Below are 72,089 nucleotides of genomic sequence, written 5' to 3'. Positions count from 1 at the left end.
ATGTGAGTAAATATCATGAAAGAAATTTCCAGTTCAAAAATAGCAATTTGTTGCTGTTGACATAAGTGATCCCTTGGGAATTATTTCAATCTGTCAGCAATTTGTTTTCTTTCTTTGTGTATGGTTTGGAAAATTCAATGCATTTTTGTCACAAATACTTTATCATTGCAGTCTAATTTTTTTTTAATTATCAGAAGGCAAGTAACATAAAATAAATTACTAGACTAATATTTTCACTGCATCATAGCAATTCCCACATTGTACTGGCCAAAATCAGACTGAATGAAAGTTTATTTTCTGTTGATTATAGGAATTTTATTTTATACACACACACACACACACACACACACACTGCAAAACAATATCAATCTTCTAGGGCTGGTTTTTGCCAACAACTGTGGCTGATTGCAAGTCATTTGAAAACATTGAGCCATGCATGAGCATGACAAAAGTCAATTTAGGTGGATTTGGAGCAGAACAAAGACTTACAGATGCAACACAATTCAAAATTCAGCACTTTGACAGTGTACATTTCAATTTGGTGTTCATGCTATTTCATTAAATGATGTAAGAAGGTCAAAAGTTTAATAAACTTCAATTTTATATGCATATTGAATAACATTTTTATACATCATTCTAAATTACTGAAGATAGAGGCAACAATGATTCAGGTCAGCAGAGAAATTTGTAAAGACAACCCTCAGCTCTGCAGGAACAAAATTAATCACTTGACTTTGAATCATTTCTTAAAACTATGAGTTTACTTTAGGATATAAATATACACTTTCTTTTTAATTCCTTCCCTGTCTTACAGCCACAACTGAATTCACTTGCAAAGTCAAAGCACTTGCATTTGCTGTACATTATACAATATATTATATTTTGATGTAACATTTTTTAAACAGTGTCAGAAAACACTTCAGTGAGTGTCAGTCTGGACTAAACATGAAGGAAAAGGGATGATTTAAGGTCAAATTTAACAAGGGGAAAGAAATTAGTAGGAAGAGAGTGGTGTATTGTGAGGGCAATACCACTGAGACAGCAAACCCAAGGTGTAGAAGTGCGGGAGTCAGGTTGCAGACCCAGATTGCAGGAATAGGGTGAGCAATGGGGAAAGCAGATACTAGGTTAAAGCAGGAATCTCTTAAATGTTTTGAAAAGTTATACAGGGGAGTAAATTTTGAATGGAATTCAGAGATGGAGAGGAAGTCAGTCAAGGCGACAGAGGTATATAATTTCAGTTCCTTGAGCGGAGAGGAATATAACCACAATTTTCAGAACCACCTGATAGCTAAACAATAGGAACTGAATAACATCAACACCACAATGGAAAGGAATTTATAGTCGTAAAGTTAAGTGGGTTGCAACCAAAATCCTTGTATGCATTTCAAGCATATAAAACAATATTCTTCTTTTCAAATACATTTTAAATGCAAGAAAACACGATAGAAATTGTCTCATGCTCTTAACCACAAGAGAAAAAAATTTAGACAATACCAGTTATATTCAAGTGCTTACAAATATATATACACACATGTGCGCATACACGCACACACTAACCAAACACATTTGCATTGTATTTTATCATAAATTGAGAGCAACCTTTCTTTAAAAGAAAAAAAATTAACTCCCCATGCCTCCTTTCCCACCTCCACTCTTTCTTCATTCACAGCATTTTGCCTTGTATTCTATATCTGCTTATCTTTTTCCTTCAGTCTATTTTAGAGAGTCTTCTCCTTCTTTCTCTATCACTAAATCTCTCCTTTCATTCATCTACCTTCCTGTCCTTTCTCTTGTTGCACACATCTGTGGCTGGTCAGCTCTGCTGGCTGTGTCCCAGCCTCCACCAAATCCATTTTTGAGGCAATTTGCACACACTGGATGGACCATGTACAGGGAGCACAAAGGTTTGCGGATGGTCCCTGGAACCCTCTTTGCCCTGTGTGCTCAAACAAGGATCTGCTACAATCTGGCACTAAGTTAGGGTTTATGAATAATACTAATAGTTTAAAGTCTACTTATTTGCTAACTTTTTACTAGGGGTGGAGGGAAGATAACCATTATCCTACTCCACCGCCCCTGCACCCACACATTTTGCCTTGAAAGTTCCCAATTTTGTCAAATTGTCAGGTAAAAAAATTGCCTGTGCTAATTCTGTTTCTCCCTGCCCCCTTTCACCACCTCTGAGCCCCTAACACAGCAACCAACATAAGAGAAGTAAGGCCAGGGCAGGAATACAACTGTTGAGTATCCTATTTCACAATTATACAGACAACACCAATGAACTTAGAATCATAGAATCATAGAATATCAGGGTTGGAAGGGACCCCAGAAGGTCATCTAGTCCAACCCCCTGCTCAAAGCAGGACCAATTCCCAGTTAAATCATCCCAGCCAGGGCTTTGTCAAGCCTGACCTTAAAAACCTCTAAGGAAGGAGATTCTACCACCTCCCTAGGTAACGCATTCCAGTGTTTCACCACCCTCTTAGTGAAAAAGTTTTTCCTAATATCCAATCTAAACCTCCCCCACTGCAACTTGACTTGTGATGTTTAATTATTCAAAGTGTTTTTATAAAAGGCATTCTATGATACTTCAGGTATGTTGGCAACAAGAAGAAAGTCAAGGAAAATGTGGGCCCCTTACTGAATAAGTGACAGAGGATGTGGAAAAAGCTAATGTACTCAATGCTTTTTTTGCCTCTGTCTTCATGAACGAGGTCAGCTCCCAGACTACTGCACTGGGCAGCACAGCATGGGGAGGAGGTGACCAGCCCTCTGTGGAGAAAGAAGTGGTTCAGGACTACTTAGAAAAGCTGGATGAGCACAAGTCCATGGGGCCGGATTCGCTGCATCCGAGAGTGCTAAAGGAGTTGGCGGATACGATTGCAGAGCCATTGGCCATTATCTTTGAAAACTCATGGCGATCGGGAGAGATCCCAGACAACTGGGAAAAGGCTAATGTAGTGCCCATATTTTAAAAAGGGCTGGATGAATGGACTATAAGGTGGATAGAAAGCTGGCTAGATCATTGAGCTCAACGGGTGTGATCAATGGGTACATGTCTAGTTGGCAGCCAGTATCAAGCGGCGTGCCCTAAGGTCGGTCCTGGGGCTGGTTTTGTTCAATATCTTCATGATTTGGATGATGGCGTGGACTGCACCCTCAGCAAGTTTGCAGATGACACTAAACTGGGAGGAGTGGTAGATATGCTGGATGGCAGGGATAGGATACAGAGGTACCTAGACAAATTAGAGGATTGGGCCAAAAGAAATCTGATGAGGTTCAACAAGGACAAGTGCACAGTCCTGCACTTAGGACAGAAGAATCCCATGCACCGCTACAGACTAGGGACCGAGTGGCTAGGCAGCAGTTCTTCAGAAAAGGATGTAGGGGTTACAGTGGATGAGAAGCTGGATATGAGTCAACAGTGTGCCCTTGTTGCCAAGAAGGCTAATGGCATTTTGGGCTGTATAAGTAAGGGCACTGCCAGCAGATTGAGGGACGTGTTCGTTCCCCTCTAGTCGACATTGGTGAGGCCTCATCTGGAGTACTGTGTCCAGTTTTGAGCCACACACTACAAGAAGGATGTGGAAAAATTGAAAAGTGTCCAGCGGAGGGCAACAAAAATGATTAGGGGACTGGAACACATGACTTTTGAGGAGAGGCTGGGGGAACTGGGATTGTTTAGTCTGCAGAAGAGAAGAATGAGGGGGGATTTGATAGCTGCTTTCAACTACCTGAAAGGGGGTTTCAAAGAGGATGGATATAGACTGTTCTCAGTGGTAGAAGATGACAGAACAAGGAGTAATGGTCTCAAGTTGCAATGGGGGAGGTTTAGGTTGGATATTAGGAAAAACTTTTTCACTAGGAGGTGGGTGAAGCACTGGAATGCGTTACCTAGGGAGATGGTGGAATCTCCTTCCTTTGAGGTTTTTAAGGTCAGGCTTGACAAAGCCCTGGCTGGGATGATTTAGTTGGGGATTGGTCCTGCTTTGAGCAGGGGGTTGGACTAGATGACCTCCTAAGGTCCCTTTCAATCCTGCTATTCTATGATACATATTGAACCATATTAATGCCAATGAAACACTTGAAGACGCGATCCTAAAAGTGCTTGGAGCAAACATTTTACCTCAGATGCTTGCTGAGAAGGATGGCAGGAAGACTCTCCAGATAGCACAATTTTTGAATTTTTTTTCCTCAGTTTGGGTGCCTTTTATTGCCAATATAATTACAGGGATAGAAAAGCACTTGCAAGGACAACATTCTGCCCTTTTATACTCATGTAACTCTCAGCAAAGTCAATGGGAGCTGTAACCGAGTACCTAAAGGCAGAATTTTCCCACTGATGAACACCATTACATGAACATGCAGATATTCACTGTTCAGTGTGCTAATATTCACAGGAGCCAACAGATGTTTGCTGCATTTTCTGTGATTTAAGCATCTTTAATTTTTGATGGGATTAGAGCCTATTGGGGAGGAGAGCAATTGCTTTCTAACAGAGCGCCAAGAAGGCAATCAACAAAACTGCTAAATGATGCTCTGCCAATTATTTTAACAGGGAGCTCTCACAAAAAGTTTCCCCCTTTGCTTATGATAAGCCTCACGTACCAGAAGTGCATGCGCTTAAGGGACTTGGGGAATTTTTACAATTGTTTCTCCTTTTAAACAAAAATGATCTCATAAAGAGGGAGGCAAAAGCACTGGATAAAAAATGTCTATTAAATGAACCATTATTTTTTGCTGGAAATGTTTATACTCTGCCCTCAAAAAGGCCCTTGGTGCTCCGATTGCGTTGCACGGTGGTCAGTCTACGTAATCTGAAAAATAGGAGAGCAGATGAAAGAGTTAGGGGATATTTTCCTGCGTTTTTTTTTTAAATAATGCTTGACACAGCACAATCTCATGCATTCGCTGCGGCAGACAATTTCATCTTCGAACTATTTTTATGAACCATCAGGACAAAAGTCATTTCTACTAGGGATCATTTAGTAGTATCCAGAAAGGAGTGAACTACAAAAGTTGCAGAAAAATATAACAAGTCTTGCTTCAGTTTAATAGTGAAATTTTAACCCCCATGAACTCTGTCCAGATCATTACTGTTTCTACTTTAAAAACAGCAAGTGTCAAAGTGACAGAGATCCAGACACCAGCATTAATTGTTAGAGACCTGAGAGATAAATGTCCATCAATAGGTCCATAAGGGAGGAAGAAATCTGGCAGATTGTAATAAATGTGCCCTCTGTCCACAATCAGTCCTGTTGTGTTGCTTCTGTCTTTATTAAACTGAACACAGACAGAGTAACAACCCACAATGTGTTTTAAAGCATCTTTTAAAACAGCTATTCAAACTACACTGGTATTCTTGAAGTCTCAAAGTTCATTTAAGATATTGCTGTTAAAAATACTACAGCCCACTGGGTGGAGTAAGCACACAGTGGGAAAAGCAAGTTGTTATTGAATTTTACAATAATCTGGAGGAAAATATTGTGACTTCATTTTAGGATGATTTTTCCCTCCAATGAGGAAGCGTTTAAATTTAAAGTGTGTACAAGGATAAATATAAAACAGTTTTTAAGAGCATTTTTATGCATTATATTTTCATGATATAAACTTAACTAGTAAAGCTCTAAGCATTTTCAGATCAGGGCTATTTAAGATGAATATTGTGTGTGTTGTAAAGAAATTGCATACTATTTTCCCTTTTCTAAGCAGCTAAGTGCAGAAAGTGTACTTCCACCTGGTGACATTTCTAGATATAAATGCATACTTTTAAGCAACACATGCTCTTTTCCAAGATATTTTTTATTTTGCATTTAACACAATAACTGCAAATGTCAGGTATTAGTAGGGTTGAAACAACCTTTTCTATTTTGTTGTCTTTAGAACCCAATCTTTTATTCATGACTTCTCTCTTGGTGCTGGAAGGCAGACTGTGTTGCTATAGCAATGCCCTGCATATTCTTGTCGATAGTTTACAGTTTCACTTTTTTTGAACAACAAAGAGACATTGATACTACATGTTGCCAAAGGTTACAAAAGTTGAATTCTAAAATGAAAATATTTCTTCTATAGAGTTGAACACTATGTGTGAGCCGCAAATTCAAGGAATCAGTAAAGGCGCTGACCCTTTCTGTGAACAATGGTGAACCTAATATAATCTGTTTGACTCAAATTCACTCTTCAGAATAAAAAATATTTGAAATATGCTCCTTGTTTTCAGCCCCAGAATTTTTAAATGATTTTAAAGAAAACATGAACTACACTAGGTATAAACCCTTTTCCCCCTACATTATAATGATGCCAGATAATAAAATGTAATCTGATATTCCTGTTATGATATAATGGTAAATGCACTCTCGATGTCAGGGAGAAGTCACCTTATACAATCTCCAGCTACCCACAATGGATATTAAATATAGCTGAGTGTCCCTCGAGAGTTGTGAAGTATGTTTTTTGTTTCCATCTTAACTGTTTTCTCTTCCAGACGTGGGTCCCACAGACAGATGTTTACATAGTACAGATTCAATAACAGTTCAACAAGCTAAATCGGATAAGGAGTTAGATGAAGAAATTCAGCATTGTGATGGTGAAGAAAAGACACTTGCACTCATGACTGAGTGAGAAGAATCAGCATCATAATAACTTGCAGCTGATCAGAAAGTTGGTTGAGTGATATCATGGACAAAAAAGTCCCTGGTGGCTATTACAAACTATTAACTGTTAGTAAACACTGGGACCTATGTCTTTCACGCCGATCCTGCTGAAGCACACTACATATTGCACAAGTTGTTTGTTTAGCAAGTGTCTCCTGATTGAGTTATTTATTGTCAGCTTCAGAAGTAGGGTTGCCAACTTTCTAATTCCAGAAAACCGAACACCCTTGCCCTGCCCTCTGCCCTGCCCCTTCCCTGAGGCCCCATGCCCCACTCACTCCATTCCCCCCTCCCTCCATCACTTGCTCTCTCCCACCCTCGCTCACATGCTCATTTTCACTGCAAGGCTCAAACAGGCCCCAGGAAAAGGCCAGGAGCTGCAACAGTTTGAATGTGGGAGATGGAATGTGGGAGATAGAAACTGGACACCTAGTCACGCTAGCTGCAGCAGACTTCCTGTTCCTGCTGGCGCCTCGCCCAGGGGGCTGCAGCCCTGCTCTGCCCTGCGTGAAGGTTGGGCTCCAGAGCGAAGGGGCCGGAGGCTGGCCACCTGGCACTGAGGGGGGCTCTGCTCTGCCTGGGCTCCGGGCTGCTGGCTGAGTTTTATTGCCTTTTTATTTTCTCTCTCTGATTATGATGGTGCCTGGGAGGACTCCACTCTTCCAGGGGCTGCCTAAATCACCCAACTGGGAAGGGAGGCAGGTGACTGGAGGGGAAAAGATACGGATGATGGAGAAGAGAGGATGGGGAGGGAAAGAGGCCAAGGATGAAAACAGGGTGGCGGTGAGAGGAAGCAGTGAAGGAGGGAGGAGGAGGTATGTGGGGTGAATGGGGATGCAGGGGGATGCAGAAGGCTACAGGTGCATGAGGATGTAGGGGGAACAAGGGTATATAGGGACATAATGGGAGTACAGCAGTGTATGGAGGTGAATAGGGTGGAGGGTGAGGGACATGGGGGTGGCAGCTCTGGGAGGTGGAAAGGATGGGTGGGAGAGTGCTGTAAGGGGTGCTGGGATGGGTAGGTGCAGGGGGAAGGGTGGGATGGGACAGGGGAGGGATGCAATGACAGGGGGATGGGGGCACGAGGGTGGGATGGGGAGGGATGCAGTGATGGAGGGATGGGAGTGAGGGGGGATTGGGACAGGGAGGGATGGAGTGATGGGGGTCCAGGGCTGGGGGGGAGGAGTTGACCAGAGTCCGGGGCTGCTGGGGCCAGCGGCGGACTCAGGAGGACTGGGCCAGAGGATGGTGGTGCTGGGGCGGTGCTGCCGGGCTGGGCATGCCCCCGACTCCCCGAGTTGGCCAGGCCAGGCTGGGCGCTGGGTTTGTCTCGTTCTCCTCCCCTCCCCTCCAGGAGCCCCATTCCCAGCACTCAGAGATAGGGATACATACCTGGAACTCCTGGGTGCCAGCGATGGGGCAACAGATCGTGCTTCGTGGCAGGGCACGTGCCGCAGCTTGAGCCCAGCCACAGGAGGAGTGTAAGGAGGAGAAGAGGGCCAGCAGCAGCGGGAGAGGCACATGCTGTGACCCCTCAACAGCTGCCTGCTGAGCACTCACGAGTTGCACTAGTTCATCCCCTGCCCTGACCCAGCCAATGGGAGCTGCGCCTGCGGGAGGGGGCAGCACGCGGACCCTCTCTGGCCGCCCCTAAGCCTAGGAGCTGGACATGCCGGCTGCTTCCCAGTAGCTGCGTGGAGGCTAGCAGTAAGCCAACCGGACAGTCGACGGTCCAGTCAGCAGTGCTGACTGGAGCCACCAGGATCCCTTTTCGAATGGGTTTTTCCGGTCAAAACCGGACATCTGGTCACTCTGTTCAGAAGATGATGTTCACTTCCGTAAGCAGTTTCTCTGCCTTCTACCACACTCTGAGAAGAACAGGACAATTGCAGGAGGGGTTTCAATAGTCCTGATCTAGTAGGTGTAGTCATAAGGAGACTTCCCACAAATCTAAGAACAAAGTGAAAAGAGAATGTCACAACTGCACCTAATCTTATTCTCTAACCTATACTTGATATTTTGCTGCAAGAGAAAGTAGCTTTCCTTTCTGAGGCTGAGTGAGAGAGTCATTTATTAAATGATTGGCAGCAGTGAAATGTCCCATTGTGTACAGCTTGGGAAACAATTAAGCACAGTTTACAAAAATAATATTAAATACTACTTTAAAAATTTCCATTGCTTCTGTTATCTTATTTCAAACTTGAAAATAGCATCTTTCTATATTGGTGCTTTTCTTTTTGCTAAGTATTAATCCCCCCTGCCTGTGCTTTTGAAAATATAGATAGATAATTATATTGCACCTATTGGTATCTGTGTGTACAGACACTCAAGGAGTTCAAGGCAACAGTTTGCCTATTATTTACTTTCAAGCATACGAGCATAGTTATGGGAACAGAATGGTTCCCATCTATTGATACATATTCTCCTATTGGTACCACAGGTTTTAATGAAAGAGTACTATGCCAAAACAAGAGCTTGGAGCAACCCACCTTTCACTGTGGATTGGAGCACTGAATGGAAAGCAACATGCACTAACTGGTACAACCAAGGTCTCTGTCTAGAAAACTGATAGCAATTACTACCCCAGTTGTACTGGAACATTTTTGTTCACTAACTTGTGCTCCCCCTACTAACTGTGTGGCAATCTGTTCTACAACAGCACAGTAAAAGTAATACTGCATGGATTATACAGAAATAGTAGGTATTTTTATTAATTTTCTTGGTAGAAGATTCATGTATATTTTACTAACTATTTAGACTAGGGAATGCATTCTATATCATTCCATAATTTTAAGGTCAACCAAATTTGCGGACTAAATTAGTTCTGTATGGGATATTTCTAGTGAACCCATCACCTCGTATTCAACTAATAAGTGTCTTTTTCAGTAAGTACTTCAAAATAAACAAAACTGAACTCTGCTCCCAGTATCCTCTGATGATAATGTAACTTGTTTGTTGCCTATATCTCAGATTTAAAAAAGGAGTCACGTTATATGGATTTAAGGTACCCAAATCCACCATTTATGCAACTGTAGGTCATGCTTTGAAGAGTAGTTCACAACTTATAAAAAGGGAACTTCTCAAGTATATCAAATTATACAACATGTACTCAATAGTTGTTATACAGGCAACACACACTTAAAAGTTTCTGCTTTAGGTAGAGGTGTCTCTGACCTGTCCCCAGAATGGCACCATGGTAGTATGGTGTTCCCTGTTCCCAGGGCCGTCCCTAGCTATTCTGGGGCCCTACACAGCCCCCACCCAAACCCCGTGAGGGGGGTGCAGGCCTCCGCAAGGGGGACGGGGCTGGCTTGGGGGGCAAGGGGGAACCACCCCCCAGCACTCACTGGTGGCATGGCTGGGGCCGGATCACTGCACTTCCCACTGGTAAGTAGAGGCCCGGCCCTGCTGCAGTCCTCGGGGGGGAAGGGGCAGGGCTAGGGCAGAGCATGGGTGGGGCTTTGGGGAAGGGGTGGAGTAGGGGCAGGGCTGGGGTGGAGCAGGGGCGGGAAGAGGTGGGGCACGGGCTGGGGCAGTACGCAGCTGTGCAGGGCACCAGGAAATTTGTGTGACCTACCTCCTATCTGTTTTTCTAGGTCACTGCATAGGCACTGACTTCTGATGGTGCCAGTGGGTGCTGACCCCCTTCTGCCCTGACTCCACCCCTGCCCCGCACCCATTCCAACCCCTTCCCCAAAGTCCCCACCCCAACTCCACCCCCTCCCTGCCCCTATTCCAACCCCTTCCCCAAATCCCTGCCCTGGCCCTGCCTCTTCCCCTGAGTGTGCCGCGTTCCCACTCCTCCCCACTCCCTCCCGGAGCTTGTTACATCATGAAACAGCTGTTTTGCAGCGGCAAGTGCTGGGAGGTAGAAGGAGAAGTGGGGACACGGTGCACTCAGGGGAGGCGGAGGTGAGGTAGGGTGGGGGGGAGCTTGGCTGCCGGTGAGTGCAGAGCACCCACTAATTTTTCCCCATGGGAGCTCCAGCCCCGGAGAACCCATGGAGTTGGCGCCTATGGGTCACTGTGGTGTCTAAATTCTGGTTAGCATATCAATGTTGCTAGCTCAATAGCTCTCCTTGCTGATCTCAGGCTCTACCCTAGCTCACTGACACCACAATTTTGCTTGTTTTTACCAAGGCCGCAGTAATAATTCCCTGGCTAGTTCTACTGCAACACAAAGCTGCACATCTCAGCAGCAATTTTTTTTCCAAATGACATCTGCCTATTTCAAACTTACCTGTTAGAACGACTGCCAACACTTCTCTATGCATTGTCCTATTGTTCCCCACTTACTAGTCACATCAATTGCCCGCCCTCCATCCTGAGCCCTCCCTCACTACACTGTCTTATTTTCCTCATATTGTTTCCCCAGCTTCTTCCTCTTCCCACATCTAATTCACCCTTCTCCTTCCTCTCTGATACATTCTACAACTATCTTCTGTGCCCACACCTTTACCTCCTTCTTCCACCACTAATATTCTCTCCTATTCTCTGCCTCCAAACCCAAAAATTTAGTTTATGATCATATATTAAAAAGCTACTTTAGCTTAATCAGTTTAAAAAACAATGCAAGATCTGTGCATAACAAACCAAGTCACCCCAGGATCTTGCTATATAATATCCCTATCCCCACCATGTTAGTCCCCAATTGCTATTTGTCATCACTTAAGTCTTCCCAGCCCTCCTTCTTGGTGCTGGGGTTTTCTGTGAAGCTGCTCCCTCCTTGGCACAGGAGGCCCACAGCTCCCCTTGTTGAGCTTGCTCATAACACTTCTTCATCTGGTCCCTTTCTCCAATTAGTCCAGAAGGTTGAGCAGGCAACCTGCTCCTATTGGTGGCTCTGGGCTCTGAGAGAAGAGGCAGAATATATACAGCTTATTCCCAATTGGTTGTGTGAGACTGTAGTCTTGCCCCATCCACTCCACAAAGCACCTAGTTCCAGGCCCTTAAAGAAACAGTTAGTGACTTTCTCCCAAACACTACTTAGTCCTGGAACTGCTTCTTCTCCACCAATCTGCCTTATTTCCTAGATTGTTTGCATACATCAAAACCTCTCAAAACCTTAAAGGGCCATGACCTGAGACCAGGGTGATCTGACCATTAAGTCACACTATCCTTAAGGGGCAGACTACCCTGTCACAATGACAGACATAATTAGTTAGCAAACACATTTAATAACTGAATTGGGTTTACAAATAAGAACATAAGAATGGTCCATCAAGCCCAGTATCCTGCCTTCTGCCAGTGGCCAATGCCAAGTACCCCAGAGGAAATGAACAGAACCGGTAATCATCAAGTGATCCATCCCCTGTCAAGTGTCATGATTATTCATAGTTATTTGTTTCTGGTAATACCCATTGTATATTAGGCACTTGCCAGATGTTCAAGAAGGTATGAACCCAGTAAAGGGATTCAGACAGAGGCATGATCAAATTGACATGCAAGAAGAATAACTTTAGAAGCTACATTTTGTATGGACTGAAGGGAGACAACATGTGTGTCTGGGAATCTAGGGAGGAGGCTGTGGAAATAGAAAGAAATGGACAGATTTTGAAGATATTGAGGAAGAATAAAGGGCGGGATTTGGTTATGGTCTAGATGTGTGGAGCAAAGGAATGAATTTATATATAGGAATACAAGCTATATAAGTGGAGAAGAGAATACATAGGCTATATAAATACTATATAATACTAATATTCTTTTAACTGTTTGTTACCAAGGTTCAGTGTCTATTTTCTGAATCATGTGCTATGAAGTCTTACAATGTTGGTTTTAGCTTGCACAGCTGCAAATGTTACTGATAGTCACAAAATTATTAAATCCTGCCATACTATTTGTCTAAATGAGCTTCTGTTTCACTAAGCTCCACAGGTTTAATATATGCTGTGTAAAGAATTATTTCCTTTTATTTGTTTAAAATGAGTGTCCTTTCATTTCAATAAATGTCCTCTTTTTTTACTGTTCCACAATACACTAATGACAATTAATAAGTAGTCTGCCCTTCATAATCTTATATAAATTAATCTAATATTCCAAGGAAGGTCACAGTATCCCACCATGAGTGGGAATGTTGACTCAAGCTTCAGCATTTTATCTTTCATCTCTTTTGGACTCTAAGAGTTTGGACAACATCACAATTCTCAACTTGAATTTCATAAGCAATGAAATAGGCGGTTGAAGAAATATACAAACATACTGTCTCCAGATAGGAAGAGACTACTGTTTACTACTTCACCACAGGCATTTTTCTCTGGTTAGTAATACAGATAAATAGTTAATCATATAAAGGTAACATCTCAGAGCCTATCAAAGTGAGAAAGGAAATTTGGCTCTTCACTGTCCTGCTCCCACCTTTCAACTCCAGCACACTTTTGCAGTCTTTGACCCAAGTCTCTATTATTCCAGTTGATGACCAAAGGAAACTGAGTTAAGATTGGCACCTTGACCACCTTTATATGCTCCATAATGTTCAATAATTAATAACCATATGATTGATTGATTGGAGATCCCTCGATTTGAGGATGATCTCTACCATGGATTTACATATGGGTCCTGAGATTACGCAGGAGTCCAATCCTTTTGCAAAGATATTATTTCCTGTGGTAGACGTCTGCACATCATTTCTTTTAATGTGGGAAAGCTGGTGCACCTACAGCGACTACACAGTCATGACAAGTTGGAGGTCTGGAGCCCAGTGGCAGGGAAAGTCTGAGATGACTGAAGATCTCTTGCTGCAGCCGTCATCCTCTTTCACAGCCATTGAGATCCAAGGACCCTCTTCTGCCTGACCCACCGTTGAGAACTTGGGGGATCGGACCGTGCTTTGTCTGGGACCTCCCCTCAGACCTGTTCACCTTCAGAGACCCTACTAGGAACATGAAGCTCCTGACAACTTAGCTCTGAGGATCATTGGAACACACAAGCCCCTTCACCACAACAAGGTGATGGTCCCCAAAGAAGACCATATAGGGCCAAATTTTCACTGAACATCTGGCAAGTCCAAGTGGCTTTAACCGGATTTGTGGGTGCCCACCACCTCTGAATATCAGGCACATAGTTTCCAACTCTGTGTTCCAAGATTTGAATAAAAGGTAAAAGGAGATTCAATGGCCTATGCTACTATGGTAGAAACCCCCTCCCAAGGAGCAGAAGAGATCATTCTTTCTAAAGGACTGGTTCCATATTTCAGTGCCTTTCACATTAGTGACAACACTCTGATCGGAAACAGAGGAGAAATAACTAAAACCATTAAAAAAAACACACAATTTTATTCACTCTTATAACAATTCACATGGGATAAAAGAGTGTTTGAACATGGATAACAGAGAAATTAAACAGATATTGTTGTATACTTATAAAATTGGTAATGGTGCAGGGTCACAAGATTTGAAATAAGATGATTCTATAATCAGGGTAAAAATAAATGTAATTTGTCTACTATAGGAAGCCTAGTAAAATCAAAATCCAGTTATTTGAAGACTAAGCTGAAGAAGTAATTACCTTTCTAAGGTAATGGGTAAAGTTAAAGTAACTGTTATAAATAAACACAGGAGGTGGTCACAGGCTGCCCATGCCTACCACAGAGTGTATTTATGGCTTCTTGTTAACATAATCATAATTTTTAACATTAGAAAGCAGAATCATGAAACTTGGCCTTGTGCCAGCTCTAAATATCTCTGATATAGTCATCGCAGCTGGGCTGCAATAGCTGTTATGAGCCTTTATACTTTCCTTTGCTCTTAAAATTGAAAATATGTCTATAACCAGAATTCTTGTTCTAAGTACTTCTGGGAGAGAAGGAAGATGCCTGTAGGTAAATGCTAAGTGTTGTATGTTTTATTACTGCATCTCTGAACCTTCCTAAAGAAATGGAGGCATTTAAATATCATGTGAATGTTTACAGTTTGCATATTCAGAGACATATACTCATATATACTCTACATAAATTCTACCTAACACATGTTCTTATTTTTAAGAACATAGACTCAAAAGATCTGAGACCTACCAAGTCACAGTTCTTGACAGCAGCTGGCCAGTTTTAGTGCAGTTTGACTGGCCTGGAGATCCACTGGTTCAGGAGTCAAAAGCTTATCCAAGGTGGAGAAGTCTTTCTGCTCATTCTTCCAGCCCCATCAAATGACTGAGCTCTCCATAAGAACACTGGCAATGATGTTTTAAAGTTGTTAGAAGCTGTAAAATGTTGTTCATTGCAATGGAGCCATATGATGCTCAAAAGCTGCAAAAGGTTGCATTAATGAAGGAAGGGTAGTTTTGTCATTAAAATACAGGACTGGGAGCCGCCAGGGTTCTAGTCCCAGTTTGCAAAGAGTCCCTTTCTTGCCTACCACTTTGACCACTTCTGACCCCATCACAAATTCCTCCAGCCTTCCCCTCCCTTCAAAATCAGAGTCAAGTTTCTCCTCATTGTTTTCAAAGCACTAACAACCTGGTTCCTGCTACCTCTCCATTCTTGCCTCCTTTTCTGCTGCTTACCCACAGCACCCAGACTCATCACTCGCTATACGTCCTTTCCTACTCCTGCCTTCTTGTCTGCCTCCATGCCACGTACTACACATGGAACCCTTGACTTGACCCTCTCCAACAAGTGACTCCTCAGACTGCATGGCTTTCATCAAACCTACATTCTCTAATCCACAACTCCTACGTTGTAGATTAGAGAATGTAATAAACTGTGGAATAGACAAAATCTGAGAAATTTAAAATAATAAAACTGTAGAATTTACAAAATCTGAATTATAGTTCTCAGCTTCTTCACACTGCTTTTGCCTCCCCCTCACCATCACTGCAGCTGCATGCTGCCTGCATCAGTTATGAGCTCTTTTGAGGCTGGGTCCATGTTGTCTGTAAAGCACACCAGCACATAATATTTTGCTGTATGGCATGTAAATTGAACAGAGAGCAATGACTTTTCAGGTTCTCGCTCATGTCATCATCCTCAGTCCAAACAAAAAAAGGTTTTTTTTATAACAGCACTGACAGCTGACCCTGGTCTTTGACAGGTGCAGAAGTTCCTCCAACAAGGAAAGTGATGGGCAGAAGGCAATGCTGGATTTGGAGGATCTTACATTGCAGGTATGCAATGTCTGTGCATCACAGACTTCAGTTCCAGGGGTTTTCCCGGCGTGCACAGTGGGGACAGGATGCAGGAGGACTGAGGCCAAAGGAGCCTCTGATATGCAGATCTTCCTGTCCTGCCCCTCATTGCAGAGTGGATTTAACACCTGTACAACTTTTAGGGTGCCATTTTCACAAAGGTGGAGGCAGAAGGCAAAGTGCACCCACATTTGCACATGCAAACCGCAAATTTCATAAGCGAACACACAAGAGGTACATGGAGTTAAGAAAGTTTCTCACAGCTCTCCAATTAATCTTCATGGAAAAGCCTAATCTGTTGGGCAAAGAAATCCAGGGAGAGCACAAAAAGAAGAAAGGACAGGGGGGTAGTCTTGCATAGTAACCCTATTCAAAAGCAACCAAGGGGAGTTCAGATCATTGAGCCAAATCTGTGTGTCTGAGCTACAGTATGGTAAAGAGCTTATATAGAACTAGCAGTTTCTCTCTCTTTCCCCACCCCTCTTCCAAATTCTTTCTCCTTAACCTTGAGAATGAAAAGGACCTCTCTACCTGGTTGATGGCTCTGATTTGAAGTACTTTTAATGACTGCAAGCAACAGTTGTTGCTTCCTACAGATATAATTAGAAGCAAAATAAAATGTGTAAGATACATGCTTTGTAAGTGTTAGTAAACTGTAGTCAAAAATTCTCTTTTAACAGAACATACATTCGATGATATGCATTTATATTTGTTACCAACACACATAACAAGAACAAAACCTGTGCTATTTTCAATCTGAAATTCGACCAACTGTTTGCAATGCCTGAATAAAAGTTTCTATCCACGTAAGAAAAAGATGCACGAAAACCCTGGTGCAAAAATTTAAGCTAGCTAATCTTATATTAAGTGCAGTCACACACATACAGTATATAAATATATAATACATATCTACAAATTTATATTTGAATAAACATATAACAATCTGCTACCACAGATACTATATAAGTGTATGCTTAAATGGAAATTAAATCATGATTAGAACAAAATCGGTTAAATCTTTAAATAAGGTTATAAAAAAGATGCATTTCTGAACACACAGGTAAATGCCACAGAACAAATATTTCAGTACAAAACTAGTCAGAAAAGCTCTGCCATAGTAATAAGCGTCCCCCTTCTCAGTTCAATAATCAAATAGCTTTGACTGGTCAACGTCTGCTTTTGTCCGGTTCTGACCTACGTGTTCCTATGAGGGACATCTTTGTCTCATTTTTCTTTGGTCACTGAGTTCATGTACCTCAATAGGCTGAGACTTGCAGTCCATTAACAAGAGTTCTCAGCTCAGCCCTAGGCCACCCAGAAGCCTTGGTGCATGTTCTCACTGAATGGCTTCACTGGTGGCCCATTCAAATGTGCTAATGTCAGAATAAAGGGTTGAATGGAGGAACCAATGTACACCATTGCTCAGGAAAAGTGACTGCAGCTTCCAACAAAGCCTCCCCTGTGGTGATGTTAAGCAGAGTTATCAATACTGCTAAGGCAGAGCAAGAACTAATGCTCCAATCATGTCACCAACAGGTGGCACAGATGCAGCCACTTCAATACAGAAATCACAGGGCAACATTTACTGGTAATTCTATCCTCTTTCCAGTTCTAACGTACAGATAAGCGTGCAGATGTCATGTCTCTCTCTCTTGTGCTGTGTCAGACCCCCTTGAACTGAGTTCCTAAAGACTTTTTTTGTTTCCTGTTCCTTTTACTATTCGCACAAACTGTAGGCAATGCTAAAGTCTCATCTACAGCAAAGAAAAAATCTTAGATTTTTAAACTACAGATAAATAATTTTCTCCAGTTTATTCAAGCAGCTCAAAGAGAACATTTCAGTACAAACAGGAAACAATTTTGTTATTCACAAGACTTGCCACACTGTTACATCAATTTGCTAATTGTCAGAATGCTCATTAAACTGTCTTGATTTGTCTTAAATTACCAAACCATGCAACCTCTTCTCATCTCACTTGACTACGCTTATTTTTTTCTTCAAGAATTTTTTGAGGGAAATAGGGAATAGGAAAAAAAGCGTTCACAACAATTATGAGGAATGTGTGTGAAAAGACTAAATTTGTTTGTAAAGTACATTATGGGCATTCACAGAAGTGGAGGAGACTGTCCTAGCACATAAAAACAACTTAGATTTCTGCATTAGATTTCCATTTCTTTGCTAGTACAGTAGTATGTTGCTAGAGGAGAAACAGAGGCGTCCCTCAGTTAGCAATCATATAAGAAGGGAAACAGCCACCATCATAAAATACTTCTTCCAGACAAAATGGGATCATTCCACTATGTCATACTTGAAGACTTAATAACATAGGTCATTTTAAGACCATTCTTATGGGACAGAGGTGAATGAGACAGAAAACAGTAAAGAACCACCATTAAGTGGAAATTCCAAACATTTTCCCAGGGCTAGCACTGGAGGACTCCACCTACAGAACAAGTTACTCAAAAAATGGTAAGCCTTGGAGAGCAGATGTGAAGCATAGCAAATTACTGTCTATGATACAAGTGTGTTCTAGATGTTATTGGTGACCCTGATGCCCACGCTTAAAAGATTTGGTAGTGTAGGTATAGTGCCATGCAGGATAGTTTGGTTTCAAATCTTACTTCCTTTCTCCTTGCAGCTGGAAATGCTCCTGAGGGGAGAGAGAATGGCAGCATTCAATGCTATGCAGCCAGAAACATAGCAGCTGCAATATAGGCATTTGAGTTAAACTGGTGTAGAATCAGCTGGGACTGCAGGGATTTGATAAAGATGCACATGTCCCCTAACCGCCTAAGAAAAGCTTGTCTTGGAGTGTTTGTTTATCACTGTACAGATGTTTCTCTCATCCTGTGTGTGTTGCTCCACGAGAGGTACTTTTTACTAGACATGGAGAAATTACAGACTGGAAACTCATTATGAGCAACATTCAGTCGTGCACCAGCAAAAGGTTTAACATTCAGTCTCTCTCACATTATGTATACAAAAACCATTTTAACGGTACATGTAGTTAGTAAAGAGGGTCTAAAGTTTATTAGCTATAGTTTCCCCTATGCAGTTGTGGTGCTATGTCATCTTGCCTGACTGGCAGAAGGATTAAAAAAAAAGTACTGATTTTCTTCAAGTCTGTAAGGGACTGCGGAAGACTTTGTTATGGCCTAGCTAGGGAACTTCCGCTTTCTCGGAGCCGACGGGTCACTGTAGGACATGGAAAACCAGCTATAACCAGCTTTAGGCCGGTTCTGTCTGCCCTGCATGGCCCTTTGCCAGTTAGCGGAAAGCCCCTTTAGGAAAGTACCTAATTATATATTCATGAGCTGTTTCCGTGTACTGCTTATTATGGCTCGCTGGTCACCCCTTCGTCGGACTCCGTCCCAGGCAGAGCTCCGGTGCACTGGGTTCCCCGCCTCCGTGACAGCAACGCTTGGAGTCCCCGTTGCGAGTGTGTCACTTACCTTCAATAAAGCCAATAACTCGCTGCTTTGCTGCGTGTAGGCCTCATTCTTTCGGAGCACTCCTGATAGGCCTACGGCCTAGCACAGAACAAAGTCTCTGAAACACTTTTCTGCTAATTATGTGATATTCACAGAATACATGATAGTGTGAAAATGGTGTTTGGTATCTCTAAGCCTTGACCTACATAACTAATTTGTGGCTTCAACATTCTTTAATACCACAGCTATCCCAGATGCAGGTTGATAATACCATCCCATATGAAAAATCCTATGGCTATAAGACAGAGTGATAACTTTGCTTAGAATCCTTAAGCCAACCTAGAGCTGGGCTATAGTTATTTTTTGAATTATCTAGGATAGATTAAAAACACTGTAGAAAGGATCTTCTATATTAAATTCTACAAGTGTTTAAGAGCAATTTCTATCAGATACTATTTAAATTCTATAGAATTCTATTATATAGAATTTTTCCATAAGGATTTATATAGTACCACAGCATCATGTATTCTCTCTCTCTCATGTCTGAGTGTGGGAGTTTGTGAAAGAAGGAAGAAAAAAAGTGAGGAATATCCAGATAAATCAAGTGCTTCCATTTAATTTTTTCCACTACTATTAAGTTTCATTATGTTACTACTAGTTTCATTCCCTCCCCCTCCTCTTCCCCTTCCCCCCACATGAGACAGATCCCATGAAGTCAATGGAAGTTTTTCCTGAGTATAAGGGCTGCAATATTGAGCCCTATGTTGGCATACTTCAGCAATCCAGCTAAACCAATACATTTTGAGGCCTCACGCAAAATGATTTTTATGAAGTTATTTAATTAATTTTGTATTTCATCATAAGATGCTAATTTCTTCACATACATTAGAACGAACTTGGGTCTGTGTCCCAGAATTAATAGTAAGAACCTTTTCTGTCTTTCCACCTCTAACTGGTACTGTACTGCACAGTTTCAAAAGGCTCCTTTAGAACTCCTTGAGCATAGTACCCCAAGAGGAAGCTAACCGCTCCTTAAAAATTCTTCTCTAATTTGGTTAGAGCAAAAGCTGCTTTTGGTTAGTGCAGAGCCACCTGTTTTTCATTATTTCCCTTTTCTTTATTCTGTATGCCTATGACCTTAAAGGCTCAGCAGACCTCTCTGGAACCTTAAATTGTAAAGTGGGGAAGAAATGCCTGCTGATTTGCATGACTTAGTAGCTCGCTTGGTTTTTGGGGTTTTGGGGGGTTTTTTGTTTGTTTTTTTTACTGGAAAAAAATCCTTTATTTTAGTCTCTGAAACACAACATTCCTCTTCACTAAGTCAAGCGGAGTAGATCTCCCCACTGTATTTTCCACTGCATGCATCCGATGAAGTGAGCTGTAGCTCACCAAAGCTTATGTTAGTCTCTAAGGTGCCACAGGTACTCCTGTTCTTTTTAGGTATGAACTGTCGCTTCTTCATTACAGGAACTCAGAAGTGGTAGTCACATCAGGCTTGCCATCCAGCTGCAGCATGCAGATCAGCGTAATCGCTTTGCTTCACGCTCTCGCTTGTTTATGCTTTTATAAACCAGCAATGAAATGGAGGCCCAAGAAGCAAACAATATTGTCCAACACACAACTAGTTTTTTCCTTCTGAACCCCAAATACTCCACTTCTAAAAGTAACACTTTCACTCCGCTACCCTGCAGCTATTACTTTCAGAGTGTTGTGGCACATTCCAGTGATACTGATCAGGGGGGCACATGCCTAGGCAGTATAATTTCTCCCTCCTTAGTGCATGAAAAGACAAAAAAATTCCCAAATGATCTTAGGGAAAATTATATTTAATTTTAAAATAAAAGAACTTTTCTTAAATAAAAACTACTGGGTGTGATTTTTTTTTCAATTTTTCTATCAATTTAGGGTTATAAAGTTGATCTCTCTCCCCTTCTTTTCCAGGTGTTTTCATCCTCTTTCTGATGTAGGAATGTGTAGCGGGCAAGGGAGGCTCTTAGGCTTTCAGACCTGGATGCCATGCACACACACGTAAGCATATGCTTTTCATTACTCACAAGAGTGGTCCCAATGAATAAAGTTAAAACACAGATGTGTTTGTAGGATTGAGGCCCAGGTTTTCTCCCTGTCTTCTCCTGTCCTGCAAGATGTCTCGAAATTACTTGCCTGATGTTTTTTGGTGTTGAGCATTGTACCACTACACATTCCTTTTTGTCTAAATTACGCACCCTTTGGGGGGTCAAAAACGCAGAATACAAGACATTCAGATATGAATTGAGGCGTGTTTTGGAAAGATGGCAGAATGTCACAGACCCTAAGTTGACTCTTTTGGATTAGAACAAGACAAAGGCCATCCAAGACACTTCTCTCTGTTATGGATGGATGGATCCAAATATAAAACTAGCCCATAAGACACTTCATTTTATGAAATACTGGTGGGTACCAGCCTTCAAAGAAAGTATCTAGTTTCATTTCTCTCTTGCTTGTTTGGCAGGCTAGAAAGCACTTGCCTCTTCAATATTCTAGATGGTCTAATGCTTGTGGTTCTATTTTTACAAATAAATGGCAGATTAAGATGTCTATTATATGAGATTTGCCATTTTTTAAATAAAAATATTCTCAGTGTCTTCTAAGTTCTATAATAAGCAGATCTACCATTTAGTATCATGCTTATATTGATATACAGCTCTCTTGCTTTCTATTGAATCTCAGATGTGATCACTTCAAAGAGTATCAGAACAAAAGCAGGACGGGGAAAAAAGTTCCCATTCCTTAATGCAAAAATGTGTTGTGTTTCCCTTTTAAAGTTTCAAGAGTCTTCAGCATGTTAATGAAACATCTGCACTACAGCTTCCTAAAATAGGTTTTTTTATCATGCAGTGTCATTAGTTAAGGCTTTAAATGTTAATAGGTTGCTCATTTTTAGTTAAAAATGACATAACCTGTTCTAACTAAAACAGTGTAAACTACAGAGCTAATTGTGACAGATTATTTCTGTGGGGATCTGAGTGCACACACTCCATAAGAATTCATAACTACATTGCCTCCTGGCTTGGGCAAGCACTGCTCCCCCACAACTTCCACACCACTAGTTGAAGACGCAAAGATTCAGATTCCCCTTCCCACCTTTTCCTGTTTCAATCTATTTTAAGTACTAATTATAGGAAACTAGCAATAGGGTGAACCCCATGAGTTTATGGTGTATAGAAGCATCCTCCAGTTGGGATCCTTACCTGAATTTATACAAAGGTTCCACCAGGTACCATGACTGTGCCATAAAATCAGCTTTCACCAGTTAGGCCCTGGCTCCCTCCCTCCCTATTGTGATCTGCACGGGGCAGGGGAAGCAGAGCCACCATTACTCTCTTCCCCACTTTTGATGTGACTGGAGAAACCATTAGGCCTGGTTGCTTTCTCTGGCGTATTTATGGGACATTCTTCTTTTCTCTTGCCCACCCCACCCCCAAGCATTCCTACCTTCAGATCATTTTATACTCTCTCCCCAGTCTTTAGTGCATTTCTGCTCCCCACCCCAGCTGTGGAATTTTTCTTTCCTATTCACCCTGGGGTTCTCGCATCTTTTCCTACCCTCTATCATGTTGTTTTCCTCTCTCCTGTCACACCACACTCCCTCCACCTGATGCCTGAGCTAAAATTTGCTGATACTTGTTTCTTGCTTGTGGGAAGCAGCAGGGGAAGAAGTGAACATCAGTAGCAACTGACTGATCAGGAGCATGCAAAGCAGTGGCCTCTGGGTTCCAGACTAGGGCAGGGAACTGCAATCAAGAGAATTTTTGTCCTAAGCTACTTGAGAAGAGTTGGGGGGGCGGGGAAAGGAGAGGGAGACTTTGAACAATAGCCAAAAAACTAAGGCAGTCTTACCCAAAATAGCAAGCATGCTGTCAATAGTATTGCTCTATTGGCACTACTAACAGCTGCCTACAAGTAGTGATATTCCACTTCAATGACTTTGGCCCAATCTTTAAAGGCATCTAGGCACCTATGTCCCCTTGATTTCAGTGGGAGCTAGGCACCAAATATCTTTGAGACCCTGGGCCTTTATGTCATATTTAACCAGGGCTCACTCATTTTTCATTTACGATCCCCTATATTTTGCCTGTGAATCAAGACAGTGGCCCACCAAGCAACATTTCCCAGTTCTTGGTACTTAATCTTCATGTGGTACTCTTCTTCTGTGATCTGCTTGTGACCCTAAAGGCCCCTTGGAAAAGGGCCCCCAGTTCTTTGGCAAAGGGTCCCCAGTTCTTTGCAAACAATTCTCATCTCATACCTGAGAAACTCACTACACCAAACACATTGCTTACAGGATATTGGCCATAGAGAGTAACATGTAAGGTCTCTATTGAGAGCTTGCAACTTATCAATGTTCATAATCATGGCACAACATATGTCCAAATAGTATCTAAGGAATAATGTAACTATATTGATCTTAAGGTGAAGAGGAGTCACCAAGAAGTAATACTACTAAGGCCATGTCTACGCTAGAAAGCTTACAACGGCACAGCTGTACTGATGCAGCTGCACTGCTGTAAGATCTCCGGTGTAGCCACTCTATGCCAACAGGAGAGAGCTCTCCCATCGACATAATTAAACTACCCCCAACAAGCAGCAGTAGCTATGTTGGTAGGAGAGTGTCTCCCACCAACATAGCGCTGTCCACACTGGTGCTTCTGTTGGTGTAACTTACGTCGCTCAGGGAAGTGTTCTTCATACTCCTGAGCAACATAAGTTATACCGACAAAAGTGCTAGTGTAGACATAGCCTTAGTGATGGTCAGTTCATTCAGGAGGGCATTTCCACCCTGCCCTGGTCAGCCAGTGAAGTAACGGAAGGTTCTATTGTCTACCATTGACCCATCATAGAACAGTCAACTTAAGCTGTAGTGTAGCCATAGCCTAATACAGAGTGGGAAGAGGTACTTTGGCTCCATTCACTGAGGAGATATCTGTTGAGCTGGGTGGTTTTCCATGAAAGATTGTATCCTGGTTCCTTTAAGCCAGCCAGATCTGCAACAGACTGAACTTTGAGGGGAAAACCTACTTTATTCGATGAGAAAGGTAACTATCAATAAGGCTAGATCATAGTTCACATCTGATTACTTTGTTTTGTATTGTAACCATTTTTTTCCTTCAATCTCTCTTGTTTCTAGTGGAATCTCTATTCCTTCTTAAATAAACCTCCTTTTGTTTCATTACAAGGGCTGTGTGTTATATAGGAACAGTGGTTTATGGTTAAACTGGGATACACTGCTCCTCTGGGAGCAGAGGATCTGAGATTCCTATGAGTAGCCAGTGTCAGGGGCTGGATATCACAGCAAAATGCTTCAAGGGGACTTGCATGTGCCTCTTGTTAACCTGCAAGTAAAAACAGGTCTGGCAAAGCCCAGAGGAGAGCTCTTGAGTGGCTGAAAGGCTGGTGGTGAGAGGGAGCTAACACCACCAGCTTCCGCAAGAAAGACACCTTCAGGCTGGAGGCAAGGGGTAAAAGGTGACCCACTGAGCTGAGTAGCCCAATATTGTCCCAGTACTGTAAGATTCTTTCACTTTGTAGATGCTGTCACGCAAGGAATTTCTTCATTTTGGAGTTTCCATTTCGGAAAGGTAGGGTTTTAAAAAAAAAAAAAAAAAAGCTAGGTATTATTCCTAAACCAACTGAAATTGCATTTGTGACATCAAAATGGATTTTTTGAAGTAGTACACTGGATTGACAGAAAAGCAGCTGCACTGCAACAAATGAAAGTGGAAATTAATAAGAAACCAAGGTAAAAGAAAGACTATTGGTTTTGCACACCCACAGCAAATTGGCTGGATTTAGAAAAGCTCACTTTGATCTTTCCCAGACTAATTACTGCTCTGTGTTTGACTGTTTTGTGCATTAGTTGCCCTTCATAGAAAAATGAAACTACTGTAGTACACAGCTGTAATACAAATGAAAATGTGACATCCAATAAACAAAGCATGGCAAAGGTCATCCAGTACAATAACTGTATAATTCAACTTTAAAATGTCTTTTGTATACAAATAATGACACATTTAAGGTGGTTTTGAACAATGAACAACATTAAATGGTGTGAGCATGTGTCTGAGAAAGAGTGAGAGAAATTGCATACAAGACTGATACATAGAGTTTTATAACAGACACATTTTTCAGACCTACTACACAATTTGCAAGATTAGATGATCTGATACATGCATAAATATTTTGAACACTTAATCTATGAGGACTCTGGGACTATATCATCCTCACTATATAAAATCAAAGAACAGTAGTTCCATAGGCATACTTATTTTGGATTTCATAGGTCCATGGTAGCCAAAGGTGAAAGAAAAAAATAATTGTAAACTGGTGAAGATCAGCTACTAGAAGAACCAAAATTAGTCTTTTAGTCAACAAGTATTCCTCCTCAAGGCTTTAGAGTATATCAGTTATAACAAGAAAAACAAAAATAGCTTTACATGAAAGAAAACTGAAAACATCACCCATAATAACAGGGTACAAATCCATACCTTCACAAAAACCTTCCCACTCTATAGCTCAAGCACCTGTTTTTACAATTTCCTGTATTCCTTCTGAGAGTCTGATCAGGCTTCCAGTCTCCACGCCTGCACATCTGTAATTCCTTGCTTCCTGAAAAATAAGCAGAGCTTTCGGACACTGCAATCCACAGCAAAGACAACATTGGTTTCCAGATCAGATACTAAGGAGAGGAATCACACAGAAGTGACATTTCATTGTTAACATTGTGCCCTAATCATGCAAGCACTTAGACACGAGTAGCTTTACACATGTGTGTAAAGGTTAGCTTGTGCATGTCTGCAAAATTTGGTTCCTATTTCTAATGGAAACTATCTTGTCTACCAAAAGAAAAACATTCCTACTTAAAGTTTGCTTGCAACGTTTGCCTTCATTCCATCAGCTACAGAGGCACAAGCTGCCCTCATAACAGAAGTGTTCTCCTGATTCTAATAACATTTTTATGGTTGTTTACTATTCTGTATTACCATAGTGCCGAGAGGCTAAATATATTGATTTTTAAAAGCTTGGGCTGCACATATTTGTAATATAAGGATAACATAATATTTTCTTTTGCTGTGAACCCATAAAACCTAAAGCTGCCATAGACTGATGCTCTTAGTGCAGGATTAAGCACCTGATATGGATTTGTTCTATGTTATTCTCCACCATCCAAAAGTGTTATTGGCATTTGGGACCCTAGGCACCCTTGTATTCACACCCTACCTTAATCATATTTGTACAAAATATACCTTGTGAGGTATCACATGAAAGCTAATAAAACTGTTTATTAATACCATTGTAAAATGCAGATGTGCTAGCCTTTTATGTGAAGTTAAGAATTTCCTCTGTATGATGTTACTAGAACATCTTTAAGACAAGATTACCTTGCCTAGGTAAAGGTGATAAACAGGTCTGTCCCAGACAAAGAAATATGGATTTACCTCAGTTTACACTAAACAAAGCTATCGAGCTAAACCAGCTAGGGTTATCCTGCTCCTGACCTTGAGAGACACCACTGACTTCCTGAGGACTCTACAATCCATCGGTGATCTTCCAGAAAACACCATCCTAGCCACTATGGATGTAGAAGCCCTCTACACCAACATTCCACACAAAGATGGACTACAAGCTAGCAGAAACAGTATCCCCGATAATGTCACGGCAAACCTGGTGGCTGACCTTTGTGACTTTGTCCTCACCCACAACTATTTCACATACCTTCAAGTCAGCGGCATTGCTACGAGTACCCACATGGCCCCACAGTATGCAACATTTTTATGGCTGACTTAGAACAACGCTTCCTTAGCTCTCGTCCCCTAACGCCCCTACTCTACTTGCGCTACATTGATGACATCTTCATCATCTGGACCCATGGAAAAGAAGCCCTTCAGGAATTCCACCATGATTTCAACAATTTCCATCCCACCATCAACCTCAGCCTAGACCAGTAGTCCCCAACCTTTCTTGTGGGAATAGCATATTGCTATTCCCACAAGACTGTGGCGGGCACTGGACACCCCGCCACTGAAATGCCACCGCCAAGAAGTGGCAAGAAGCACTGCCGCCGAAATGCCGCCAAGAAACAGCAACGCTTCTTGGTGGCATTTCGGAGGTGGGGTGTTCTGCGGGCGCACAAAAATGCCCTGGCGGGTGCCATGGCACTCACAGGCACTGCGTTGGGGACCCCTGGCCTAGACCAATCCACACAAGCGGTCCATTTCCTGGACACTACTGTGCTAATAAGCGATGGTCACATAAACACCACCCTATACCGGAAACCTACTGACCACTATACTTACCTACATGCCTCCAGCTTCCATCCAGGACACACCACACGATCCACTGTCTACAGCCAAGCTCTAAGATACAACCACATTTGCTCCAATCCCTCAGGCAGAGACAAACACCTACAAGATCTCTATCAAGCGTTCTTACAACTACAATACCCACCTGCTGAAGTGAAAAAACAGATTGACAGAGCCAGAAGAGTACCCAGAAGTCACCTACTATAGGACAGGCCCAACGAAGAAAATAACAGAACGCCACTAGCTGTCACCTTCAGACCCCAACTAAAATCTCTCCAGCGCATCATCAAAGAACTACAGCCTATCCTGAAAAATGATCCCTCATTCTCACTGATCTTGGGAGACAGCCCAGTCCTTGCTTACAGACAGCCCCACAACCTGAAGCAAATACTCTCCAGCAACCAAGCACCACACAACAAAAACACTAACCCAGGAACCTATCCTTGCAACAAAGCCCGATGCCAACTCTGTCCATACATTTATTTAAAGTTTCAGCGTAGCAGCCGTGTTAGTCTGTATCCGCAAAAAGAACAGGAGTACTTGTGGCACCTTAGAGACTAACAAATTTATTTGAGCATAAGCTTTCGTAGGCTACAGCCCACTTCATCGGATGCCCATGAAAGCTTATGCTCAAATAAATTTGTTAGTCTCTAAGGTGCCACAAGTACTCCTGTTCTTTTTTTAGAGAATGAACATAGCTCCTGCGCCTGAGAGACACAGGAGACTGAATCCCCAGGAGGCCTTTCTGACTTGTATGACAAAAACATCCCTTTGGGAATATAATATACAGAAGCAGACTCCATCTTAGAAGAACTTAATATCGTCTGTGCATTCACAGATGATACTGGAGCTGTATATTGCAGAGAAACATCTCTGAGGAGCTTCAGGACTGGCGTTCACTAATTGTTACCTGCTAGGTGAAGTTTGGTCCGGGAGAGCCTTGAGGAGTTTGCTGGTGAAAAAGACGGACTGATGTGGCAGGGAGCTGATAGGCAGTCTAATCGCCTGCAAAATGCTCTCTTGCTGTGGCAAAGAGGTAACACAGTGGCTTGTAGCTCAGCAGCATGTTACAGTACTTCACAGAAGGCATAAAGAGATGTGGCCTCAGCTTCAGACAGCTTACAAGCAAATTTTAGCTCTGACATAATTCAAGGTAAGAAAGTAAGGAGGGAGTGGGGTGAGGAGTGGCAAGGGTTAGAGCAATACAGTCATGCAATTTCATAAGCAGGAAGCACAGTCTGGTGGTTAAGCACTGGACTGGGACTCAAAAGATAGATGCTCAATTCCTGTTTCTGTGTAATCTTGGATGAGTTGTGCAGGGCCTGATTCTGCGCCTGGCTGAACGCAGGTGCCAGGGTCCTCCCACATGGAGCTGGTTACAGGCTCAGGACCTCAATGTCTCTGCACCTCAGCTCTCCAGGTGTAAAATACAGATGATAATACTTCCTCTTCCCCCATCTTTTGTCCCTCTTATCTAATTAGACAGTAAGCTCTTCAGTGTGGGGAGAGACAGCCTCTTGCCAGGTGTATGTACAGCACCCTGGCACAATGGGTCCTCAGTCCCAGTTTATACATGTGCACATATTGCTGGTTCTGTAATGCTGGGGTTTGTTCATATATATAAAAATGAGGACATTTTAAAATAGTTTCTATTGTTTTTTAAAATTCATTGTTTTTAAGACAATCTTCTAATTTCTGGGTCCCAATTTTTGAATATATTTGGGGTCGAAAATACTGGGGAGCAGCAGGGCCCAGAGAGCCAGTGTGGAGGTACAGGACCCTACCTGATGATTGCTTGGATCTGAGAGTTGGCCCCCATCCTTGTTCTAGATGGCCAAGCCCCAGCCCTGATAGAATGATAATGTGGACAAATCTCCACAACTTCCTCAGAGATTTACTCCTCTTTATCCCCCTCGCATGGGTTTCAACTTTTACCATTGGATAGGAAAGGGGGATGGGCCTGCATGAGGAAAATTGCAGAAAGCAGGGCCCAAATCACCACATTTCTAGCCTGGGTTCCCTAACCAGTGTGGATAGAATCCCCCTTACCCTCTTTATAACGGTGTTAAAATTCCATTTTACACTCTCCCTTAGAGGGTAGGTAAATAGTATACAATAATTCATTCCTGTCATCTCTCCAGCTGCAGCCACATTGCACCAGAGGATATGGACCCATGTTTATAAAAGACTGACAATTAGCACGGCTACTTTATATAACAATGCTTAGCACTTTTATCTCCATTGTTTATAGATGTCATATATATAGATATGTCTACCCCTAGACTGTACATTTTCTCATATTAGGTGTATTTGAAAGCCGTGTAAATAAAACCTTGTTCAGTTTAACCGTATCATGTGTGGATCTTTATTTCTGTGAGCAGTCTAAATGAAGACAATATGTTGGGCACACAGTTTTCTTAATGAACAGTGCCCCTTCTTTCTTGCAAAAAGAAATGAGCTCATTACTGTAGGGTGGTGGGGTTTTTTCCCCTCAACATGGAGCAAATTCAAACTTTCCATACTGCAACCTGAGAAAAATCTTTGGAAACAGAAACTGGATTTTTGTTTAGTGACTGAAGCTGTTTCCAATAAAACTGTCCTAACAATCCTATAAAATAATGAAAAAATTCTTTCATGTGATATACAATCAATCAATTATATACTAGCGGCTGAAAGATTTTGGGGAACTCCAACTAGTTAATGACCCATATTTTTACTTTTTATGGACAAATTCTGCTTTAAGTTAAATATCTAATTAGAGGGAAGCCATTCATAAACAATGTGCATTAAATCAGAATGGGATAATAAGAGTGTTACATATATGCACCTTGTTTCCATAAAGATTTTGGATTCATTCATTTCATTCCTCCCGAAGTAATGGAAATGTGTTAATTTATTCAACTGCAATTAACATATCCTCACTTTTTCTTCTCCAACTGGATGCCAAAATTAAAGCTACTGTGTGCCTGAAAATTGAAAAGTGAATTTCATAAATATATATTTCTGAAAGATTTTAGATAGGAACAAACATTTCTCCCTCAGTGGTTTATAGATTATTTCCAACATATCAGAGATTTTTACCTTCTGGCAAGGAACTCCATTTCATTCTAGGAAAAAAAAAAAAAAAAAAGCAAAGCACCTTAGCGTAAAATATTAAGTCTTTCAGGAAATCTCATAAAATTTACTCATCCAATAATGGAGCCTTAACTGTTCCAAAAAATGGCATTTTATTCTCTAAAGGCTGGAGTTTGAAGAACATTTTCAAATGGTTATAACACTACAATGAGTGGTGAGCTGGAGCCAGTTTGCACTGGATCGCTAAAACCGGTTGTTAAATTTGGAAGCCCTTTTAGAACCGGTTGTTCCAAGAGGGACAACCAGTTCTAAAAGGGCTTCTAAATTGAACTGACCAAAAGTGGCGCCTTAGGCACCGACTCCATGGGTGTTCCAGGCCTGGAGCACCCAAGGGGAAAATTTGGTGGGTGCAGAGCACCCACCTGCAGCTCCCCACCCCACCCCCGTCCCCAGCTCACCTCCACTCTGCCTCCTCCCCTGAACGCGCCGCCCTGCTCTGCTCCTCTGCCCCCCCCCCCCGGCTTTCCACGAATCAGCTATTCGCGCGGGAAGCTGGGGCAGGCTGAGAAGCAGTCCGCGGCTTCCCGCTCAGGCCCAGGGAGGCGGAGGTGAGCTTGGGCTGGGGGGGGCACGAGGAGGGCTGCCCACGCCACAGCAGGTAACCCGGGTGCGGGGGCACAAGGGAACCGCTCCCTGCCCCAGCTCATCTCCGCCACCCTCAGCCTAAGCAGGAAGCCGCGTCCTGTTTCTCAGCCCTCCGCGGCTTCCCGCCGAACAGCTGGTTCGCGGGAAGCCGTGGGGGTGGGGGTGTGGAGAAGTAGAGCAGGGTGATGCGTTCAGGGGAGGAGGCGGAGGCAGAGCGGAGGTGAGCTGGGGCCAGACACAGGGCAGGGAGCTGCTGGTGGGTGCTCTGCACCCACCAAATTTTCCCCGTGGGTGCTCCAGCCCCGGAGCACCCACGGAGTCGGCGCCTAAGGCACCACTTTTGATGTGATCAGTGGGGGGGAAGCGGCCACTCCCCCCCAGCTACGCTTCCCCACCCCTAGGAGCCAGAGGGACCTGCCAGATGCTTCCTGGGAGCTGCCCCAGGTAAGCACTGCCGGGACTCCCCACCTCGCCCCCTGGCAGGTCCCTCTGGCTCTTAGGGGTGGGGAGGGCACCCACTACGGTGGCCCACGAGACCCTCCTGCCTGGTTCTGGGGGCAGTCAGGGGAGGGGGGTGGATGGGGCAGGGGTCCTGCGGGGGGGGACGTCAAGGAACACGGGGGGTTGGATGAAGCAGGAGTCCTGGGGGGCGGGGGTGGGCAACGACCCCCTCGTGGGGTAAGGAGGGAACCTGTTGTTAAGATTTTGGCAGCTCATCACTGACTACAATCCCATTGTGTGAATATTAAAAGCACACACAAACACTTCCAAGTAGGAAAGAACACGGGGGATGGTCCTTGCACACCTTATTCGGGTGATTAAGCCCATGCAGGATCTGACCCATTCCTACAAAATGTTTACCACCACAATGCAGTTTTTCATCCATGCATTTCTATACATTTTTAGTATTTCGAAAACCTCACATACAGAATTTAAGGGATTACATAATACTAGATGCAAAAGAGTTTCATAACATATTGCAGGAATGGGAACCTGCACAGCATGTTGCATTGTTGATACCACTGTAAACAGAGCAATGCTTGTACATGGTATGGTCTTTACGCGTAATTCCCAGCCTTTAGTTAGAAGAAAAAGCTAATGTAATTCAAAGTAATTTTCTCTTCTACAGCCCATCATAATTCTTTTTTCACTATTCAGTTGTCATTACATGTAATAACCCACCCAAAAAGAAAACATGATCTGCTGGAGAAAACAGAAATATATACCTGGGTTTTAAATGAAAGGCTTTTTCTCCACAGTTTTCTAAGGTTCTCCTAAAGAACCTTTCCTCATGAATGTGAGTTAAGGCACGAGTACCTCATTGTATAAAATGAGAATTAGTAGTACATACCAAAACAAATGGGTCTCTTCCCTGCTGAGCTATCAAGTACATGACATGACAGGCAATTTAATTTAATTACTTATCAACCATCCCGTGCTGTCTCTGTTATACAAAGAAAGCCAGTGCAGATGTAGTGCTATTATAAAAAATGAAAGTGTCTAGTAATTTAAATATCAGTAATTATTGTACCACTGTTGAATTTTTTTTAAAAAAAGCAATATTGCTAACGGTTGTTCATATGTACAGTTTATATAAAGCTTGATTCTGATCTCACAGTGATGAAATACGGGAGTAGTTCACTGAAATCAATGGAGTTACAATAATGAAAAACTGGTGTATTAGGACCATAGTAATTATAATGTACCCAATGCATTATTACACTGGTATAATTTACACAGTCTTTAAGCCACATATCTGAGATGGGAATTGGGCTCTTATTAGATAGAACATATATACTTAACCTTGCTGTAATGTTCCATTCAGATAATGGACAACACAAGCAGTATTCATTGTCAGAATATCTTAAACCTCTTCCTATTAAAGCTGACAATGAAAGCATTAAGGTGGCTGTTGAGTCCTCTTTTGGAAATAAGTCAGTCATACTGCTTAGAAGAGATTTCTTAGCAGAAATCCTATATTGTAGATTCTAATTTCCTATAGACATCCTGTATGAAAGGCCTCTGATAAGGTCTTTAACTGTAGTCATCAGATACAATATAGTTATAGAAATTGACTATGGAGAAAGTTAATCACTTCTTTTAACTAAAACAGAAATAAAGAAAACTATAAGCAGTATAGTGGGGAAAAAATGCAAAATGACAAATGTGTATAGTCACTAGTGGTAAGATTAAAGCTTTTCCATTTTTTAAAATTTATCTTTTATTTTCTCCAATTTGGAGTACAGAAAGGGTAATCTTTCTTTTATTAAAAAAAAGTTGATGTGAACTTTGCTAACAATCAAAAAGTTTTCAAATTACTCTTACAAGAAATTGTAGTATTTCATGCTAAATGGTAGCCACTCCAATACAAAGGTAATTTCTCACTCAAAAAAATAAAAATCTATATTCTGCTCTTTCTTGTATTTCTCTTTTTAAAAACCTCACACTAGACAAACAATTCGATCTCTGCACAGTTTTCTCTTAATCTTTTTACTTTTATATTCTGTTTCTAAAAGGGATACTTAGTTTTAACTAGATTGCAATTTTAGTCTAAAAGAGTTGGAACAGATTTTCTAGAATGAGTTAAAAAGTAGTCATTGAGAGTATTATCTGCAGATACTTTTAGAGCTGCAACAGCAAGGAACAATTGTCTCTCTAGATTTAATACAGATAATGTTGGATTCTCTGAAACAGAAGTAATGTAACTGTGGTAAATGCAATAAGGTTGGCTTTTTAAAGTGTACATTTTCTATATTATTTTATTGAGCTCATTTTTCTTGCATGCATTTCTAAAGCACCTATTCTCATCTTAATGTCAAGCCACTCAATTTGATTGTTTTATTACAAACATTCTGAACACATTTTCTTCTGCATACACAAAGTAAAAATATTGTTATTCACAAATTTTAAATGTAATTCTTAAATATTATGCATTTTTCATTTATAGGAAGTTGGGTTTAAAGCAAGTGACCAATAAAATAAGAGAGAGTTAATCATCATATGATACAATGAATAAAATGAGTGACTAATAATGACTAATCATTTTTGAAGTTACTAGCAAATCATTTCTGATATAAACATCCTTTGATTTCTGATCATATGATTAGGAAATTTTATACACAAAGACCATAACATGTTTATTTGCTCTTCTGAAAATGACAAAGGCACAGATTTTAAAGATATATGGGTGGATATATGGGTGATGCCCTGAATTCTTAAGTCATTTTTGAAAATGGGATGTAGCCATATAAGGGTATGTCTACACTACAAAATTAGATCGAATTTATAGAAGTCGTTTTTTTACAAATTGTTTTTATATAGTCAATTGTGTGTGTGTCCCCATTAAGTGCATTAACTCGGCGGAGTGCTTCCACAGTACTGAGGTTAGCATCAACTTCCGGAGTGTTGCACTGTGGGTAGCTATCCCACAGTTCCCGCAGTCTCCGCTGCCCATTGGAATTCTGGGTTGAGATCCCAATGCCCAATGGGGCAAAAAACATTGTTGCGGGTGGTTCTGGGTACATATCATCAGGCCCTCCCTCCTTCCCTCTGTGAAAGCAACGGCAGACAATCGTTTCGCACCTTTTTTCCTGAGTTACCTGTGCAGACGCCATACCACGGCAAGCATGGAGCCCGCTCAGCTCATTGTCACCGTATGTCTCCTGGGTGCTGGCAGACGTGGTACTGCATTGCTACACAGCAGCAGCAACCCAGTGCCTTGTGGCAGCAGACAGTGCAATAGGCCTGAAAACCATCCTCATCGTGTCCGAGGTGCTCCTGGCCGCCTCGGTAAGGTCGGTCAGGAGTGCCTGGGAAGACATGGGCGCAGGGACTAAATTAGGAGTGACTTGACCAGGTCATTCCCTTTAGTCCTGCAGGCAGTCCTATTGTACCATCTTCTGCTGAGCAGTCAGGAGATGTGGGTGGCTTGCAGTCCTGCTGCACCGCCTGCTGCCAGCCAAAGATGTAAAAGATAGATGGAGTGGATAAAAACAAGAAATAGACCAGATTTGTTTTATATTCATTTGTTCCACCTTCCCTCCCTCTGTGAAATCAACGGCCGACAATCATTTTGGTGAGGGCTGTCAGGGGCACCTTGAAAACTTTAATGGAGATTCAGTCTCACATGAAATACCAGAGTGAGGGATAGCTTAGTGGGTTGAGCACTGGCCTGCTAAACCCAGGGTTTTGAGTTCAATCCCTGAGGGGGCCACTATGTGTGGCAGTTGTTTTTGTTTCTCCTTGAAGTAAAGCCAGCCCCTTTGTTGATTTTAATTCCCTGTAAGCCAACCCTGTAAGCCTTTGTCTGTACAAAGTGCAAGCTGGTCTCCATATTGGAAGAGAAGGTTCAAGGTCTGGAGCAACAGGTATCGACCCTGCGTTGCATAAGAGAAACTGAAGATTTCCTGGGCAGACGTCAGGTTATGCTTCTACGGGCACAATGTTCTGAAGATTCAGAGCAGGCTGCGCAGCGGGGACAGGAGGACGGTGAAGAAATTTGGCAGCATGTAACCTCCAGAAGAAGAAAGGGGAGCGTCCATGTACCAGCAACGCAGATACAGGTAAGTAACCGTTTTCATGTTCTCTCCACAGGTACTAATGCAGAAAGTGGACTAGTTGATACATCTGAGGGAAGGGAACAGAAGGAGACTCCGATTGGAAGGCATGAGATGCACTGCCCCAGGGTTGGGGGTTCCACGACCACCGCTCCCAAGAGAAGGAGGCGGGTGGTGGTGGTGGTTCGGGACTCTCTCCTCAGGGGAACTGAGTCATCTATCTGCCGCCCCGACCGGGAAAACCAAGAAGTCTGCTGCTTGCCAGGAGCTAGGATTCACGATGTGACGGAGAGACTGCCGAGACTCATCAAGCCCTCGGATCGCTACCCCTTCCTGCTTCTCCACGTGGGCACCAATGATACTGCCAAGAATGACCTCGAGCAGATCACTGCGGACTATGTGGCTCTGGGAAGAAGGATAAAGGAGTTTGAGGTGCAAGTGGTCTTCTCGTCCATCCTCCCCGTAGAAGGAAAAGGCCTGGGTAGAGACCGTCAAATCGTGGAAGTCAACGAATGGCTACACAGGTGGTGTCGGAGAGAAGGCTTTGGATTCTTTGACCATGGGACGGTGTTCCAAGAAGGAGGAGGGCTAGGCAGAGACGGGCTCCACCTAACGAAGAGAGGGAAGAGCATCTTTGCAAGCAGGCTGGCTAACCTAGTGAGGAGAGCTTTAAACTAGGTTCACCGGGGAAAGGAGACCAAAGCCCTGAGGTAAGTGGGGAAGTCGGATACCGGGAGGAAGCATGAGCAGGAGCGCGCGAGAGGGCTCCTGCCTCATACTGAGAAAGAGGGATGATCAGCGAGTTATCTCAAGTGCCTATACACAAATGCAAGAAGCCTGGGAAACAAGCAGGGAGAACTGGAAGTCCTGGCACAGTCAAGGAATTATGATGTGATTGCAATAACAGAGACTTGGTGGGATAACTCACATGGCTGGAGTACTGTCATGGATGGATATATACTGTTCAGGAAGGACAGGCAGGGCAGAAAAGGTGGGGGAGTTGCACTGTACATAAGGGAGCAGTATGACTGCTCAGAGCTCAAGTATGAAACTGCAGAAAAACCTGAGTGTCTCTGGATTAAGTTTAGAAGTGTGAGCAACAAGGGTGATGTTGTGGTGGGAGTCTGCTATAGACCACCGGACCAGGGGGATGAGGTGGACGAGGCTTTCTTCCAGCAACTCATGGAAGTTACTAGGTCGCAGGCCCTGGTTCTCATGGGAGACTTCAATCACCCTGATATCTGCTGGGAGAGCAATACAGCGGTGCACAAAGACAATCCAGGAAGTTTTTGGAAAAGGTAGGGGACAATTTCCTGGTGCAAGTGCTGGAGGAACCAATTAGGGGCAGAGCTCTTCTTGACCCGCTGCTCACAAACCAGGAAGAATTAATAGAAGCAAAAGTGGATGGGAACCTGGGAGGCAGTGACCATGAGATGGTCGAGTTCAGGATCCTGACACAGGGAAGAAAGGAGAGCAGCAGAATACGGACCCTGGACTTCAGAAAAGCAGACTTTGACTCCCTCAGGGAACTGATGGGCAAGATCCCCTGGGAGAATAACATGAGGGGGAAAGGAGTCCAGGAGAGCTGGCTGTATTTTAAAGAATCCTTATTGTGGTTACAGGGACAAACCATCCCGACGTGTAGAAAGAATAGTAAATATGGCAGGCAACCAGCTTGGCTTAACAGTGAAATCCTTGCTGATCTTGAACACAGAAAAGAAGCTTACAAGAAGTGGAAGATTGGACAAATGACCACAGAAGAATATAAAAATATTGCTTGGGGATGCAGGAGTGAAATCAGGAAGGCCAAATCACACCTGGAGTTGCAGCTAGCAAGAGATGTTAAGAGTAACAAGAACGGTTTCTTCAGGTATGTTAGCAACAAGAAGAAAGTCAAGGAAAGTGTGGGCCCCTTACTGAATGAGGGAGGCAACCTAGTGACAGAGGATGTGGAAAAAGCTAATGTACTCAGTGCTTTTTTTCCCTCTGTCTTCATGAACAAGGTCAGCTCCCAGACTACTGCACTGGGCAGCACTGCATGGGGAGGAGGTGACCAGCCCTCTCTGGAGAAAGAAGTGGTTCGGAACTATTTAGAAAAGGTGGACCAGCACAAGTCCATGGGGCCGGATGAACTGCATCCGAGACTGCTAAAGGAGTTGGCAGATGTGATTGCAGAGCCATTGGCCATTAAAACTCATGGCAATCCGGGGAAGTCCCGAACGACTGGAAAAAGGCTAATGTAGTGCCCATCTTTAAAAAAGGGAAGAAGAAATATCCTGGGAACTACAGGCCAGTCAGCCTCCCTCAGTCCCTGGAAAAATCATGGAGCGGGTCTTCAAGGAATCAATTCTGAAGCACTTAGAGGAGAGGAAAGTGATCAGGAACAGTCAGCATGGATTCACCAAGGGCAAGTCATGCCTAACTAATCTAATTGCCTTTTATGACGAGATAACTGGCTCTGTGGATGAGGGGAAAGCGGTGGACATGTTGCTTGACTTTAGCAAAGCTTTTGACACGGTCTCCCACAGTATTCTTGCCAGCAAGTTAAAGAAGTATGGGCTGGATGAATGGATTATAAGGTAGAAAGAACGTTGGCTAGATTGTCGGGCTCAACGGGTAGTGATCAATGGCTCCATCTCTAGTTGGCAGCTGGTATCAAGTGGAGTGCCCCAAGGGTCGGTCCTGGGGCCGGTTTTGTTCAATACCTTCATACATGATCTGGAGGATGGTGTGGATTGCACCCTCAGCAAGTTTGCAGATGACACTAAACTGGGAGGAGAGGTAGATACGCTGGAGGGTAGGGATAGGATACAGAAGGACCTAGACAAATTAGAGGATTGAGCCAAAAGAAATCTGATGAGGTTCAACAAGGACAAGTGCATAGTCCTGCACTTAGGACGGAAGAATCCCATGCACCGCTACAGACTAGGGACAGAATGGCTCGGCAGCAGTTCTGCAGAAAAGGACCTAGGGGTTACAGTGGATGAGAAGCTGGATATGAGTCAACAGTGTGCCCTTGTTGCCAAGAAGGCCAATGGCATTTTGGGATGTATATGTAGGGGCACTGCCAGCAGATCGAGGGACATGATCGTTCCCCTCTATTCGACATTGGTGAGGCCTCATCTGGAGTACTGTGTCCAGTTTTGGGCCTCACACTACAAGGATGTGGAAAAATTGGAAAGAGTCCCATGGAGGGCAACAAAAATGATTAGGGGACTGGAACACATGACTTATGAGGAGAGGCTGAGGGAACTCGGATTGTTTAGTCTGCGGAAGAGAAGAATGAGGGGGGATTTGATAGCTGCTTTCAACTACCTGAAAGGAGGTTCCAGAGAGGATGGATATAGACTGTTCTCAGTGGTAGCTGATGACAGAACAAGGAGTAATGGTCTCAAGTTGCAGTGGGGGAGGTTTAGGTTGGATATTAGGAAAAACTTTTTCACTAGGAGGGTGGTGAAACACTGGAATGCGTTACCTAGGGAGATGGTGGAATCTTCTTCCTTAGATATTTTTAAGGTCAGGCTTGACAAAGCCCCGGCTGGGATGATTTAATTGGGGATTGGTCCTGCTTTGAGCAGGGGGCTGGACTAGATGACCTCTTGAGGTCCCTTCCAACCCTGATATTCTATGATTCTAAGCCATGTCATCAGTCGCCCCTCCCTCTTTCAGAGCAACGGCAGACAATCGTTCCGCGCCTTTTTTCTGTGCAGACGCCATACCACGGCAAGTATGGAGGCCGCTCAGATCACTTTGGCAGTTAGGAGCTCATTGAACACCATGCGCATTATCTAGCAGTATATGCAGCACCAGAACGTCGCAAAGCGAAACTGGGCAAGTAAGCGACATTAGCGCAGTGACGAGAGTGATGAGAACATGGACACAGACTTCTCTCAAAGCACGGGTCCTGGCAATGCGGGCATCATGGTGCTAATGGGGCAGGTTCATATGGTGGAACGCCAATTCTGGGCCTGGGAAACAAGCACAGACTGGTGGGACCGCATAATGTTGCGGGTCTGGGACGATTCCCAGTGGCTGCGAAACTTTCGCATGCGTAAGGGCACTTTCATGGAACTTTGTGACTTGCTTTCCCCTGCCCTGAAGCACATGACTACCAAGATGAGAGCAGCCTTCACAGTCGAGAAGCGAGTGGCAACAGCCCTGTGGAAGCTTGCAACACCAGACAGCTACCGGTCAGTCGGGAATCAGTGTGGAGTGGGCAAATCTACTGTGCAGGCTGCTGTGATCCAAGTAGCCAAGTCAATCAAAGATCTGCTGATATCAAGGGTAGTCACCCTGGGAAATGTGCAGGTCTTAGTGGATGGCTTTGCTGCAATGGGATTCCCTAACTGTGGTGGGGCGATAGGGATATGCATTCTGTCTATCTTGGGACCGGACCACCGTGGCAGCCAGTACATAAACCACAAGGGGTACTTTTAAAATGGTGCTGCAAGCACTGGTGGATCACAAGGGACATTTCACCCACATCAGTGTGGCATGGCCAGGAAAGGTACATGATGCTTGCATCTTCAGGAATACTGGTCTGTTTCAAAAGCTGCAGGAAGGGACTTTCTTCCCAGACCAGAAAATAACCATTGGGGATGTTGAAATGCCTATAGTTATCCTTGGGGACCAAGCCTACCCCTTAATGCCATGGCTCATGAAGCCATACAGAGGCACCCTGGACAGTAGTCAGGAGCTGTTCAACTACAGGCTGAGCAAGTGCAGAATGGTGGTAGAATGTGCATTTGGACGTTTAAAAGTGTGCTGGCGCAGTTTACTGACTCGGTTAGACCTCAGTGAAACCAATATCCCCACTGTTATTACTGCTTGCTGTGCACTCCACAATATCTGTGAGAGTAAGGGGGAAGACGTTTATGGCAGGGTGGGAGGTTGAGGCAAATCGCCTGGCCACATTTAGCCAGACACCAGGGCGGTTAGAAGAGCACAGGAGGGCACGGTATGCAACAGAGAAACTTTGAAAACAAGTTTCAGGACTGTCCAGGCTACGGTGTGAAAGTTCTGTTTGTTTCTCCTTGATGAAACCCCCCGCCCCTTGCTTCACTCTACTTCCCTGTAAGCTAACCCCCTCCCCTCCTCCCTTCTATCACCACTTGCAGAGGCAATAAAGTCATTGTTGCTTCACATTCATGCATTCTTTATTAATTCATCACACAAATAGGGAGATAACTGCCAAGGTAGCCCGAGAGAGGTGGTAGAGGAGAGAAGCACCGGGAGGGGTGGTGGAGGAGGGAAGTACAAGGCCACACAGCACTTTAACAGTTTAAAACTTATTGAATGCCAGCCTTCTGTTGCTTGGGCAATCCTCTGGGGTGGAGTGGATGGGTGGCCGGAGGCCCCCACACCGCATTCTTGGGCATCTGGGTGAGGAGGCTATGGAACTTGGGGAGGAGGGTGGTTGGTTACACAGGGGCTGTAGCAGCAGTCTGTGCTCCAGCTGCCTTTCCTGCAGCTCAACCATATGCTGGAGCATATTAGTTTGATCCTCCAACAGCCTCAGCATTGAATTCTGCCTCCTCTCATCACGCTGCAGCCACCTTTCAGCTTCAGCCCCCTCTTCAGCCAGCCACCTCTCCTCCTGGTCATCTTGTGCTTTCCTGCACTCTGACATTGTCTGCCTCCACGCATTTGTCTGTGCTCTGTCAGTGTGGAAGGACAGCATGAGCTCAGAGAACATTTCATCACGAGTGTGTTTTTTTCACCTTCTAATCTTCACTAGCCTCTGGGAAGAAGATGATCCTGTGATCCTTGAAACACATGCAGCTGGTGGAGAAAAAAAAAGGGACAGTGGCATTTAAAGAGACACATTTTATAGAACAATGGGTACACTTTCACAGTAAACCTTGCTGTTAACATTACATACATAGCACATGTGCTTCCGTTCCAAGGTCGCATTTTGCTTCCCCCCACCATGTGACTAGCCCCTCACCCCTCCCCGTAGCCAACAGCGTGGAACATTTCTGTTCAGCCACAGGCAAACAGCCCAGCAGGAATGGGCACCTCTGAATGTCCCCTTAAGAAAAGCACCCTATTTCAACCAGGTGACCATAAATAATCACACTCTCCTGAGGATAACACAGAGAGAGAAAGAATGGATATTGTTTGAACGCCAGCAAACATACACTGCAATGCTTTGTTCTACAATGATTCCTGAGTACGTGCTACTGGCCTGGAATGGTAAAGTGTCCTACCATGGTGGATGGAATAAGGCTGCCCTCCCCAGAAACCTTTTGCAAAGGCTTTGGGAGTACATCCAGGAGAGCCACGAATGCCAGGGAAAATTAATCATTAAACATGCTTGCTTTTAAACCAATGTATACTATTTTAAAAGGTACACTCACGAGAGGTCCCTTCTCTGCCTGGCAGGTCCGGGAGGCAGCCTTGGGTGGGTTCGGGGGGGTACTGGCTCCAGGTCCAGGGTGAGAAACAGTTTCTGGCTGTCGGGAAAACCGGTTTCTCCACTTGCTTGCTGTGAGCTATCTTCCTCGTCCCCAAAACCTGCTTCCGTGTTGCCTCCATCTCCATCGAAGGAGTCAAACAACAAGGCTGGGGTAGTGGTGGCTGAACCCCCTAAAATGGCATGCAGCTCATCATAGAAGCGGCATGTTTGGGGCTCTGACCCGAAGCAGCCATTTGCTTCTCTGGTTTTCTGGTAGGCTTGCCTCAGCTCCTTAAGTTTCACGCGACACTGCTTCTGGTCCCTGTTATGGCCTCTTTCCTTCATGCCCTGGGAGATTTTGACAAATGTTTTGGCATTTCAAAAACTGGAACAGAGTTCTGATAGCATGGATTCCTCTCCCCATAAAGCGATCAGATCCCGTACCTCCCGTTCGGTCCATGCTGGAACTCTTTTGCAATTCTGGGATTCCTTCATGGTCACCTCTGCTGATGAGCTCTGCATGGTCACCTGCAGCTTGCCACACTGGCCAAACAGGAAACTGAAATTCAAAAGTTCGCGGGCCTTTTCCCGTCTACCTGGCCAGTCCATCTGAGTTGAGAGTGCTGTCCAGAGCGGTCACAATGGAGCACTCTGGGATAGCTCCCGGAGGCCAATACCGTCTAATTGTGTCCACAGTACCCCAAATTTGACGCGGCAAGGCCGATTTCAGCACTAATCCCCTTGTCAGGGGTGGAGTAAGGAAATTGATTTTAAGAGCCCTTTAAGTCGAAAAAAAGGGCTTCATCGTGTGGACGGGTGTAGGGTTAAATCGATTTAACGCTGCTAAATTTGACCTTAACTCCTAGTGTAGACCAAGGATAAATGACGTATGCCTTGCAATGCTAAGTAGAGCTAGATCCGCAAAGGGACTTAAGCATGGCCACTGTAGGCACCTAAATGCCTCAAATCCGCCACTCAGCTGCTGCTTAACTCAACAGGTGCCTAAATTCCCCAGGTACATAAGTGTCTGCTGCTGGGCATGCATAAAACCAAACTGCCTGATTCCCGAGCCCCAGTGAAATCAATCTGTCTCCCACCTGCAGGGCCAAATCCACTAGGTGTGCTCCGAGCAATTAAGTGTTTAAATAATAAAATATTAATTGGAGCAGGGTCTTAAACTTGACTCTCCCATATCCCAAGAGAGGGCCCTAACCACTGGCATATAGAGTCAACCCCTTGCTTTTTCTTGGTGGCCCAAAGAATATTTAACAAACACAAAGTGGAACAGTTCCAAAAGGAGAGAGACTCCCCCAGAATATCCAATAGCCTGGTGATTAGGGCACTCTCCTGGAATATGGGAGACTTGGATTCAAGTCCCTGCTCCAAAACAGGCATTTGAACTTTGATTTTCCATGGAGCACCCTAACCATTAGGTTATTGGCTATAATGGTGTGTGTCTCACTCTCTCATCTGATTTTTCATAAGCAATGGCTGAGGCATCTAACTCCGGGAGAGGGTTCATGGCTGTGAATCTTGAACGATAAATTGTCATCTCCCTCTGGCCCAAAGTTAGGCATCTAAGTAACTTAGAGGGATGGGGTTTAGGCCCCAACCCTCTCCTTAGCTTTTCCTATTGCTTAGCTTAGGCAGCTTCCTGCTAACCTTTCTAGCAGATGCATGGGGAGCCTGAGTGCATACTTCAGATTTGTGAACTCCACTGGATGGCGGAGCATCCAAGTCCTCTTTGTGGATCCAGCACTTAGATATCTAAGTTCCATTGATTTCAATGACACTTATGTTCCTAAATGCCTAAGCCCTTGTCTAAACTACAGGGAAAAGTTGATCTAAGCTATGCAATTTGAGTTACGTGAATAGCGTAACTCAAGTCAACATAGCTTAGAGCTAGTTACCGAGGGGTCCACACTATCCGATGTCGATGGGAGACGCTCTCCTGTCAACTCCCCTTACTCTTCTCGATCCAGTGGAGTACAGGAGTCGACTGGACCCACTAAATTGACCGCCGATGCATCGATTGCTGCTCATCAATCCTGCACTAAGTGTAGACAAGCCCTAAGTCATTTTTGAAAATGGAACTTAGTCTGGCATTCTTCTGCTCAGTTTTGCAAGTCCTATCTTTAAGAATCTGGATCAAAGTGCAGAAGGGGTCATACAGCCAAAGAATTTTACATCCCTTTGCCAAAAAATTGTGATAAGGCTATTGGGGTACAGATAAATCATGCAAAACAAAGCCTGAAACTTTCAGCCTAGTTATGTTTGAGCTGTAAAATAAAAATTTTACTTTAGAAATCTGATGCAGAGAAAGAATAATCCATGACTTTAAAAGCTGATCAGAATGTAATAATTAATATTTTTCTCTATATTTGCAGTGATCAGGATTAATATTTTAAACTGCAGTGCTCTCGAAACATTTACCATAGTTTTCTAATTGAGTATGTTCTCTCTTTTTGCAGCGATATTGAGAAGACACCCTGAATTTAAGTTTGAGAGCCCAGATTCAATGTCCGGTTAAATTAGTAGCAAAATTAATTTAGTGATACAAGGTAGGTGAGGTAATATCTTTTATTGGACCAACTTCTGTTGGTGAAAGAGACAAGCTTTCAGCTTACACAGCTCCTGTTCAGGTTATTGAATGATGTCAGTTTAGGCCTTTTAGAAACTCAGAACAGGAATATCAAGAATGTTGCAGATCAGGATAGAGGTGCACTGTCATAGTCATCTTGGAAAGCTACAAAGGACCTGCTCATATTAACTCTAGCTATCAATGTCAACCTCTTAGGTTCATGAGTAGTAAAATGTACTTAATTCAAAGTTATGGGCAGAAAAGGAAAAGAAATAATGTTCACTGATGTCTATATGCCTACTACCCTGTTTCTCCTTTGTAGACCTTCCTAAACACATATTCTTCAAATGCAATTACTTTAGATAACATGTCAGCCTCCAGATAGTGCAGCTGAAATTGGAGACAATTGACAGTCATGGAGGGCCAGGGCTGAAGAAAGGACCCTGAATCTCATTCCAAAAAGAGGGTGGGGTCTCTTCATGTAGCTCTCAAAAGCATCAGTTGAGAACCCACAAATAGTTTTGCGTAAATAGAAGTTACAATCACTAGTTCTCTGGACAAAATAAATCAGTTATCAGTACAGCTGTCGATTAATCGCAGTTAACTCAAGTGATTAACTCAAAAAAAATTGTCATTAAAAAATGAATTGCAATTAATCACACTGTTAAACAATAGCATACCAATTGAAATTTGTTAAGTATTTGTGATGTTTTTCTGCATTTTCAAACAATTCATTTCTATTACAACACAGAATACAAAGTATACAGTGCTGACTTGATATTTTTATTACAAACTATTTGCACTGTAAATGATAAACAAGAAATAGTATTTTTCAATTCACCTCATACAAGCATTGTAGTGCAATCTCCTTAATGTGAAAGTGTAACTTACAAATGTAGATTTTTTGTTCCATAACTGCACTCAGAAACAAGTCCACTCAGTTCTACTTCTTGTTCAGCCAATCGCTAAGACAAACAAGTTTGTTTACATTTATGAGAGATACTGCTGCCTGCTTCTCACTTTCAGAAGACATTGTAAACAGACATTCACATGGCACTTTTGTAGCTGGCGTTGAAAGGTATTTACGTGCCAGATAGGCTAACCATTTGTATGCCCCTTCATGCTTTCGCCACCATTTCAGAGGACATGATTCCATGCTGATGATGCTCGTCAAAAAAAAGCATTAATTAAATTTGTGACTGAACTCCTTGGGGCAGAATTGTATGTCTCCTGTTCTGTTTTACCCACATTCTGCCATATATTTCATGTTATAACCGTCTCAGATGATGACCCAGCACATGTTCGTTTTAAGAACACTTTCACAGCAGATTTGACAAAATGCCAAAAAGTGCCAACGTGAGATTTCTAAAAATAGCAACAGCACTCGACTCAAGGTTTAAGAATCTGAAGTGCTGTACAAAATCTGAGAGGGACGAGGGGTGGAGCATGCTTTCAGAAGTCTTGAAAGAGCAATACTCAGATGTGGAAACTACAGAACCCGAACCACCAAAAAAAAATAAAAAATCAACTTTCCACTGGTGGCGTCTGATTCAAATGATTAAAATGAACATGCGTCAGTCCGCACTGCTTTGGACTGTTATTGAGCAGAACCCGTCATCAGCATGAATGCATGTCCTCTGGAATGCTGGTTGAAGCATGAAGGTGTTGCCAGCACAGAGTGCCCGATGCAAACAACAGCAAGGTTCGTTGCCCGGTGTGCGTCACCCAATAATCACAACGCAGTGGAGAAGCAGAAAATTTTATTTGAAGCTTCAATATGGTACAGGGAGATATTCACCTCAAATCCATACTTAGCCAATAGCAAGCTGCCCTAAGTATCCATATAGCCAGCCAACCCAGATACCAGCTAGTTCCCTTGTTCTCTGTACCATCTATTAAACTATAGATATAAAGCTGCTTTGTTCAGCATTGTTCTGCCATATCTGCCCTGTTTGGCCTTGTTTAGTTTCAGGCAGTCTGACTTTGCAACATATTGTTGCGAAATCCCCAGCATGACTGCTGCGAGTGCCTCCGGGCGGGTGGGCCAAGGGGGTGAACCTTTTACAGTGATAATCAAGGTGGGCCATTTCCAGTAGTTAACAGGAACGCCTAAGGAACGGTGCGGGTGGAGGAAAATAGTTTTACTTTGTGTAATGACCCATCCACTCCCAGTCTCTATTCAAGCCTAAGTTAATTGTATCCAGTTCCCAAATTAATTCCAATTCAGCAGTCTCTCATTGGAGTCTGTTTTTGAAGTCTTTTTGTTGTAATATTGTGACCTTTAGGTCTGTAATCGAGTGACTAGAGAGACTGAAGTGTTCTCCGACTGGTTTATGAATGTTATAATTCTTGACGTCTGATTTGTATCCATTTATCCTTTTACGTACAGACTGTCCAGTTTGGCCAATGTACATGGCAGAGGGGCATTGCTGGCACATAATGGCATATATCACATTGGTAGATGTGCAGGTGAACGAGCCTCTGATAGTGTGGCTGATGTGATTAGGCCCTATGATGGTGTCCCCTGAATAGATATGTGGGCACAGTTGGAAACAGGCTTTGTTGCAAGGATAGGTTCCTGGGTTAGTGGTTCTGTTGTGTGGTGTATGATTGCTTCAGGTTTAATAGAGACTGAGAGTGGATGGGTTATTACCCAAAGTAAAACTATTTCCACATGTTTATTCCCCCCACCCCCACTGTTTCTCAGACGTTCCTGTTAACTGCTGGAAATGGCCCACCTTGATTATCACCACGAAAGGTTTTCTTCCCCACCCCCTCCGCTGCTCTCCTGCTGGTAATAGCTCATCTTAAGTGATCACTCTCCTTACAGCGTGTATGATAACACCCATTTTTTCATGTTCTGTGTGTATATAAATCTCCTCACTGTATTTTCCACTGAATGCATCCGATGAAGTGAGCTGTAGTTCATGAAAGCTTATGCTCAAATAAATTGGTTAGTCTCTAAGGTGCCACTAGTACTCCTTTTCTTTTTACTATTTCTTTTGTTTTTTTACAGTGCAAATATTTGTAATCAAAATATAAACAGAGCACTGTACACTTTGTATTCTGTGTTGTAATTCAAATCAATATATTTGAAAAACGCAGAAAACCTCCAAAAATATTTAAATAAATGGTATTCTATTATTGTTTAACAGAGCAAGTAATCACGCAATTAATATTTAAGCACTTGACAGCCCTAGTTAGCAGTTACCAAAAGGAAAATCTGCTGAATAATAAAACACTCTACAAAAGTAAGCTTCATTAGACATCAACAATATCTCTCTAATATTTCCCAAAACCTGAGTATACAAGCATTTTAAAATCAGACATCTTGAAAAGCCATCATGCTGTGTACACCGAGGGAAAAGAAGATGCAACTAGAAGATATTTCAATGCCAGTGCATTCACAGGCTTCTATAGAACTTAGTGAAAACTTCATGAAATTACAGCAGAATGAATTCTCATGAACACTAAGGTGTTTGTTCCTGTGACACACACAAATGTCCCTCATCTGAAAGTGTCTTTAAAAAAAGAGGTTATCATCAGATAATCAGCCCATGTCAGACATCTTCAGATGTTATCACTATTATGAATGGGTTGGGGAAGTCTTTTACTAATTGAGTACATTACAAGCAGTCAGTGCATAACCATGGGAGGATTGTACAACAGTGCTGCGCTTTGCTTACTTTCACCTATCCAGAAAATGGTTACACGCTTAACTTAAAAATTAGCTTTAAAATTGTTTCCCACATTAATAATCATAGCATCTTCACTTCTTTAGTATCAGATGGCAAACACAGATTCTCCTTGATTTCAATGGAACATGAGTAAAATTTGTGTGTGTGTGTGTGTGTGTGTATGGCTGCACACACGTGCAGAACCAGGACCATACTCAGGGTCCCATATTTTCCACAGCTGCAGAATGTCATGAACTCTAACCTTTGCTAGAAAATTTCTGTCACAGGGTGAGCTGGCCCTTTCAGAGGGTTGGGGCTCAACCTCACCTGTACCAGGTACAGACTGCCTCCCCAGGTGAAGGGAATGTGTCTGAGATAAGCAGGGGGTCATGTGATAAGGTCATGTGACTTAGAACCATTCCTGCTGTGCAATATGAAGGACAGCCTGCATTCAGTGAGAAAGAAATACTAGTCCTATGTGAGCTTTCAGAGTCTGAGAGGAAGGCTGGGGTAAGCCTTGCTGGAGGAACACCTCATTAGGTTCAGAACTAACAACTCTGAACCAACAGTATGCGCCAGCTAGGAAGGCTGGATGGGTGTTTGTGTTCTTTTGAACTTTGTGTTAATAAATCAGGCTCCCAAAAAAGGGGGCATTATTAAGAACACCTGCAGTGTGAAGTGGTCTTAACTAGGAAGGAAGTGGAAATGAGGCACCAAAGCCAGACTGTGTAAATTCTACTACAATTGTGCTCCAGCTTTAATTTCTAAAAAAAGATTGTTCATTCCTCATGATTGCATAGAGCTTAAAACCATGAACCGAGTGTAATCTGATGTGCAGTTGTTTTCCATTCTGCAGACACCCTGAAACAAAGGCTCTGAAAGAGTGTGCCGCCCCCATTGAAAAATGACATCAACAATTTCACACTAACCTTTCAGCAGCAACATCTAGCTAATGTAATCATCCTGCACTCCCAAACCAACTCCCACACCTTCCGAAGTACCAAAGCCTCCAGTTTGCTCCAACCTCTCTTCCTCACCTTTTAACGCTCTTATTCATTGTCAATACAAAAACCTGCAGCATGCTGAAAACTGAATTGTTAAAACATAGTAAAAAACTGGACTTAATGGCAAAAATCATCATACAGGTGCCAAAGTACTGGTTGTATTATTTATTTTTATATTTAATTCAGTAAATGCCTCTGTTTGGTAATTTAAGTGAAGCTGTTGCAGAACTTCCACAAACTCAGAACTTGCCACAGAATTTCAGTCCAGCTTGCTATACATAGCATTGGATACAGTCACTTATCTCTCCCTCTTGGCTTTTCTCCTAGAGATTGCAGAAACTAGAGAAGTCTGAGGTTCCACAAAGCCTCTAAAACTTTAGAGGCCAAATTGTCAACAGGGCTCAACCCATCCTCTAAATTTACTTGCACAAATTTTGAATGCATAACTATTAATCCACACAAAACATGCATTTGCACATACTAATCAGGTAGTTAGATGCCCATCTGCCTGCTTTTTGGGTACAAACGCTTTAACATGTGCAAATGTGTGGATATGAATTGTTGCTGTGTGTTAAATCACAGGCCACTTTTGGACAATTTGGTTTCCATATTTTGGATTCTAGAACTTTCTAAAAGCATGTTAGAACCTTTAGAATATTTAAAAACACTTTAAAAAAAGAAAATTACTTATCATTGAGAAGAATCAAGTCACTTCCATCAATGCCCTAATCCAATACTGGTGCCTACATATATTTGCAGAGAATAATATCAGGGACAGAGACGACAGCAGTACCTTTACCACTGAAAGCAGCGAAAACTAGACAAAGTCTTCTCTATCCCCACATACAAATACCCTGTACCTGTTAATTCTTTGATCTCTTATCTAGAAGCCACAGCCCGATCCTGCAAACAATTCCACACACAAGTAATGATTAGTCCCATTGACTTCAAGATCAGCCCCAAAGATAACAATTATTTAACTACAGCATCTATAATAAGTAGCAACAAAGACATTGCTCCCGCCATGACAACAGCATAGGCAGATCTTTGTACTCACACCATGACCTGTTGACTTCAATGAGACCCCATGTGTGTGCAGGGGTTCACATGCAGGGCTCTCAGTACAGGATCAGGGACCAAGACAGCACTATCTAATTTACAGCATCCAAAGTACATACCAACCAAGAACACAAGACTTTACTTATCCAGATTGTATAAAACAGCTAAACCTCAGGGATTTAGTAACAAGCATTCATAGTAATTAACATAGCACTCCCCCTTCTTTACTCTTCCCTTCTACCCTGCCCCATCACACTCCCCCCTCCCCATAAAACAAACCAGCACCATCACATTATTTGGCCTTACCTTTCTCTCTCAGATTCAGGGTACTATGCAGGATGACTGCTAGCATTCTTGATGCCTGTAGAAATAAGCTGCTTCCTCCAACAAGGATACTGGCCAATGTGCCAATAAGTTCCTTCATTCTTTTATTGTTCTAAACAATTCCTTCCTGTCCCAAAGCCATTTAAAAACCTTCCACAGGGAATCAGTCTCTATTAATCACATATGTTTATTTTTATAGTTAGCACACTAAGTTTAAATTCCCAAATGTGGTGTTATATATAAGATCCTAGAACAAGACAGAGACGGAAACTTGTCACATTCTTCATCCAGTTATATTAGGTTTCGTCCGGCATTTTCTCAATGATCAGTTGGTTCCATTTCTGAGTGTCCTGGAAAAGAAAATATATGATCTATTCTATAGTAACTTCCAGACTACTAAATACTAAGGAAACAGAAATAAGGTCAGTAAGGCAACAGCATTAATTTTTACATGTTAAGATGACAATTAGCACACAAAGAATTAGTACAATGCATGAACAATATACAATGGAGAGAATGAAATACAGTGTTTGAGAGAGTCCTCTAGAGGTAAACTTTATTGCAAAATGTAATCGTATGCATGTTCTATTAATGATTTTGGACCCAAAATAGTTTTCTTTTTAATGTTTCAGTTCCCCCGTTTAACGACTCAGAGAAAAATCTTCAAATCAAGGACTAGAAGGCACTCCAATCTTCCTTCTTCCCCCGCCCCCCACCCCATAAATCTGCTGTAGAACATGACAGGCAGATTCTCATCGGTACAGCTGTATATGCTGCAATTAATCCACTGAGCCTAGGTCAGCGGAAGGTGGTGTGATGAATTGGCCAAGTAGCGCATCTGCTGCTCTTCTCTTTCCTAACTGGAAAGTGACAGGTCTGCATGGAGGGGAAGGTTCTGAGTCTGCTGAGAGGACAGTTCATGAATAGCCCATCAGGGAGGCAGGGTGTTTGGGGACCCTGGGGTTAGGGTGGCAGTTGATGGAGTGTTTGTTGGGACTTAATTTGCCTAAATCGTGACACATATTGCTACAAAGGATTATAAGAATAAAGCAACTCCATGGGACCTGGGGGAGGAGGAAAAGGGGAGCCAGCTGTGGATCTCATGTGGTCCCTAACCACCTCTGTGGAGATAGAGGTGGTTAGGGACTATTTATAAAAGCTGGACGTGCACAAGTCCATGGGGCCGGACGAGTTGCATCCGAGAGTGCTGAAGGAATTGGCGGCTGTGATTGCAGAGCCATTGGCCATTATCTTTGAAAACTCGTGGCGAACCGGGGAAGTCCCGGATGACTGGAAAAAGGCTAATGTAGTGCCCATCTTTAAAAAAGGGAAGGAGGAGGATCCTGGGAACTACAGGCCAGTCAGCCTCACTTCAGTCCCTGGAAAAATCATGGAGCAGGTCCTCAAAGAATCAATCCTGAAGCACTTGCATGAGAGGAAAGTGATCAGGAACAGCCAGCATGGATTCACCAAGGGAAGGTCATGCCTGACTAATCTAATCGCCTTTTATGATGAGATTACTGGTTCTGTGGATGAAGGGAAAGCAGTGGATGTATTGTTTCTTGACTTTAGCAAAGCTTTTGACACGGTCTCCCACAGTATTCTTGTCAGCAAGTTAAGGAAGTATGGGCTGGATGAATGCACTACAAGGTGGGTAGAAAGCTGGCTAGATTGTCGGGCTCAACGGGTAGTGATCAATGGCTCCATGTCTAGTTGGCAGCCGGTATCAAGTGGAGTACCCCAAGGGTCGGTCCTGGGGCCAGTTTTGTTCAATATCTTCATAAATGATCTGGAGGATGGTGTGGATTGCACTCTCAGCAAATTTGCTGATGATACTAAACTGGGAGGAGTGGTAGATACGCTGGAGGGGAGGGATAGGATACAGAGGGACCTAGACAAATTGGAGGATTGGGCCAAAAGAAATCTGATGAGGTTCAATAAGGATAAGTGCAGGGTCCTGCACTTAGGACGGAAGAACCCAATGCACAGCTACAGACTAGGGACCGAATGGCTAGGCAGCAGTTCTGCGGAAAAGGACCTAGGGGTGACAGTGGATGAGAAGCTGGATATGAGTCAGCAGTGTGCCCTTGTTGCCAAGAAGGCCAATGGCATTTTGGGATGTATAAGAAGGGGCATAGCGAGCAGATCGAGGGATGTGATCGTTCCCCTCTATTCGACATTGGTGAGGCCTCATCTGGAGTACTGTGTCCAGTTTTGGGCCCCACACTTCAAGAAGGATGTGGATAAATTGGAGAGAGTCCAGCGAAGGGCAACAAAAATGATTAGGGGACTGGAACACATGAGTTATGAGGAGAGGCTGAGGGAGCTGGGCTTGTTTAGCCTGCAGAAGAGAAGAATGAGGGGGGATTTGATAGCTGCTTTCAACTACCTGTAAGGGGGTTCCAAAGAGGATGGCTCTAGACTGTTCTCAATGGTAGCAGATGACAGAACGAGGAGTAATGGTCTCAAGTTGAAGTGGGGGAGGTTTAGATTGGATATTAGGAAAAACTTTTTCACTAAGAGGGTGGTGAAACACTGGAATGCGTTACCTAGGGAGGTGGTAGAATCTCCTTCCTTAGAGGTTTTTAAGGTCAGGCTTGACAAAGCCCTGGCTGGGATGATTTAACTGGGAATTGGTCCTGCTTTGAGCAGGGGGTTGGACTAGATGACCTTCTGGGGTCCCTTCCAACCCTGATATTCTATGATTCATCAAGCCAGGCTCTAGGGTGGTCTGTACAATATCTTGACATATACTGAGGTGCTAGGATGACCATTGTCAAGGCCAGACTGGCTGTCCAGGGTTGGGTGATGAGCAGCAGCATAGGCCCAGACAGGGAAATCCGTGCTGCTATGGAAACAAGTAAAATTAAAAATAACAAAAACAAAACAAAACAGGGAGGTCACAAAAAGTACTATACTTCCCCAGGCACCCACCCACATGCAAGATGCACTGTACTCAGGCAAATCTGCCTGCACTATGGAGACTGCTCCTGGAGTTCTCTGTAATGTCTGGGCCCATGCTTGCCAAGGTCACCTACATTCAGTGCTCCCAGCTGCTCTGCAGTCATATGGGTCATTCTTTGTTTCCTGTGGAATCACAACGGGGATGTGTTTGATAGAGGCCAGAACCACTACCTACTCCTATACATTGTGGACTGAAAGTACTTGCATGGCATCCTCCCATATACCCCTTAGGAAGGGCTTGGAATATTTTATGAATGTTATATGTCTCTCTCTCTCTTTGATTGTCATGGTATTGCTTCTGTATGGTTTGAAGGGAATAATTCAGGCATGAGCTGACCAGCATGTAGACAGGGAAGCAGACAAACGCTTCTGACAGCCACCCATTCACCAATACTCAAAAGGACAATGCTGGTGTCAATTCCTTTGAAGTTTACCTCCAGCCATGCTGAAGTATAGTGTCTGGCTGGTCCCCCCCAAGAGCCATACAAACTGGTTTTGACCAGGTTCAAGAGATCCAGGGAGACAAAAAAGCTTTGGGACTGATACATAGACAACTCCTGAAATCTCAGGAGAGAGAGAGAGAGAGAGAGTCAGTCTGCTGGGAGCAGACCGAACCCCAGTTGCTGAGATTGGGGTACTTGAGATAAGATAGACCTACCTAAGCTTTGCGTAAAACACAGATGTATAGACTTTTGTGCTGAAACCCCTTTTCTTTTTGTGGCTTGACTCCTACTCTTAAGATTAAACAATACTTTGTTTTGAAAAGACTTTTATATAATTGTATTTACCTGCTAGTCACAGCTCGCAGAAGGAAGTTTTACAGGGCAATTGAGCCTGTGAAGGCTCAGGATCCGTCACCTAGAGGGGTTACACTCAGACACTAACAGGGGTCAAAGGTGCAGCTGAGCTGAGAAACCTTTCAATGACATACCCAGCATACAATCTAGATAAGTGAGTAGCTATGGCTCCCCTGCCTCTAACCTGGGGTGCCCTTTACACTGTTTTGCTGCTGTAACCTCCAGTCAGGACTGCTCACAAACAGCCTCCAGCAAATAAGTCACTCCGAGCTTGGTCTGTGTGTATCTACCGCCTCCCAAATCCTCTACAAAAGAAATAATTATGGGTCACCATCATCTAATATGGAGCTGTAGTGATGAGTGTGCTGCCTTCCTGCCATATAACAAGTAAGTTTGTGAGAACATTAAAGGAGGTCAGAATTAGAATGTCCTTTTCACATTTTTAATCAGTACAGATTAAACCAAAATTTTAAAAAGTACATTTCTTAGGGAAACTGTAAAACTTCAGGTATCAAATGTGGTTGGACTCAGAATTAGAAATAATTCCCCTTCCTGATATGAGCACAGGTGAACCTGTGGCTTTTGAGTCCTCAGGTGAAGAAACAAGATGGAACTCCAACATGCAGAGAGCAGAAACGGACCTGTGCACCTTAGAAGGCTCCTTACGTAGCCCAGCAGAGGAAGCTCACAACTAATTAGACTGCACAAACATCGACTGAGCTACTGCCAACCCAACTGGCTGGGCTCTGATTTGGGATTATTTGAATCTGCCCATGAAGTTTCAACTCTGACCCCTCCAACCATGAGCAGCTGCTTGGGCTCAGGACCACAAGCTCTGTCACAGGGTTCTCACCAAGGAGTGAATCCAGAAGGAAGCCCTTGAAAAGCAGGCCAAATCTTGCCACTATTTAAGTTATTTATCATATTTTGCTTATCACGTTTTTTGCTTCCAAATGTTTTCCTGCAGAGTGTACTATTTTGTTCCAGCAGCAAAATATCTTGCATTATACATATACCTTAACAAACAAATAGTGCTATATGCCTGCATAAAAGGCATGCTACAAATTAGTGGGCTATTCAGCCACCTCAAAACATTGATCTTTGTGCCCAAAGTATGGCTAGACCAGACCAGCTAACAAAGGACAAAATTATCTCTATTTGCAGCATTTGCTTCCCGAATAGGCCCTAGAGAAAGTCCCTTAACTAAATGGAAGAATGGAGGAATCTAATTTATGGCACCTTTCATTCAAGATCCTCAACACCCTTTACAAGGCCCTCAACACACTTTGCAAACAATTAGTTTATCCTTAAACACACACCCTCCGCCCACCCATGAATTAAGGAAAACTGAGACCCCAAGATGTTAAGCAAGTTACTCAAGATCACGTAGGAAGTTTATGGTACAGCTAGGAATAGAAACCAGGTCCAGTGTTGCCTAGTCCTCTGCTTTAACCTCAAGACTATCCTTCTACCCATGAAGTATCTCCAAATGATCATCATCAAATGCAGTCATAATCAACTGTAGTCCATTGGGAGGAAATGGCCCCGCACCTCTGGGTCTGTGGGAATGGCCCCAACCCCTCTGGGTCTGTGGGTGGCCAATCTGCCTCACTAAGTCTCTGGGAGGTCGCCTGGCGTGGGAAATCAGTGGGGTGACGGGAGACGTAAGTGTGGGTCTGTGATCAGGTGTTCCATCTTGGGTCCGGGTCTTCAGGTCGGCGCAGGGCCCATGGTCTGGGTTCCTGGACTGATATGGATCTGTGCAGCCAGGAAGTCTTCCATCAAGGTGACCACCGCATTCAAGGTCATCGGACAGTGGCGGAGTACCCAAGCCCTATCGTGGGGAGGGAGCACCTGGATGAACTGCTCTAGGGCGACCTGTTTGGCAAGTTCACTCGCCAAGTATCGCTCTGGAAGAAGCCATCCCCAGCAGAGATCTTTAATTTCCTGGTCTACGATGTGGGGCTGGGCGCCTCGCAGGTAGGTCATCCAGAACTGCCAACAGAAGGTCTCTGGCATGATGTCAAGGGCATCTAAGATGGCAGACTTCACCTGCCCATAGTCTTGCACCTCATCCAGAGGAAGCCCCCGATAGGTGGTCTGCGCAGTCCTGGTCAAGTAGGGGGCCAGGAGAGTGGCCCACTGCTCTTGGGGCCACCACGCCACTGCCGCGACCCACTCAAAGGTGACAAGGAACGCCACAGGGTTGTCTTTGGGTCTCATCTTGGAGAGTCTTATGGCACTGAGGGATCAGGGGGATTCCCTGCGGCCCCAGCCGGGGCTGGACTAGGTCAAGGCAGCAGGGTCGCAAGTTGCTGGAAACACTGTTGCTCTCGGTGCTGGGCCCCCAACTCCCGGAGTAACTTCTGCTGCTGGGCCCCCAGCTGCTGCACCAGTTGCTGTTGCTGGCTCTCAGCCAGATATTTAATAAGCATCTCAAACTCCATTTTTTTCCCCCTTTCTTTTAGGGTTCCTGGTGGCAGGCTGTTGGGGGTTGGGCCAATGCCCACATTCTCCACCAAGTGTAGTCCATAGGGGAGAATGGCCCCTTCCCTTCCAGGTGTGTGGGCAGCCAATCCGCCTCACTACATCTCTGGGAGGTCGCCTGGCATGGGGAATCAGCAGTGAGACGTGAGAGTGGGTCTGTGATCAGGGCCGAATGATCAAACGCAGTTACAGAGCCCAGCCCCTGGTCAGGACAGGGCAGCAAAGTGTTGCTGGCTCAGGTCTGTACTCAGGCTGAGCAAATAAACTGTTAGGGAGCCCAAGCCCTGGGTGGGAGGGGCAGTAGAGAGTCTGTGGGCTCAGGCCTGCACTCAGGTTGAGCAGCCAACAGTCGGGCCTCCTAGCTCTAGTGGAGGGCCAACAAGTGCAGGATTCTTGCCTAAGAGAGGAGGGAGGCTGCCACCCATGGATTGGGATGGCAGGGTGGACACAGGCCCACCCACTCCACTGCATCCCGGCCGGGGTCCTAGAAGTGGCAGAATGATCTGCCACTGGGTCAGGAGGGATCCTGACTGCAACACGTGGACTCACTCACTGGCAGCGTTGCAGCCAGACAGGGGTCCGCTACCCTTGGGCCACTTCCTAACTCCCCCTCAGGGTTTACCTGGCTCTGTAGAAGGTCATCCTGGTTGTCAGAGAAAAGGGCCTCTATCAGGGCTTGCAGCGCCTGTGTGTTCAGGTCTGTAAATGGCACTGGTGGACCTGGCCAGTCCTCAGCTTCCTCAGAGTCTGCGGCATCCTCCCAGTTTGGGAGCTTGCAGGAGCTGTCTGGCTCCTCTGCCAGCTGGGCCCCAACTGAGTTCTTCTGCCCACCTTTTGTACTTCCTGTCCCACCCACTGACTTCCAGCAGGAGGGTTGAGCACGGTGTGGCTCCGCCCATCTGGGTTCAGTGAGGGGCCCCTCCCCCTCCACATCTGTGAGCAGCCAATCTGCCTCACTACACCAACTGTCTCATTCATTATATTTTTTGGGGGGTAGGGGGAAGCCAAGTTAACATCAGAGATAATGGGAATAGCCTAATGCCAGATTCCAGGAGATAAGACTGGCTATTGAGGCTCCCTTCACTCAATAAAAATATAAATGCACTATCTGGTGAGTTGTCTATAATAAAACCCTTCATGTAACACAGACAAAAAGTGAATACCCATATCTTGCACCCTGCCTAACTAACCAGTCATATCTTTGTTCTCTGTTAATCCAAACGATACCAAGCTATTTATATATCATTAGAGCTGAAAGGACGGAAACAAATAAAAACCATTATTTAAAATGAGAAACAGCTGCCTCTAGGTTGTATCAGAGATTTTCATTATAGTCCCCAGTTCTGATGAAGCGTGACTTAAAAGTGGTTCATCTAAAGGCGTGCTGGAAATTCCTGATTTTATTGCCAAATTACAGGAACACTTAGTCACATCTCAATTTTTTTTTTAAAAGAAACATTTCATGAGAAAATTAAAACACACATAGATGCAAATATTTTTGGAGGAAGGGGATGCTTCATGAACGTATCAAATAAACAGGCAGCAAGGTATGCTGTAGAAGTGGTGCAACCTGGTTAAAAAAATAAAGATAGTTAAGGAATTAAGAATACTTTGTACTTATATAGCACCTTTCATCACAGCATCTCAGTCTTCTTCAGACTGATGCATTACACTTGCACTACCTCTGCAAGAAATGAAACTGTTGAAAGAAAGGCATGATTTGTTTTAATTTTTGCTATTCAGATAGTATATAATACATATATGTAATAATATAGTAGTATATACTATATATATATCTGACAGTCTGATCACTGGATTAGTAAATACATCTAGAGCCATATTTTGCGAACTTTACTATTACAAGTAATCCCATTATCTGTCTGAATCAGGGGAGCAGGATTTGGTCTGTGATCTGAACATCATTTTATCACATTGTTTTTTAACCTAATCTTGAATGTTGGGTTACTTTACATTTAACTGAGCTATAACCTTGTGATATGCAAGCATAACTGTGTTGAAAATATATTGCATTTAATCATATTGTACTAGCTGTCTATCTTAAGGTACATCTACATGCCACTCTTCTTTCGGTGGCATGTAGAGCAAGTACATGCATCACCCCGGCTCCTCCAAGCATTGGTATAAATAGCAGTGTAGCCAGTGAGGCACGCAGCTTTGGCAAGTAGAGTAAAGACACTTTGTTGGTATGTGAATACATACCCTACATGTCTCTCTACTTGCCCAAGCCTTGCCTCCCCATCCAAACTGCTAATTTTAGCAGTGTAATGTCCTGCTGCCTCCCCTTCCCCCGTGCTGGAGGCTTTCTCCTCTGCAGGAAAAGACTCTGGCAGCACGGAAAGATTCCAGCAGCAGGGAGACATCAGGGAAAGGACCTCACTGCTGGGGCCTTTCCCCATGGTATGGAAAGACTCTGGCAACAGAGGAAGGCTCTGCCTGCTCCCTGTTGCTGGACCTTTTCCCCACAGCAAGGAAAGATGCTGGTAGTAGGGAAAAGGCTCCGGCAATATGGAGCTGCTGAAGCTTTTCTCCACCACCACTCTACGGCAGGACACTTTCACTGCAACGTGTAGATACGCATCACAGTATGGACGCAGCAGGCTTTTCACTGTGACATGTAGCTCCACATGTTCTGCATGCCACAGCCTGTAGTGTGTAGTGTAGACATAGCCTTAGGGCTTGTCTACATTACCCGCTGGATCAACGGGCAGCCATCGATCCAGCAGGGGTCGATTTATCAAGTCTAGATGCGCTAAATTGACCGCCGAGCACTCTCTCATCAACTCTGGTACTCCACCAGAGCGAGACACGGAAGCAGAATCGACGGGGGGCGCGTCAGCCATCGACTTACCACAGTGAAGACAACGCGGTAAGTAGATCTATGTACGTTGACTTCAGCTACGTTATTCACGTAGCTGAAGTTGCTTAACTTAGATCAATCCCTCCCCCCACAGTGTAGACAAGGGCTCAGTTACTTATATGGCTCCCATTACCACAGTATCTGTGTACCTCACAATTTAATATATTTATACTAACAAAACTCCTATGGGGTAGAGAAGTGCTAGTACCCGCACATTACAGACAGGGAGAAGATACTCAGAGAGGTTCTAACTCCTGGACCAACCGTCCTCTCTGCTATGATCTCAGCTTGATTAATACCATATTACATATTTCCTAATTTGAGGTCCTATCCTGCTGCTAGGATATTTTACAATTGATTTCAATGGGGGAAATATTGTATCCTATCATAGCTACCTGGTTTGGTAGTTGAGTATGCGCACTCACACATACTTTATTTATTATATATATATAATATGTATGAATTTAAAAAATTAAAAGAAAGTTCAGTTTTGATACTTTCATACTGTTTTTCAACATTTCTTAACTTTCACTTAAAGTTCCCTTCTGGTAAAAATTGAAAACATACAGTTCCTTTAAAAGCTGTCTTGTTTTTAGTAAATAGTGATTATGAGAAATTTCTCTTCTCTCTCGTATACCTAGAGTCTGCATTATAGTCAGCAAATTTAGAATTGGAATTCTCATCAGGCATCTGATCCTGTATGTAGGTTCAAGAAGAGACTATGTCAGTGTTTGCTGAGTTCTTACCTTAATATTTATTCCAGCTAACCTTGAAAAAAGGGACACAAAATAATCAAGCCAAGTTATGTCATTTATATTCTCCCTGCTTTATTTTACAGTCAAGTAGATCCATACAATGAAGCATAAATGGTTTATTATAGTCTTAATTGCCACTGTCAGGACCTGATAAAAAAGGGAAAGGTTTGTATGTATATTTTCTGTGCTGTATCTCTCAGCATCTGGAACACAGATTAAAATATCATAAAATAATGGTTATCAAGGCTTAGTTACTTCTGAGGCAACATATTCAATGCACAGGGCTGATTCTAGGGACATGAGAGCAGGGCAGTCTCTTCCAGGGAGTGCTGGACTGCTGGGTCACTTGGCTTTGGGGGGTGGGGAGAGGGCTTGGTCAGAGGAAGATGGTAACTGGAAACATCTTCCAGCCTGGCCAGCAAAACAGCTAGGCCACCCCCAGATACTTATATAACACACTATAAGGAACAATATAATTCTTTAAAGGTAGAAAGTGATAATCCCTATTCTTATCTTTGTGTGTGTACCATTTCCTCTGAGACAGATTCATTCCTGTACTGACACAAGTAGCAGACTCAGGAAAAAGGGGTAGCAGCTTGCAGGGGCACTATTTAGCAGTGACGGGGGGCACCTTCCCCCCCCCCAAGTTATGTATCACAGCGGAGCAGGGGTGCCATTTCAGATTTTGGTAGGGGTACCCCACTGCCCTCCCCAGCGCAGCATGTTGAGCTCACGCTGGCAGACTCTGTACCCCTTCTCCAGAAAGCAGCACCAGCAAGAGCTGTGCTTAATGGCGGGGGAGCCGATCACAATGCTGCAGATGCCGGATGGTGTCTGATGTGAAGGGTAGAAGGAGCTACGTGCAGCTACTGGAAGTAGAAGACCGGCCGCACTGTGTGCCTGGGGGGGCAGAGAAGTAGTGCAGAGGGCTAGGGCCACGAGGGAGTGCCAGGGTTAGGGAAGAAGGCGCACAGGAGAGGTTGGTGAGAAAGGGTGCAGGAGGGGAGTGCAGGGGTGAGCAGAGAAGGGGACACAGGAGGGGTTAGGGGATACATGAGCGTCAGCATAAGCACTAGGAGGATAAGGGGTGCACAAGTGGGGCCATGTGATGAAGCATACATGAAACGTGCTAAGCTATACGGATCTGTGCCATAAGGGACTGTTTGGGCGATTAGCTCAGAATGAAGCTGTTGCATTCTCCAGACCCACTGTCTGGCCATGCAACACTTGCTCTGCTCATGCTCCCTAACCTCTGTGCAGGGCTGAGGCCTGGCAGAGCAGTGCCACCAGCCTGGGGCCTGGCCCTTCCCAGCGCTGGGGGAGAGAGGGCACCTGGGGTTAAGGCTCTCATTAACATTGCTAATCACCAGTTGTACCCACTAGAGGGTGTTTGCAATTTACACCAACTCCTCCCCGGCCAAGGTTTCTCTGAGAACAAGCCAGCAGGCTGAACTGCACAACCATGGCTCTTGGGAAGCCTGGCTGAACACTGCACTGATACACACCCACAGGGCACTGCTCAGACCACTCACAGGGTCAGTGCTGTCGTGGGGCCTTTGCCACACACAGGGCTGACCTCTGCCCTTGCTTTGAGCCTGAAACAACTGCATGGCAGGAGTAAGGAGGAAAGGCCTCCTAGAACTAGGGAGTCCCAGGCTGGAATTCCAGCTGAGGGGTCTGGAGACTCAAGTTTTCCACAGCTGCTGATGAAATCACTCACACATGGATTTCAAATTATAGGGGCCAGCTTTTACTTGACCTTGTTCTATTCTGTAACAACTTTTTCACTGCACTGAACAGCGCACTTGGGTGGCAAAGGAGTAACTCAAGGAGGTATGACAGGTTTCAGAGTAACAGCCATGTTAGTCTGTATTCGCAAAAAGAAAAGGAGTACTTGTGGCACCTTAGAGACTAACCAATTTATTTGAGCATGAGCTTTCGTGAGCTACAGCTCACTTCATCGGATGCATACCGTGGAAACTGCAGCAGACATTATATACACACAGAGATCATGAAACAATTCCTCCTCCCACCCCACTGTCCTGCTGGTAATAGCTTATCTAAAGTGTTCATCAAGTTGGGCCATTTCCAGCACAAATCCAGGTTTTCTCACCGTCCGCGCCCCCCCCCCAAACTCACTCTCCTGCTGGTAATAGCCCATCCAAAGTGACAACTCTCTTCACAATGTGTATGATAATCAAGGTGGGCCATTTCCTGCACAAATCCAGGTTCTCTCACCCCCTCACCCGCCTCCAAAAACCACACACACAAACTCACTCTCCTGCTGGTAATAGCTTATCCAAAGTGACCACTCTCCCTACAATGTGCATGGTAATCAAGGTGGGCCATTTCCAGCATGAATCCAGGCTCTCTCACCCCCCCCCCCCTTTCCCGGACACACACACACACACACACACAAACTCACTCTCCTGCTGGCAATAGCTCATCCAAACTGACCACTCTCCAAGTTTAAATCCAAGTTTAACCAGAACATCGGGGGGGGGGAGGAAAAAACAAGAGGAAATAGGCTACCTTGCATAATGACTTAGCCACTCCCAGTCTCTATTTAAGCCTAAATTAATAGTATCCAATTTGCAAATGAATTCCAATTCAGCAGTTTCTCGCTGGAGTCTGGATTTGAAATTTTTTTGTTTTAAGATAGCGACCTTCATGTCTGTGATTGCGTGACCAGAGAGATTGAAGTGCTCTCCGACTGGTTTATGAATGTTATAATTCTTGACATCTGATTTGTGTCCATTTATTCTTTTACATAGAGACTGTCCAGTTTGACCAATGTACATGGCAGAGGGGCATTGCTGGCACATGATGGCATATATCACATTGGTGGATGTGCAGGTGAACGAGCCATGGGGTGGGAGGAGGTATTGTTCCATGATCTCTGTGTGTATATACTGTCTGCTGCAGTTTCCACGGTATGCATCCGATGAAGTGAGCTGTAGCTCACGAAAGCTCATGCTCAAATAAATTGGTTAGTCTCTAAGGTGCACAAGTACTCCTTTTCTTCAAGGAGGTATTGCTCTGTTGTGACAGTGCCGTAGTCAGTTGGAACTGCCACATGCCACTATGCTGCACACAACAGCTTTGGAGAGCTTCATAGCATGGCTGGGGCAGATCCCCCGACACCTGCACCAAAGCACAGGGCCCCGATGCCTGAGCTAGCGGAGAATCTCTGCTATCTGTTAGCAGTGTAGGGCCCATGACAACCAGGGGAACCCCGGGAAGCACAGGATACACATACACACCAGCCTGTTCATTACACACTTGCCTAGATAGACAAAGCTTGCCCTCAGAACCAGCTGTTCAGTTCTTACTTCTGACATCAGCATAAGAAATCTCTGTACACCAAGTGTTTCTGTAACCCACACACCTCCTGGGTGCGGTGTTCTGTCCCCTCTAGTGGCACCAAGACCACTTAGTGAGAAAAAGTAAAATGAGTCTGCTCTACAGCCTTAGTTAAGAGCCAGTTGGCTTTCAGCTCATGCAGTAGAGGCTCATGCACTAAGCTCCAGAGGCCCCAGCTTCGATCCTACCCACCGACGACTGGGGTCCGTCAGCATTACTCTTCCACCCTGTAAATTCCAGTCTTTGCTTAGGCTTGTCTGAGATGGGATCTTGGGACCAGTCATTTCCAAATCCAGAATTCTCCCCTGAGAGCAACAGGTCCCTCTGGGACTGCAGCATCCCCTCCTCATATGGAGACTTTATCCTGGCCATGGGGATTTAAATGGACTCCTCTCATTCCCAAAGCACAGGCTCCTCCCCAACACCAACTGTGCTGAACGAGCGTCTTAATGGTTTAATGGCAAGATGCAGCCAAACAGTTCTGACTCCACATCAAGGCTTGAGATTGGGAATATTTTTCTGTATTATCGCCTGATTGTTCTAAATTTACATATAAATTTAAAATACGGCTTTAATTCGTGTTTGTATATTTTTTTTCTTTCTTTATACAGGAATTAGATATAGTGCTCTGGTCAACTAATTCCTAAGTTATCTGCAAAAAAAAACCTTGAGTTCTGAGATGCCAAAGTAGCCCCTGGAATCAGGATTAAAGTTGCCCCTCCCCTTTCAAAATCTGAAATGGCGCTCCTGGCAGCTTGCGCCTTTCCTAAATAGGGCTTGAAAGAGCTGGTGCAGGGTGACCCTAACTTGGGCCCCTCTTTCAACAGCCTCTCTGGAGTCCACTTGAGCAGCTATGTTATCCTCCTTCCCCTGATGCTTTCCCTCCCTCTTCTGGCCTGTCTGTGCTCCCTCTCCCATTCCAGAACGTCTCCTGTGCTAGTGGCTCCTACATAGGTGGTGGAGAGTTGACTCTGCTCCTACTATAGGAGCATTCTGAGACAGGAGTATTCCTGGAGGGTCTTGCATCTGTTTTATGGCCCCTTTGTGCTAGCCTACCTGCCGCAGAGGGTCCATAGCAAAATGCTGAATCTGGCCCGTCAAATATACAGCCTCTCACCGCTAAACACATTCGGAACTAAAGATCAAACATTTAAAACTCATAATCTAGTTGATTTTCAAAATGTAAAGTCTCATAAGCTCTATATATACACTTTTTAAAAAAAGAATCATGGTGCACAAGTATATTCAATATTTTCTTCTGGTTCCAGAATATGTCTGCAGTTGAGAGGAAAGGAGAACTCATGTACCAGACAATATCGTGACACAGCAATATACAAATGAGCAAGTCTTCATTAGAACCATCAGAAACATACCTCACAAATTCTAGAAACTGTGAGAACCAGTTGAAAACAAGAAGGGCAATTCTGAAGTGGATCCAGAAATGAATGAAGAAAAGGAGTACTTGTGGCACCTCAGAGACTAACCAATTTATTTGACCATAAGGTTTTGTGAGCTACAGCTCACTTCATCGGATGCATACTGTGGAAAGTGTAGAAGATCTTTTTATACACACAAAGCATGAAAAAATACCTCCCCCAACCCCACTCTCCTGCTGGTAATAGCTTATCTAAAGTGATCACTCTCCTTACAATGTGTATGATAAACAAGGTGGGCCATTTCCAGCACAAATCCAGGGTTTAACAAGAACGTCGGGCGGGGAGGAGGGGGGGATAGGAAAAAACAAGGGGAAATAGGTTACCTTGCATAATGACTTAGCCACTCCCAGTCTCTATTCAAGCCTAAGTTAATTGTATCCAATTTGCAAATGAATTCCAATTCAGCAGTCTCTCGCTGGAGTCTGGATTTGAAGTTTTTTTGTGGTAATATCTCAACTCTCATGTCTGTAATCACGTGACCAGAGAGATTGAAGTGTTCTCCGACTGGTTTATGAATGTTATAATTCTTGACATCTGATTTGTGTCCATTTATTCTTTTACGTAGAGACTGTCCAGTTTGACCAATGTACATGGCAGAGGGGCATTGCTGGCACATGACGGCATATATCACATTGGTGGATGTGCAGGTGAACGAGCCTCTGATAGTGTGGCTGATGTTATTAAGCCCTGTGATGGTGTCCCCTGAATAGATATGTGGGCACAGTTGGCAACGGACTTTGTTGCAAGGATAGGTTTCTGGGTTAGCGGCTCTGTTGTGTGGTATGTGGTTGCTGGTGAGTATTTGCTTCAGGGTTAGGGGGCTGTCTGTAGGCAAGGACTGGCCTGTCTCCCAAGATTTGTGAGAGTGTTGGGTCATCCTTCAGGATAGGTTGTAGATCCTTAATAATGCGTTGGAGGGGTTTTAGTTGGGGGCTGAAGGTGACGGCTAGTGGCGTTCTGTTATTTTCTTTGTTAGGCCTGTCCTGTAGTAGGTGACTTCTGGGAACTCTTCTGGCTCTATCAGTCTGTTTCTTCACTTCCGCAGGTGGGTATTGTAGTTGTAAGAATGCTTGATAGAGATCTTGTAGGTGTTTGTCTCTGTCTGAGGGGTTGGAGCAAATGCGGTTGTATCGCAGAGCTTGGCTGTAGACAATGGATCATGTGGTGTGGTCAGAAACGAATGGAGGAGACAGCACACTGGGGAAGAGACAGCCTGCACCATTCAGCCTGCACATGCTAGGGCCTACGCAGCTGGCATTAGGAGGGGCACTGAGAAAAACAATACTCAAGATGAAGGCATATGCGAGATTTGCAGCAAAAATTTGATCATTTTCAGGGGGTAAGGAGCCCCAGGAAGTCCCCGTTTCTTCCAAAAATGAAATAAACTCTACCTTCTCCTATGAAGGCCTAGAGGGAGTCATCTAGGGCTGCCTCACAGGAGAAGCAGGGGGAAGGCACCATGAAGGGTGCGTTAGAGGTGTCAAAAGATACGTCCATTTGAGTATTATCAGGGTAGAAGTGGTAAGGTAGTAGAGAAAAATGTTAGCCCTCTATTCTTTATTATTTTTTCTTTAGTCAATTTATTTCAGTCTTTTATATAAACTACCATGTCTACCCTGATGATTTTCAGCGCTTAGAGACTCCATGGTATTGGTGCAAAAGAGCACCAGAAGAAAACACTATTAGTAAGGCCCTACTTGAATTGCAGGATGATTATCAAATAATTGCAGCTGAGTTGCAGACAAGACATGGAAAATCACAAAAAAGTAATAATGGAACTTTATTAATTGCAGTAATTTGGAAAAGCCAGAGCTATTAGTTTAAGAAAAATTTGATGGAACAATATAAACACAAGTATTATGTCATGCCTGCTAATTTTTTTTTATAACCAGTCATTTTGCTTCACCTATATAGTAATAATTAATGTGCGGGGCTGACAGCAGAAGCCCCAGCCGCCAGCCACCCCAGGCTGACAGCAGGAGCCCCATGGGAGGGCTCCCACTCTCAGCCCCAGGCGGCTGACAGCTGGGGCTCCTGCTGTCAGCCCCCAGCTGACAAAATTGCAGTGGTAGCCTAATATTGCAGGATCTGCAATTTCCGCAATATCACAAATTCAGTAGGGCCTTAACTATTAGATATTTCTGAGTGGAAAAGTGGAACAGGGGGAACCACAGATTCCTGTATAGATATGGAGATGATCCTGAAGGATGAAGCGTGCCACAGAATCAAAGGCAACTATGTCAAAGAGATAAAAAGGGGTGGGGAAAGAAGTGGCCATCATCAAAAAGGGGGAGATTATTACATACATAGAAGTGAGATGGCCATGCTATTGACCAATAGCTACACTGATTGAAATTTTCTATTGAAAGCACTCACCGCTCTGCACAATTGTGTGAGAAATGACTAAAGAGATGGGGGAAGGCAACCTCTACAAGCAATTTACTAAGAAGGGGAAGGTTAGATATGGTCTGGTAGTATGAAAGAGAATCAAGGGTCAAGGGTAGCTTATAAAGAAAAGAGTGGACAGTACTAGATTTTAGAGAGTTGTAGAAGGTATCAGAGGTCAAGGAATTTAATATAATGGTGGTAACATAATGAAAAAGGGTGCAGAAATAGGACCTTGACAGCAGCAAATGGCTTTTATTGAACTCACATTCCATAACTTATTGGTTCCCTTCAGCATTCAGATAACTAGTGCTTGCAAAAGAAAATTAGGAATTGCTAGTATTCTTCATCCAGGTTTTCTATTTCATAGACCTCTGTTACACACTGTAAGGGCATAGCACAAAAAATGCCATTCATCATTGAAGAGGGTAGGCCATTTCTGACACTTTTCCATTATTGTGAGATAATACAAAAGAGTTCTCATGATAACACTGAATTTGTTACTTATAATGAAAGAAATGCTTCTTCTTACCTGTTAGCATGGTGAAATTTTACACTGGGGAAAATGCAATCACATCAGAGAGGAAAACTACTGAGTTTCACCATACTGCATGATATACATTAATAGTAAGACGGGTTTCAGAGTAGCAGCCGTGTTAGTCTGTATTCGCAAAAAGAAAAGGAGTACTTGTGGCACCTTAGAGACTAACAAATTTATTTGAGCATAAGCTTTCGTGAGCCATGTAAGGCATCATATGAAAACCAGTAACACACTGGTCATCAGTATTATGCTGTGGTGTATAAAGAATTACAGATGTATGCTGGAAATATGTACTGCTTGCAAAACACCTTTTAAGAGCATAAGCCCAACCTGTCCTAGATAAAGGCATGTTGTTTTGCCTGTTTTCCTGTGTCTCCAGTGTAAATTGAGCCAGGTAATAACTCAGCGGACAATGAAAAGTACATCTGCATAGAATCAAGCTGAATGAGCAGGAAGGAAGACTACTTAATGATCATGTTGGGGGATAAAGCCTACACCCCCCAGGAAGATTTCCTGGCTCTTGAAACAGAGACAACAGATATTGGGAAATATAAGCAGAAACAGAAAGCCATTTAGGCATCCAATACCTAGGAAACAAAGGAAGAGGAGTGGATTTTCTTGGCCTGAAAACCAAGAATAGTGGAATTGAGTATAGGTGAGAAACCTGCTTAGACAAAGATTGTAACTTGTTGAAATTAAGTTTTAGCCACTAGGAAGTGTGTTTTATTCTGTTTTACTTGTAGCTGTATCTATCCCCTATTCTTACTTATCACTTTGTTCTTTGCTAAAAAATTACTCTTGTTTTGTTTTATTACAAAACCATCTCAGTGCTGTGTATTGAACTGAAAGAGGAAGTCCTCAGTTAAACTAAGGCTGCTCTGTATCTTTGGAGGTAGCAAATTTAACAACCTCTGTGTGCATCCAGCGAGAGGGACTGGGCACTGCAGGAGAGACAGTCTGGGGAAGATTCAGGATTGGAAGGGCTATTGGTGTCACCCTGCAAGGAATAACCAGGCTGGTGGAAGTCCTGGTGGGGCCACTGTGTGCAGGCCGCTGGTGTCAGGGCTCTGGGCCAAAGCTGCACAGCACAGAAGCCCCCCAGGTTACAAGGCAGGTGGTAACAGAAATCCTTATTGATCTGGCTGGACCCCACGTCTGCTTTTCATTCCCATGCTAGGCTGGACAGAGGGAGGGGGAACATGTGAAACACTTTGTTTATGTCTTTTATCCTCCTGAGAGATCTTGATGACACTTTCGTGGGGATACCTTGCAATCCTCTCCAGAAGGCTTCTCGGGATGATGTCCTTATTTCTTCCTCCATGATAGGACACTTTCCCAGGCCGCTCTGCCGTGAATCCAGCTGTCGCCATGGCAGCAAACAGGCTAGCGGCATATGGGCCCAGATGGCTTCAGGACACCAGTAGCAGCTGGGTTCTCTGTCCCTTTGTGACCCTCAGGAGTAAGATATCAGCCAAAATCACCACCACCTGTGGAAAATGTCGCCAATATTCACTTCCATTGCTCTGTACTCATATCCATGGAATAGAGGCCAGAATTTTATAGCTTCATGCAACAGAAAATCTTCTCCCTCCCTCCCTCCCTCCCACCTCCTCACTTCCTGGCAATACTCACCATGGTTTGAGCTGGAGTACGGTTGCCAATTTTGGTTGGACATATTCCTGGAGGTTGGATCACATGACATAATCTTTAATTAAAGATTAATATTTAATTCCTGGAGCCTGCGGGACAATCCTGAAGAGTTGGCAACCCTAAGCTGGAGAGCAGTGCTGTGCTGAGGCACTCCAAAGCCGAAGTGTCAATAAACATTTCTTATTAAAAGTATTCATGGGAATATGGGAAAGAAGTTTTGAAACTTATCTTTGCCCTTTCATTGTAACTGTAAATCTAATGGGGCATGTGTCTGTTTTTATCAGCAGCTTCTAGCACGATGGCTTTGAGGGGAGACTCCTCAACCCTGCAGAATGTCTTAGCCTGATGAGGACAAGGAAGAGGACTAGGGAGGACGTGTTCTGTGAAATCCTACAAGACAGTGCAGCATCACATCACGAACAAAGAGCCAATATGATTAAGAGCATGGAGAAAAACAGAGAGCACAAGCAGAGGGCCTGGGAGTTCCAGCAGGATAAGGAGTGGGAAATGTCTGCACTGCATTGTAAACTGGGGTTCAGACTCAGGGTTGAGCCCAACCCCCCCTACTGTCCACACACAAATCTATGACTTGGGTCAATAGCACTCAGGACCCAAGTCTTCTGCCCTAGCTGGGTTTTAGGTCCCCAAATTGTGGGACACGCCCCCCTGGGGGGGGGCACAGAAGAACATTCAAGGGGAGTGGCTGGGGCCCAGGCCAGCCCCTACGGGGGAGCAGGGAGGGAGTGCCACCCAGTTCCACTCTTGGCCCTGGGTTGCTAGCCCCAGCTGCCAGCCCCACACCTGGGGCTCTGCTCCCAGCCCTAGCTGCCAGCCCCGCACTGAGGGGCGCTCAAACAATTTGTATAGCGGGGGTGCTGAGAGCCATTGAACCAAACAGTAAACACTGTTTATCATGGAAACCACTTCAAACTAGGTGGGTGCAGCAACATCTCCAGCACTCCTAGTTCCGGCACCTATGTCGATGCCTGGGGCCCCAGCTGCTGGCCTTGGCCCCCAGCCAAGGCTCTGCTCCCTGCCCTGCCCCCAGCTGTGGCCCCAGCCTTGGACCTCTTACACCTGTCTGTGGCCCCACCTTCCAGAGCTGCTCCCCCACACCAGTCCCAGTTTGCAGGGGGAGCATGGACAGGAGTAAGAGGGGGGCACTAGGTAAAAAGTTTGGGAACCACTGACCTGAGGGGCGGTTCAACCCCGAACCCCACTGAGCCTCAAGCTGGGTTTCAAGCTCTGTCATTTTGCAACATGGACACCATTCAAGCCACAGAGCCAAGTCAGAGGGTCAACATAGTGCAGTATGCATGTTTCATGATTGTATGACCCAGATACAGCAACTGTAAACCCAGGTTTACAGTGCAGTGTGGATGCTCAAGCATGGGCTTAGAAACACTGAGTGCACAAGCGCAGGTCCCACAGAGCTGAGCTTACAATGCATGTAGACATATCAAATGGGTCTTCACAGGCAGCCAACTCAAATGGTGTAGACCCTCATTGCCCTACAGATCCAAACATCCTGAACTCATCAGCCTTTGCACTCACTGGAGAACTCCATCGTCACTGCTCTCTATACCCCCCAACATACCATGTGGGATCCCAGACCACATCCTTACCCCCTACTGCTCCACGCTGGGGGAGAGCAAAGAAAACCACAGCTACAAATACACTAATCTGTGGTTTCACAGGTCAGTGTATGTATAGCCACAACAAAGGACAGAAAACTACATTTTGTTTACACCAATGGACATAAATGTTTACTTCCTTTTCAAAAGGAATTTTAAAAGTTTTAACCTGTTAAATTATGTTAGAAGTTTGTATGACATTGTACATGTTTGTTGGCACTTTGATTTTGTGCACAGAATTTTTGAACTCAATAAAGTTCTACATTTGGAGAATTAAAGTATCTCGATTAGTTCACAATAAATGCTACAGAATGCACAGCGGCCGTCAAGAAATCGA

Source organism: Lepidochelys kempii, chromosome 6, assembly GCF_965140285.1.
Source record: "Lepidochelys kempii isolate rLepKem1 chromosome 6, rLepKem1.hap1, whole genome shotgun sequence".
NCBI lineage: Eukaryota > Metazoa > Chordata > Testudines > Cheloniidae > Lepidochelys > Lepidochelys kempii.
Note: the sequence above shows the minus strand (reverse complement) of the source record.